At 42.2% G+C, this 57,439-nt stretch overlaps 2 protein-coding genes across 5 annotated transcripts; both read left to right on the top strand.

Moving 5' to 3' along the window:
* Positions 1-10,278: 10,278 nt before the first annotated feature.
* Positions 10,279-11,549, top strand: LOC109397582 (calcium uptake protein 3, mitochondrial-like). Its single transcript, XM_062846747.1, has one exon. The coding sequence runs from the start codon at positions 10,314-10,316 to the stop codon at positions 11,511-11,513; it is 1,200 nt and encodes a 399-aa protein (XP_062702731.1). The 5' UTR covers positions 10,279-10,313; the 3' UTR covers positions 11,514-11,549.
* Positions 11,550-21,403: 9,854 nt separating this feature from the next.
* LOC109397601 (uncharacterized) lies at positions 21,404-56,234 on the top strand. Of its 4 annotated transcripts, none has more exons than XM_062845303.1 (6): positions 21,404-22,739; positions 43,582-45,266; positions 45,331-45,539; positions 51,463-51,812; positions 51,873-52,015; positions 52,105-56,234. In XM_062845303.1, exons 1-6 carry the CDS (start codon positions 22,105-22,107, stop codon positions 54,942-54,944), a joined length of 5,862 nt encoding a protein of 1,953 aa, XP_062701287.1. In that variant the 5' UTR covers positions 21,404-22,104; the 3' UTR covers positions 54,945-56,234. The 4 variants fall into 4 exon arrangements, with proteins under 4 accessions (XP_062701287.1, XP_062701285.1, XP_062701286.1 ...); XM_062845301.1 differs by having other exon boundaries at positions 51,873-52,036; XM_062845302.1 differs by having other exon boundaries at positions 21,405-22,739; positions 52,093-56,234.
* Positions 56,235-57,439: the final 1,205 nt, after the last annotated feature.

Raw genomic sequence — 57,439 nt, 5'->3', positions numbered from 1 at the left:
GGCAAAGCGGTGCAGGCGGTGCAAATAAACGAATTCGACATTAGAATGGTGCGTTGCGGTGTAAGATCTACCAAATCAAATTTAGATCTTGATATTTACCGTATTTTTAAATATTACAAGATCAAAGTTTGATGCTCTTTTCCTTGTGTTTTGTAGTATTCGTGTTTCAATGTACTGCTAATTAACATTTTATTTCAGCAGGATTCAGGTAAATGTATCGTACGATATAAATAATATTTGAAAAATATGTAACTGTGACGAGCGTATCACTAATACGTAGCTTATTTGACGTGCGATGTTAATATTATTTTATATTTCAGATTATCAACCGAAGAATCTAGTAATTCAACCAAATGCCAACAAGATGACGAGGAAACCGAGGAAACGAGGAAACAAGATGACGAATTGGGCAGACAACTGATTCGAAGCAGTCTAACAATGGTGTGCCTGAACGTTAACCAAGCGTATCCTTTGGAGTTTACCCTTCCACTAACAACACCCAAATTCCCGTGACACCTAGGCCTGAGAGATCGTAGAGTTGTCTACATTTTTCATAGGTGTCCAAAACTAACCATCCTTTCCCATTCCTCAGCAGTCGCAAGGACGTGGCCAGGACAGTGCTCGACCATTGGAGGATTGCGTCAGTCTCGTCTAAGAGTCCGAGATTAGTCCCAAATCGTTGTGCTTTGGTTCGGACGGGAAGGAGGCAACCCTCATAACAGCGGTCTAGGACTGTACCACCCACGAATTTGTGCGACTCGTTTAGTGCTAATGCTAATGCTAACGAAGTAACGACTGTGCCTGTGTAGTCGCATTGTTTTGAGGTCCCCGTTTTCGAACGTCCAGTAGTGCATATATCGGAGAATCTAACGTGATTGAATATAAGTACAGGGAAATTTCACTGAAGTGCAAATTCAGACAAACTGCATCGGGTAATCTGCGCAAATTACTAAAAATTGTGTGCATCATTCGACATCCATAATGGCTAAAACCTGCGAGAAGTGCTCACATTCTATCGACAATAGTGATTTGGTTACAGTTTGCGAAGGTAAATGTGCCAAAACGTTTCATGCCGCCTGTGCTGGTGTCACCGAAATCGACTTGTGCGCCCTGTCGTGTAACATTATTTGGATCTGCGATGCCTGCATGGATCTGTTCTATAAGATGCGAGATAGAATGTATGCCGATGCAACAACGAACACGACTATTACACAACCATCCCGATCAGTTGACGACCAAATCAACGAACTCAAATGCGCTGTGACCGAAATCGACAACACTCTCGCACACGTGATCCAAAAGCAAGATGTAGCTGCCCCGATTCTATACTCCACTCCCGTATCATCGCATGTGCTGCTCGATGGATCTAATGAGATGAATGAAGACCTATCCAGCGGAACAACAGACAAACAATCGTCGTCGCTTCTCCAGCCGCCTGAATATTTCTCGTTGTACCTAACAAACATTGATAAATGCGCCACCGAAAGTGATATTAGTATGATGGTATCACGTTCTTTGAATGTCCCATTAGTGTGCTGTACTGATATAGTGAAGCTTGTTCCAAAAAGCAAGAATACTAGCTTGTTAGATTTTGTGTCATTTAAAGTTTTATTAAATACGAATTTAAAACCACTGGCGATGTGCCCATCAACATGGCCCATGGGAATAAGATATAGAGAGTTTGTGAATCGAGGGAATGAAACATGGAAGCCTCAGACACATGCGTAACTGCTCAAATAGTGCTCGTTTAAACTAAGTCGTAAATCGTTTTCATTATAATTGTGATTTGAAAAATGCTTCTGGATGTAGTGTCTATTTGTTATTATGTAAATGTCTGTTACCTTTTTGTAAGCTGCTGTTGAAATGATATTTTTGTAAGTTTTTTTTATATACACTCATAGCACAATTATGGGTCACTTAAGAAGCAACCATTTCATAATACGAACCGTTTTTCATACAAAAATAACACTTTCATGATTTTTATTTTATATTCTCTTCATTGAAACTCCTTTTTATTGTTTTATACAAAAATCTGCTTCATTCCTTACCGAGCGCTTGAACGAGTCGGTCGACAAGCTCCCGGTCTCCACACGCGGCATTCGTTTGCAGTTGTTAATAATTTAGTGATCTTTTCCCCCACCGCACGCGTGGGTTTTTGATCGGTTTCGGTATTAATTAAGCCCAATTAATAGTGCAAAGAAGTGCCATAGGTGTGCGCGCTTAGTGAAGGAAGCGAACTAGATTGACTAAGTCAATTAGTATCGTGCCACAGACTCTATTTAATTCGACACCAAAACAAGTCAACGGTGATCGAACCATTCCCGCATCAACAGCAGCAAAACGGTAGCAGACAGCTCAGCTTGTTTGCTACCTACGGTGTGGACGGCTTGCTGCGGTAGCTTCAACGTGTATTGAACGGCTAAGTAGCACTTTTTATTACCTATTCATCCCCACAATTGTGTTGAATTTGTTTTGCTTCTCCGAACCAAAGTCGGTTCAAGGTTGTTTAGGCATAATTTCTGTCTCTCTCCCGATGTGAGCTTTTTTTTTTTTTTTTGACTCAAATAGGGCGCATCAGAATTAGTATTGTAATCGGATAAAAATATTTTCGCTTTTTCCCCTTGATTTTTTTTCTCTCTTTTATTTCCACTTGTTTTTTTTTTCTTTGCTTGTTTATTCGGCGACAGTGTGCGTCAGGACAACATCCATTTTCGAATAAAATTACAAAGATTTTCGACTGATACATTGACGTTTCATTCTTCCGCGGTTGAAATTTTCCCGCATGGACGGTTCAAATGGAGGCGAAACGCCTCCGAAAGATATCATTGCTCGAACGCGGTTTTATCAGCCGTCTTCGCCTGGGCCTTGGGTTGTCTATTTCCGGCGCAAATGCAAACCATTGAATATGCTCTCGATTTCTCGAGAGCTGACGCGTAAGTATCCTGGGACCGTTATTCACCAAGTGAAAGCATCCAAGCTGCGTGTTACCGCACCTAGCTACAAAGCAGCAAATGAAATTGCTCAACACGAAGCGTTTAATGTTGAATACGCGGTCTATGTGCCAGCACGAGAAGTGGAGGTGGAGGGGAAGATCCTCGACGAAATGCTGACATGTGAGGACATCAAGACCGGCTTTGGTCGATTCAAAAATAGGTCAATTCCTGATGTGGCTATCCTAGACTGTAAACGCTTATCTAAGGTTTCCATGGAAGGAAATAAAAAGGTGTACTCGCCTTCAGCGTTTTTTCGAGTGACTTTTCCAGGTTCCGTCCTCCCGGAATTTGTTGTAATTGATGGTGGTTTTTACCCAGTGCATCTTTTTAGGCCGAAGGTTTTTAATTGTACCAAATGCAAGCAGTTTGGTCACAGTGATAGCTTTTGCGACAACAAGCCCCGTTGTGGCAAATGCAACCAAGCTCATTTGGAGGACTCTTGCACACAGGAAGCGGAAAAATGTAGCTACTGTGGCGGAGATCCACACGACTTGCAAGTTTGCCCGGCTTACAAAAGACGCATTCGAAATGAGAGTCGCTCTATCATAAAGCGCTCCAAACAGACATATGCGGAGATGGTTAAATCTTTCAAAACACCAGATTCCGTGTCTGAATCAGCTGTCCCAGTTGAAAATCCCTATCAGGAGTTGTCTTCCGATGATCAGGACGATGGCGAAACTGATGAGGGTGGATCTCTTTCGGAGGTACACGCACCTGGAAAAAGGAAGTCATCATCTTCCCCGGGATTGCGCCGAAAGGTCTTTTTAAAGTCTTCCCTCAAAAGTTTGCCTAATGTTAAAGGAGACGGGGTAAACTTAAAAACTCCGAAGAATCAGGTTCCTTCAGCTTCAGATCCATGTTGTAGCAAGAACCTGTCACCCCCGTCTCCGCCTGTTAAATACACTTCAAAGAGAAATAATCGACAAGGTAGCAAGAAAAAAGCTACCATAGTTCCTCGCAGTTCAAACAAGCCTCCTAGACCCAAGCGAGGACTGTTTACTTTTAGGGTTCTCGTGGATCGCTTATATGATGCCCTCAGCCTTCCAGAAACATTTAGAGGCATTATTGATATGTTTATACCTACAGTAGAAGAATATCTTCGGAATCTGACTCAATCATGGCCCCTCCTTGCTGCGATCATATCTTTCGATGGATAATTCATCAAGTGAGGTACAAGATATGATCACTGTGCTACAGTGGAACTGTCATAGTCTAAAACCTAAATTAGACCTGTTTAAGTTTTTGATTCACAACTCTGATTGTGATATATTTGCCCTTTGTGAAACATGGCTTTCTTCTGAAGATGAACTCAACTTCCACGATTTTAACATTATACGCCAGGATAGAGATGACCATTATGGGGGAGTTCTTTTGGGGATCAAAAAGACTTACTCATTTTATAGAATTCCAATCGCGACTCATCCTGGCGTAGAAATCGTCGCTTGCCAAATAAACGTAAAGGGTAAAGAACTTTGCGTAGCTTCCGTTTACATTCCTCCAAGAATTTCAATTAACCGCCGTCATCTTTGGAATGCGGTTTCTGCACTATCACATCCAGTTTTAATTCTGGGTGATATGAACGCGCATGGTACAGGGTGGGGCGAACCATATGACGATAACAGAGCGGCCGTTTTCTATGATTTGTGCGACGATTTCAATTTGAACATTTTAAATACAGGTGAAGTGACACGTATTGCATCTGACGGCAAAGAAAGTCGTCTCGACCTATCACTGGGGTCAAGTTCACTATCATTCGATTGCTTGTGGAAGGTAATCGAGGATCCTCATGGTAGTGATCACTTACCCATTATAACCACCATAAAGCATAATAGTGAAAGGTCAGACCATCCAATTCAGGTTCCTTTTGACCTCACAAGGAATATCGATTGGCAAAAGTATGCAGAAGCGGTATCTTTTGGCATCGAATCATTCAATCCCCTCCCACCTTTGGATGAGTATCGATTCCTGTCTGAACTGATATATAAGAGTGCATTAGAATCACAAAAACGACGTGTTCCAAGTGCAACCTTCAAAAGAAGACCAGCCACACTAGGCTGGGATGATGATTGCACCCAGTTGTATCTTAAAAAATCTGATGCTTTTAAAACTTTTCGTAGGCACGGTACCTCAGATCTTTATCAAGAGTACGCAAAGCTCGAAAGACAGCTGAGAAACCTGCTGAAAGCGAAGAAGCGTAGTTATTGGCGACACTTCATTGAGGGTCTCTCAAGAGAAACTTCAATGACAACGCTTTGGAGAGTGGCTCGCAACATGCGAAACCACTCTTCTTCTAATGAGAGTGACGAATACTCCAACCGTTGGATATTCAGCTTCGCGAAAAAGGTCTGCCCAGACTCAGTCCCAGCACAACCGATTTCTTGGGAAACATCCTCAAGAGACGGTTCTCTGGACAGACCCTTTACTATGCTGGAACTTTCTATGGCTCTTCTTTCATCAAACAATTCCGCTCCGGGACGCGATATGATCAAGTTCAATCTTCTTAAGAATCTCCCAGATATCGCGAAAAGACGATTACTAGACCTGTTCAACTCATTCATGGAGAACAACATTGTTCCGCCAGAATGGAGACAGGTCAAAGTAATAGCTATTCAAAAGCCTGGTAAACCAGCGTCTGATCATAATTCATACCGCCCAATTGCTATGTTATCATGTTTAAGGAAATTGTTGGAAAAAATGATCCTATCACGACTCGATCATTGGGTCGAATCGAATAACTTGCTTTCAAATACACAGTTCGGGTTTCGCAAGGGCAAAGGAACAAACGATTGTCTAGCGTTGCTTTCAACAGATATTCAACTGGCCTTTGCGGAAAAGGAGCAACTGGCTTCAGTTTTCTTGGATATTAAGGGCGCCTTTGATTCAGTTTCCATAGGAATATTGTCAGAAAAACTGCACAATAGTGGACTTCCAGGAATTTTAAATAATTTCTTGTATAATTTGTTGTCAGAAAAACATATGAGTTTCAATCTCGGACAACTGACAACTTCCAGAATTAGTTACATGGGCCTACCCCAAGGCTCATGTTTAAGTCCCTTGCTTTATAATTTTTACGTGAAAGACATTGATAGTTGCTTGGAAGGACAATGCACGCTAAGACAACTTGCAGATGATGCTGTGGTTTCTCTAAAAGGCCCACATGCAGAAATGTTGCAAAGACCATTGCAAAATTCTCTAAATAATCTGTCAATCTGGGCAAGAGATTTAGGGATCGAGTTTGCTCCGCAAAAAACTCAATTGGTTGTATTTTCTAGAAAGCGGAACCCAGCCCAACTGAAACTCAATCTTTTGGGAATAGAAATCGACCAGTCTTTGACTTCGAAATACCTTGGGGTCTGGTTTGATTCAAAAGGCACTTGGGGTACCCAAATCAAGTATTTGGTGCAAAAATGTCAACAAAGGATCAATTTTCTACGCACAATTACCGGAACATGGTGGGGTGCTCACCCGGAAGACCTCATAAAACTTTACAAAACGACTATTCTCTCTGTTATTGAGTATGGCTCTTTCTGCTTCCACTCAGCAGCAAACTGCCACCTAATAAAGTTGGAACGAATTCAATACCGTTGTTTGCGTATTGCTCTCGGCTGTATGCACTCAACGCATAATGCGAGCCTTGAGGTCCTGGCAGGGGTGAAACCTCTCCAGAACCGATTCTGGGAGCTCTCGCTAAGGTTACTTATCAAGTGTGGAGTGAGCAACACACTTGTCATTGAAAACTTCGAAGAAATGCTCAGTCTGAACACTCAATCAAAATTCATGAGAATCTATCTGTTCTACATGTCATCTGACATAAGCCTACCAAGTTATAATCCTCCCGGTGTACACTTCACTAATGACAGTACCTCTGTTAAATACGATCTGTCCATGAAACAAGCTATTCATGGAATACCAGATCAACTTCGATGTATATCTATTCCTCGCATTTTTAACGAAAAGTACCAAAATGTCAATTCCTGTAAGAGATTCTTCACTGATGGGTCTCGCATAAATGGATCCACTGGTTTCGGTGTTTTCAATGAAAATTTCACCGCCTTCCGCAAACTTCAGGAACCTTGTTCGGTTTATGTTGCTGAGCTGGCAGCAATCAACTTCGCTTTGGGGATGATTTCCAACATGCCCGTAGACCATTTCTTCATCTTCTCGGATAGCCTTAGTTCGATTGAGGCACTCCGGTCGATGAAACCTGTAAAACATTCATCTTACTTTCTTACAAAAATAAGGGAGCAGATGGGTGCACTGGTCGAAAGATCATACAAGATTACCTTTGTATGGGTCCCCTCACATTGCTCAATTTATGGCAATGAGAAGGCGGACTCTCTCGCAAAGGTGGGCGCACAGGAAGGTGAGATCTATGATAGAAGAATTTCACATGATGAATTTTTCCATTTTGTTCGCCAGAGTTCTCTTCAAAGTTGGCAAAATGATTGGCGAGATGGCCAGCTGGGACGGTGGTTACATTCCATTATTCCTAATGTTTCTTTGCGAGTGTGGTGGTATGGTCTGGATGTAAGTCGCAATTTCATTCGCGTGATGTCAAGACTTATGTCCAACCATTACTCGCTAGACGCGCATTTACACAGGATTAACCTCGCGTTGAGCAATGTTTGTACTAAGTGCGGTTCCGGTTATGATGACATCGACCACGTAGTTTGGCAATGCCCGGATAATGACGCCTCCAGAGCGCTACTATTGGATACCCTTGAGGCCCGAGGTAGACAACCCTTTGTTCTTGTGAGAGATGTGTTGGGGACCCGCGATGTCACATACATGGGATGTATTTTCGACTTTCTTCGCTCTGCTGGTATAAAAGTTTAATTTGCTTGTGTTTTCTTCTCCAGTTTTTTTTTTCTCTGTTTTGTCCTCTTTGTGTTACCAAGCTGCTCCTGGCCATCCGGAAGACCAAGTCCCACAACAAGTTGGTACCAACACCACAAGGCACCGAATACGCTAGCAAGATGCGATTCACCCCCGGATGAGCAGCAGTAAAACCTTTGGCCCAATCCTTACCCTGTCCTTCCCTCAAAATGTGACCTTCTAACCTCGAGCTGCCACGAGTACCCTGGCTTCCACCCATTACTAACAGATATCATTAAAAAGTTATTACTCTGTATAATGTATACTATTAAGTACAAAGAAAGATCCTCGGCTCCGTAAAGCGTTATACGCGATTGAGCCTCAAATAAACGAACTAGATAAAAAAAAAAAAAAAAAAATCTGCTTGTAAAATTCACTTTAGGCGGTGAAAATTAGTAAAATGTTGGTGAATAATGAAAACCACAATAATGGGTCAAAATTGGCTGTGTAACAATTATGGGTCAATTTGTTACCTATTATGGGTCACTCAAGAGGAATCGGCTCAACAATTATGTTTTGTCTATTTTTTCAATGAATGATCACTTATTCTCGATAGATCAACTATAGTAGAATCTAAAACTGGTTTCAAACTTCTTAACGAAGCGTGTTTCCACGATTTGGTATCATTTTTTCAAAATTGGGACAAAATCTTCAACACAACCACCGATAAACGCCTAAAAGTATGCAATTCCCATGTACGCAGAACTGTCAATATTATGCTGCACAAAAAGTGACCCATAATTGTGTGATTTTCGGTGTTCCTTGGCACAATAATGAGTCACTTAAATTTTGCCTGAAATAAGCTTTAATTAGCTGCAGTCACATGAATTTCTACATTTATAACGTAAATTATACCTTTGATCTGGTGACAATACCATTTCGCACTTGAAAATCACTAAAGCTCGCCTTTACAGAGCTTACGAAAGCAGCGCACGCAGTTTCCGATATTCACAATCAAAGCGTTACTTTGACAGATGGTTTTGCGTCGAACAAAAAATATTGAAAATATGTATGTTTTGACGTATAAGCCTGTGTGCGATACGTATAGTGACACAAAACATATCAACTTATGTACGAAAAATGATAACGGCTAACATAAGCATGCAATTAATTAGTATTTATCTATTAAAGTGGAAAGTGACTAATAATTGTGTGTGACCCATAATTGTGCAATGAGTGTATATGGTTAAGAGATTTCTTATTAAATGTATACTAGTCTTAAGATATTCAATAAGACCTATAAGGGTCAGTTGGATTAAATAAAATAAATAAATAAATAATGCTACAGCTGTCGTGTTACCTGGGAACTGTCAAACAAGTTAGGTTTTGTGGTGTAATAAAGAACATTCGACCTCCAAGTCTCTTACGATTGCGAAGTTGTTATCTACTTTTCCGTTATCTACTTTTTACTCAGTACATGGTGTTGTGATGGGTGGAGTTTCAACTTCTTTCAAGCAAATCGAAAGCCAAATGTTGGTGGGAGTAAGCTTTAAGCTAAAACAAGTTTAATAATTAATTTTCTGAAGAAAAGAGGAAGAAGAACTTACATTTTTAGCTGAACCTTAGATGTCGAGATCGTATCACGACTTATCGGCCAATCGCAGTTGATTTCTGTTTTTAAATAAACATTATTTAGGCTGTTTAACTATTCATCAATTTTGAGTACTTACGGGTTGTTTTAGGTGTACTTGTATGTTTAGATGTTTAAGTTCTAACAGGGGCTGGGTTCTAGTTTCCCTGACGATTGAATAGTTAACTAGTTTGAATTCACTTATGGATTACTAGAACAACTTTAGCTTATAGGTATTTTGAACTTAATAATGTATGTTTTAATGCTTAGAATGGAATTAGTTTTAGAAATACGATCAACAATCTTCAATCTTGCAAATCATCGTTCCCTTTCGGTGACGTCTATTCGCATCTCATTGCAAGTCATCAGTGACAGCAGAACACCGATCGCGACCACTGTTGACCGGTCAAAATGACTAGGCCACAGTTGAGCTGCAACGGGGGGGCTCGTCGTGACACATGGTGTACATTCTTTAATAGTTATTTATGTAACGAATTGTAAAATGACGATTTTTACAGCTCGAGTTGTACGTTTATCCAACGAGGCTTGCCGATAACCGTCACAGGTTTTCAAGCGCTAGGCGTGGAAACTGAGGTTGTCAATCAAACAATCGCATTATCATTCATAATGCAACCGAAATGAGTTGCATTACGAACCATAATGCAATTGTTTGGTATCGTACGGAAAAGTAGGCCTCTACCTCACCGAAACGGCAGGTATAAAATAAAACAACATATTTAGCGCATGGACCAAAAATGACTGAAATATGTGAAAAAAGTTGAGTAGCCCTGGCCTAGGTCATCATAGCTCTCAGGTCATAGCCACCTATTACCCCCGAATGAAAAGTAAGCAATTTTGCTGTCAAACAGCAAGAAATGGCTTCAATTTCGCTCAAAGTGCTCTGCACCCTGGGGGGAGGTGTCCTGGCCTGTATCAGTTACTTCAAAGTGCGTGAACCATCCGAGCCTTACCGACTGATTTCGAAGGAACGACCCGAGGAACTGCAAGCCAAACTCACCAAACGGGAGCGCCGTTTCGTGGACTTCGCCTCGGCCGAGTATGCTGGTCAAATCTACATGACGCCGGGTGATTTCTTGGCATCCGTCCTGGAGCGTCATCCGATGCCCTGTCTCCGGCGGAAAATCCTTACCAAAGATGAGCTCGCCCACTTTCACAAGCAAGTCCCACCGGTTGACCAGAACACATCGATGTTGTTCCGAAAGTTGTCCGATTCTGGAATCTTGTCATTCGCTGACTATCTGTTTCTACTGTCGGTGTTAACCCGACCGGAAAGTGGATTCCGCATCGTATTCGATATGTTTGACACGGATGGAAACCAGCGCATCGACCACAGTGAGTTTATAACGATTCGGCAGATTTTGGGCAGAACTTTGAAGGAACGTAATGCAGACGAAGACACGAGGAAGACTTTGACGCGGTTAACGTCCAAGGCTGGTCGACCGAAGTTGACAAATGGTGACTACGAGGCAGAAAGGAATATTGCAACTACCCTACAAGTTCATTTTTTCGGTATGCGAGGGACTGACACCCTGAAGTATTCAGAATTCCACAACTTTATGAAGCACCTCCAGCAAGAAGTGCTTCAAATCGAGTTTGGCAGGTATTCCAGAGGCAGAAACTACATTTCCGATGAGGAATTTGCACATCTGCTGCTGAACTACACGCATCTGAAACCGCACCAATACGGTCAATATTTGCAACGTATTCACAATATGGGCGACCATCGTACAGTAACGTACGATGAATTTGAAGCATTCTGCCAAGTGCTGCACAATCTGGACGATTTTGTTGTGGCGATGCGGTTTTTCTATTCCGTCAAAAGGGCCATCTCGAAGGATGAGTTCGCCCAAGCTGTGAGAATTTGTGCTGGATCGAAGGTTGATGCCCACTTGATCGATCTCGTGTTTGCACTGTTCGACGAGGACAACGATGGTTACGTGTCGTTGAACGAGTTCCTGCTGATGATGAAGAACAAGCTACGTTTCCGTTGCGATTATCAACCAGTTGGCGTGAAAGCGTTCAAACGATGTATGCGGCAGGAGATGAGATATTAATTGCTGGAAGTCTTTTAATTGCTTTCTATTGTTTTTTGACCATCAAAACGGTAAAATAAAAATGTACCAATGTTTCTACGTTTTGATTCTATTTTATGCTAATTTCACAATTATTACCTAATCAGGTCCCAAAGTAGAATCAAAGTATTATTCCTGTTTTTTTCTGCTTGACTCTTGCAATCAACGTGATTTTATGTTCATAATATTATTTTGTAAAATGCAAAAAAATCATTAGAGTTCTCACTAACCTTTCTTCTCAATATTACCCATCCTTTTATACGAGTGCATTCTTCCAGTTCGACGACAGTGTCTACTCCCTCGTTGCCATAAAATCCTGAAATCCCCTCCAGCGTTTCTATTTACGTACAGGAGCATCGTCCTACTCCCACGCACGCTCACCCGCAATAACGCAAGTCCAAATGTCGTTTCCTGATGTGACGTTATGTTTGATATCTGACTGCTGTCGCTGTTGGTAGGATCCCTCAGTCGTTGTGGTGCACCCACCACTACACATGCAAACATCGCGTGAATGACGACCGCGCACAATAACACACAGCTAGCTAGAGATGCCAGGATATTGCGGGAGGGACTATGTAGGGGGTGGTAGGAAGACAGAACTACTGAATCAGCCTGCCTTCTGCTGGCTGGCCCGACGACGAATGCATGCGTGAAAATGGTTGACGACATTTCGGGGAAATATTTATGATGAAAATACGTGGGGCTAAGATATGTGAGGAGAGCGTGGTGCAAAATGCTTCGTTTAATATTCATCGCATGGGACCTGTGGAACTTATTTGAACGTCAAAAAACAAAAGCTTATGGATTCACCGAGTAGTAACTTGTGTATAGCCACTGACTGCTGTAAAACTTATTTATATTGGGCTGTAATAAAAATTCGAAGTGGAGTAACGAATAAAGCTGTTGGTCTGTGCCTAGGATGTCTGTGCGTACGAGTGAACATAAATGTTGGTGTCGTTACCAGGATACCGTCCTGGTGAAAACGTCTTGTAATAGCTACCGGAGGAGTGGAAGGAAGGAGAAATCTGCCCCATTCACAAGAAAGGAGACCATTTGGAATGTGAGAACTTCAGAGCTGCCTACAAAGTGCTATCCCAGGCGTGGCTAGCTTTTTGTTTTTTCTCATTCAATCTCTTTAATAAATAAAAGAAAGAGCGTGATGATAAGGGGCCTGTGCCCCCTCTTCCCACCTTCTCTTTTACTTTTGTTTATCAAGGAAAGTGTGTGAGAAAAAGAAAAAGTTAGCTACGCCAATGTCGTCTGTAACCTAAAACGAATGAGTTCGTTGAGTTGAGTTATTCTTCATCGACGGTCGGTCGACAACGGACCACGCACGGCAAATTTTCCAGAAATGCCGTGAAAACCAGGTCCCAACGCATATACTGCAAAACGATGAGTCGATTAGGAGAGCGTTCAACATATCTCTGGTCCTCACAAGATCCTACCTCATGCTTCCACGGGTCAAGCGATGACAACGATCGCCAGCCTAGCCGTCAGCTAAGAGTTGTGTGCTCAGCTGGTAGTGCATGTTGTCCTTCTGACTTCAGCTAGATTGAGGAGGTACGACCCGAGCGTCTGTTCACCAAGGAGGTGCGGTTCAAACAACGTCTTTTCTGGCATCCAGTGGCTGAGTATGAAATGCTGTATCGCGTCAGCTATACCTAAGAAGGCAGCCCCTTCAACGCAATGTAGGCAGCGCGGCCCCGGTAAGGTAGCCTGCTGAAAACCTTCAAACACCCAGAAAAGCAATAGTAGAGTAAACGAATTGATTCAACGGCAACAGACCCGGCAATGAATAAAGGACAACGATTGGAAAGTCGGATCTTGGAACGTGAGAACTTTGAATGAATCCGCACGTGTTGGGCTTCTGGCTCGTGAACTGCAGAATTTCGGCGTTAATGTGGTACCACATCTACCACAGCGGCGGAGATAAGGCAGAACGCGGAGTTGGCTTTATAGTGATCGGGAAGCAGATGAAGTGAGTTATTCGGTGGAATCCGATAAGCGACCGAATCTGTGTGTTGAGGATGAAGGGCAAATTCTTCAACTACAGCCTGATCAGCATCTATGCTCCAACGAACGACAAACCCGATGACATGAAGGATGAGTTCTATGTGAGCCTTGATAAGGCCTACGGAGAGTGCCCACAACTAGATGTCAAAATAGTCATCGGAGATGCAAATGCGCAGATCGCCAGAGAAAGTTTTTTTCGGCCTGTCATTGGAACGGAACTGTTACCAACGATAATGGTCTGCGCCTTGTGACATTCGCTGCTGCTAGAGGGACGGCAATCAGTAGTACCTACAGTGTGGTGCATAATTGATCGGACAAACGCCGATTTTCATACAAAGTGGCTAAGTTTAAGATGCTTTAAGTATGGTTTGCTTTGGTGGATTGAGCTTAATTTTTGACACGGAACTACAAATATGCTGAATTTTGTGTATACAAAGTATAAAATGTTTTCGTTCACAGGTATGGGCGTGGCAAGGCGTTGAAAATATTGCAAAAGTGATCGGACAGCGGTACCCCTTTGATTTACACGCGACCGTTAACGACGGATCAAATGTTTATCCTGTGGATGATCCTAGATAAATTTCGGGAATATAACTTGCAGACTCACCATCTGTTCATTGATTTTAAAGCAGCGTACGATTCAGTGAAAAGAAATGAGCTTTGGAAAATAATGCCAGAACATGGTTTTCCAGCGAAACTAATTAGGCTGATACGCGCAACGCTGAATGGATCAAAATCAAGTATTCAGAACGCGGACGAAGTGTCTACGTCGTTTGTGACCTTGGATGGATTGAAGCAGGGGAATGCTCTTTCAAATTTTTTTTGTTCAACATTGCACTCGAAGGAGCGATTAGGAGGTCAGTCGTGCAGAGGAATGGCTCTATCATCACACGGTCGCACATGCTCCTTGGTTTTGCGGACGATATTGATCTCATCGGCATCGATCGTAGGGCAGTAGAGGAAGCTTATGCTCCTCTGAAGAGAGAGACAGCGAGGATAGGCTTGACGATTAACTCTACCAAGACGAAGTACATGATAGCGGGTAGAGACAGAAGTAGGCCTAGTGGTGTTAGTGCTGAGGTAGTGATTGATGGGGATGTGTTTGAAGTTGTTGAAGAATTAGTTTATCTTGGAACATTTGTAACATGTGACAATGGCGTATCCCGTGAAGTGAAAAGGCGTATTGCAGCTGCGAATAGGGCCTATTACGCATTGTGAAGCCAGCTTAGGTCCCGTTACTTGCAAACGCAAACAAAATTCACTCTGTATAAGCCGCTGATTGTTCCGGTTGCCCTCTACCCAACTTACAATCTGGTTAAACTTTTGAAAAGTGTTTTAATTTATCATTATTGATACCGATGAGGAAAGTCGAACATTGACTATTTTCTCAATTTAAAAATCATTTAAACAGTAATGTGTAGAGCATAATTTTAGTTCAGCTATCATTACCATTATTAAGCAACAATTCAGCAAGCTTGCTTGTTTGTGACTTGCAATTGTTAGTTGGGTACGGTCACGAAGCGTGGAAGTTAAAGGAGGTAGACCGAAAAGCTTTTGGAGTTTTTGAGGGCAAAGTGCTGCGAACAATTCTCGGTGGGAAACAAGAAAATGGAGTGTGGCACAGACGCATCGTGATTTATGTTGTACCAAGTGTACGAAGATCCGAATATTGTGAAACGTATAGAATACGGCAGACTTCAGTGGGCTGGACACGTAGTGCGAATGTCGCAAGAAAGAATAGCGAAAACAATATTCTGCAAAGAACCTGGTAGAGGTAGGCGACTTCGTGGGCGGCCACGAACTCGCTGGCTGCACGCGGTTGAAGAAGATCTACGATCCCTACACGATCGGGGAAACTGGAGGAACATCGCCCAAGACTGACGAAGATGGTGCTCTACTATACGCTCGGCGTTGGAGTAAAGTTACTTGGTAGCCAACAAGGTATCAAGGTAAGGTAGGTATCTTGAAAGTAGTAGTTTGCTGGATTCCTGTTGCCGTGGTACTTCAACCGAAGGGTAAACTATTGTGAAGGATTAGATTTCTCATTGCATATGACAGAATGAACGCGATTGTGCTTATTCTGAAGCTGGAACTAGATGCAGTTGAAGAGAGGAGTGCAACATCTTCAAACATTTCCGGTCAATTTGGCGAGATATTTCCTTTGTGTATTGTTTTTGTTTTTTTTTTTTAACATTGAGTCCATGTGTTGACATAATGAGCCGCTTGTTACTTACGATTGAACCAAGGCATGGGGCATGACAGTGTGATGGCATTTAGGTGATTCACTGTTTGGATTCAATCTGAAGAATATAACCATTTAACCATTCAATCGTCGTGCTTAAATATTTTGCAAATTAGTTGAATCAAGTACGAGTTTAATCGTTTTTATCACTAATAAACAAAGGAACTTTGGATAAAAAAATCACATGTATTCATAATTGATTAAATTTTCAAACATCATTACTAGCAATTGCATTGCAGCGGTAAAAGGTAAATAATTGTTTTGACGAATTTAAAACTTGTTTTTTGCCCTTCACACACCAACTAAATAATTATAACATTGTAAAGTTTATTTTTTCATATTGTTGGGTTATACACACGGGAAGGAGCTTTATGAACTGATGACCGGACTCAAGCTCGTGAAGTAGCTAGACTTTTGTCAAGAGATAACAACTTTTTGTTGACTTCCGAAGGAATTCAGTGATTTTAACTCACTCTGCTACAACAAACCATCAGGTAGATCATTTCCTGCCGGAATGGTTTTGCAGCTATTGGTAATCCTTGCGCTGATGGTGGATTGGTGGGTACACTTTTATCATCATCATCACGACAGTGTGAAGACTCCCTGCCCGCGAATAACTGGCCGAGAAGCATGCCGACTCTGAGGTGTTGTTTCAGGGAATCTCAGGAAGGCCCCTCTACTAAGCTAGTCGGCAGTTACAAAACAGCGTAGATGGTGGCGAAGCACGGGGACTGCTAAGCTGTGGATTAACAGTAACTAAGGGGCGATACACAAATTATGTTACACAAAAATCGCCTTTTCCAACCCCTCTCCTCCTATGTCACACTTTTTGTATGTGACCTAAATATTTTTTGTATGAGTCGTCACGTTCTGTATAACCTCCCCTAATAGCGTTACGTAATTTGTGTACGATCCCTAACGGATAAAACTGCACAACGCTTACGAGCACTACCTGCATGGAGTGTAGAATTAGCATTTAAGTTAAAATACACGTAAAAAATAATAAAAAACTACCTGCACAATTTTGTTAAAAACGCGATTTAATTTTTATACAAAATCGCAAGTTAAAACGATTTGACCCACATAACCATTCCAATAACTTGAAGGTAGCTATCGACTGAGGAATCTGGAAACCTGGGACGATTTTCGGCTTGGCAGTCGCAATTGCAATCAAACGATCAGATATTCTCCTTCATCCGACGTTTCGATGTTTATTACATCTTCTACAGGGAATAAGAAATTAGAAGTGTTAATCGCTTTCGTTCTGAAAAGCTTTGTGAAAGCATAATCCGTCTAAAACAATATTTAACCCTTATGTGGCCGGCAGGGTACCCGGGTACCCAGCACCCATTTAAAATACACAGTGTAGAAAAAAGCAAAAAGTTTGCCGGCCACATAACGGTTAAAAAAACGTTGGGATCCACTTCTAGAACACTAATAATATTCGCAGAATTCGGTTCGCGCTTCTAACAACACTACCAACGGCCAATTCGTTTCCTAACGTTTTTGCCTTTCTCGTACACCAAGGTGTACCGAAAGGCTATATGTTCACTCCAAAAACGAAAATTTGATAGAGCCCCCGGAGGGGTCAAGTGTTATATACCAATCGACTCAGCTCGACGAGTTGAGATGATGTCTGTGTGTATGTATGTGTGTGTGTATGTTTTTTTTTTCCTTCTTAACCATAGGGGGATAAATCTGCTCATCAGACACCCTAACAGGAAGGTTAGGGTAGTGTGGGGATGAGGCCGTCTTCTACAATGCCGGTAGAAGCCAGGACTACTCTCTCCTCGACCCACTAAAACACATTCCTATGGTCGCCAAACCCTACGTCTCTCCGGAACCACCAAGAAGGTATTGCTTCAGAGAGGGGCTAGTGCATATCGCACCCTCAAGGTTAGCTGCCGTAGCCTAGCAGCAACGAACATCGATGACTCGCTCTGGGGAGTCCATCACGATAGCATGCTGGCGCTTAGCCAGTTTCCCGAGTGGTCCTCGCCACTCCCTTTGTCCTCGGAAGGCGGGCAGGGTCAACCCCGCCCGCGCCCTACTGCTGAGCGGACATCAAGAACTGATGCCCACGTGCAACCCGATCTGACCTGCCCGCAAAGGAAGGGTATCACTACCCTTCAGGCCCTATCAGATGCACCCGTAGGTTGCAGACAGCAGGATCTCACCTGCCCCGACCCTTGCCGGGGACCCCTTTCCAACCGCGGGCTCAGATCCAACCCAGTAGCCTGACGCCACGACAGCACCGCTACCGGGACTTCCTCTCCGCGGCCACTTAATCGCTGTAAGGGTCGATCTCGACCGCAGGGCACCGGTATGACCTACGAAGCCGACTTCGAACCCCTGGACCACCAGGGTGTGTGTGTATGTATGTGTGTGCGTGTGTATGTGTGTATGTGTACAAAAAGGTCACCTCATTTTTAGATAGTAAATATGAACCGATTTCAACGACCGACGGTTCATTCGACGGGGTACATTGTCCCATTGTTTCCTATTGAAAATGGTTCAGATCGGTCCAGCCGTTCCGGAGTTATGGCCATTTAGGTGTCCCGGACCGGTACCTCAGGAAGGGGCCAGATATGAAAATGCAACAAACCCATGCATGCGACCCATCAAACCACGGCATTTTCGATTATCTGATGAACGGGATGAAGGAAAATAGTCTCTGACTATATCTGAACCGGTAGTGTTCCGGAACCGGCGCCGGGTGTCCCGCCGGAAGTGGCCAAATAAGAAAGTGAACATAACCCATGCATGCGACACATCAAATAGCGGATTTTTCGATATCCAGTTGAATGGTAAGCAGGAAAATAGTTTCAGACTATGTTTGAACCGGTAGTATTCCGGAACCGGTTCCGGATGCCCTGCCGGAAGTGGCCAATTAAAAATGTGTACCAAACCCAGGCATGCGACACATCAAAGAGCGGCTTTTTCGATAACCAGATAAACGGTAAGCAGGAAAATAGTTTCAAACCTCGTTTGAACCGGTAGTGTTCCAGAACCGGTTCCGGATGTCCTGCCGGAATTGGGCAATTAAGAAAGTGAACCAAACCCAGGCATGTGACACATCAAACAGTGGCTTTTTTGATAACCAAATGAACGGAAAGCAGGAAAATAGTTTCAGACCATGTTTGAACCGGTAGTATTCCGGAACCGGTTCCGGATGTCCTGACGGAAGTGGCCAATTAAATAAATGATCCAAACCCAGGCATGCGACACATCAAAGAGCGGCTTTTTCGATAACCAGATGAACGGTAAGCAGGAAAATAGTTTCAGACTATATCTGGAGCGGTTGTGTTCCCGAACCGGTTCCAGCTGTCCCGCTGGAAGTGGTCAATTAAAAAAGTGAACCAAGCCCATGCATGTGACACATGGAAAAGCGGGGTTTTTTCGATAACCAGATGAACGGTAAGCAAGAAAACAGTTTCATACCGTATCTAAACCGGTTGTGTTCTGGAACCGGTTCCAGGTGTCCCGTCGGAAGTGACCAATTAAAAAACAAAACCAAACCCATTCATGCGAAACATCAAATCATCAAAAATGTTCGTTAACCAGTTACACGGACAGCAAGAAAATAGTCTCTGATCACACTTAAGATTACCGGCAGTGTTGCAGAATCAGGGTTGGATCCATTGCTGAAATTACGCAGGTGAACAAAATCGATGCAAGCGATTAATATGTGTAAAAGAACAAAATCTTGATAAAAATTTAAGCGATCTTGTCAAATTACATCATTTTAGATTCCTGAGGCGTCATTTTACAGTAGGATGGATCAACGTTGTATGGAAAAATTTAAATTTTACAGCACCAATCCCCTTCTGCGTCTAAAATTACTGCGAACAATTTTGATGCAACTGGTTGAGTCCTCGCGCTCTGTAACCCGGTAGAAATTTGAATGGGCTTTTACTCTTAAAGGCGCACGACAATAAAAAACTGATTTAAAAAATAAACTAATAATTAATAATAAAAGTGAAGGTCAATTATTTTGGAGCGTTTTTAGGTATGTTATTTTAAAACAACATTGCGCTTTTAAGGGTTAATAGGGGAAATTTCGCTTGCTTGCACTTTTTTTTGTCAAATTTTACATGAATCGTATAACTAATGATAATAAAATATAGGCTAAAGTGCACAGAAAAAAAAAATGCCGAAATGTCTTGATAATGATCGGCATCCAGTGCTAGTGAAGGTGGTCAAGCAGTCTACTGAGAGATTTGATATTTTCAGCTCGGCCTATACGTTTAACATAGGGTCGGAATATGAGCCATCAATAAGTTTCTAAATTCAATTATGGCTTTGATAAAATTCTTGCTTTTCTGAATAAGGCTGACACAAATTTTGATTTTCTCTTTAGTCTAGAGGGAAATTTTGGTCGGAATTCAACATCTTGAAGAAGTGCATAAATAAATAAACCAATAGATTTATCAATTTTAAAGTGAAATTAGAGTCTTCCAGAAGTTTTTTTTTATCAAAACCGATGAGTTAAGGCGAAACTGGAAGCCTTTCCTCATTTTTTTGGTTTTTGATGTACTATTAAATAACGAAGCAATATTTTCAAAATTGGTTTTCGTGCACATGTAGAGTGTGGATCAGGGTATCTTCTGATTTTTTTACGCGGTATAAAATGTTTTTCGTTTTTGCAGAAACCATGTTTGAACAAAATTTCACAAGAAATGGTTTCTGCCAAAACGAAAAACATGTTTTGTCGCGTAACCAAATCAGAATATACCCTGATCCATACTCAACATGTGCACGAAAACCGATTTTGAAAATATTGCTTCGTTATTTTATAAAAAATCAAAAACCAAAAATATTAGGAAATGCTTCCAGTTTCGCCTTAAGCGGTTTTGCTTAATTTTTTTAAGAATTTTTTCATCAAATACAATGACTATTTATCAACTCTACCCCTCATTGACGAGTCAACGAGCACTGTGACAAAAGAAGAAAATTAGATTTATTCCGTTCTAGAGTATTCTCAGGATTCAGGAACACTTCGGCTTATGGCCGGAAAAAATGTTGAGTACATATTCGACGAGAAAGGCACTATCACCACTAGGTGGATTAACCTGGGTTTCTTAAATATTATTTTAGACGGATTATGCTTTCACAAAGCTTTTAAGAACGAAAGCGATTAACACTTATAATTCCCTGAAGAAGATGTAATAAACATCGAAACGTCGAATAAAGGAGAATATCTGATCGTTTGATTGCAATTGCGACTGCCAAGTCGAACCCAGGTTTCCTTCCAATAACTTAAACCCAATGGACAACAAAAAAATCCATTAAAATAGAAGTTGTTCAAAATTTCATGAAAATCACATGTTTAACGCTCATATATGTACCAAACTCCACTTGATTCGAACCCAAACTTTCAATTGTCCATAACAATCAGCGACGCACGACTGCTGACCTAACGATGCATTTCGCACGCTTCTCCCCCTAGCAGCAAGGATAATGTTCGTCCTGTGTAGGGAGTAGGTTTGTGTACAAACACCCATACACTCTGGCACCCACTTACTACACTGACTGACTGCTTTTCCGGAGAGCGCGAGCGTGGAAAATGCTTCGCTCTCACGTGCGGTGGCGGGCGGGCTCCCGGTAGGCTAGATGTGTGTCCGCCGCCGCGCCGTCGACGAACATGCGTCCGCTCCGCACACAGACGGAAGTTCATCTCCTGGAATTGAGAGCGAGAGTGTGCGTTCGGGGTGGGAAAAGTGAAAAAATAGAATTAAAGATGAAAAGTTTCATCTTGACGAGTTTTCCGTCGTTTTAAAGTTGCAATTTTTACTGGGAAAAGTTTGACTTTAATGGTTGAAAAGTTTTCCAAAACAGAACATAGTCGGGCTCGGAACGGGATTAGATGAATTCGAGCGTGGCCGATCGTCGGCAGTGGTTGAAATTCGCACCGAAGGCTGGCGAAAAGTGAATTCCTGGTGTGATTGGGCTGGGATTTTTCCTCCCAAAAATTGCAAGAGTGGGCTCCATCATCGTCAGCGCCGTCGTTTGGTCGACATCGCGGGGCTGGCATTCAGCCTCCAGGATTTTTTTCTGTGCTGTCGTCGCTGCTCGGTCCTCGCTTGCACTGTGTGGTGATAAAAGTTAGACATTTTATTTGATTGGGATGTGAAAGTGAATGTGAGAGTGAAATAATGGCAACTGCGAAAAAAGGATATCTGATGCAGTCTGGTAGGATGATGGAAGTTCGAGCGCCTTCCTAGTGGTTGGAAAGTGAAAATTTTCCGACATGAAGTGATCGGTGGAAATGATGATCGTTTTTCGTGGGGAATCGATGGAATAAAACAGAGGGTAGGAATGCGTGATACGATGCCAAAAGTGTTGGACAGTGATACGGAATCGGAGATACCAGTCAGTATTCAGAGTAACAACAACAGCGAGCCGAATACGGATAATGAGGAGAAACCGGAAACGGACGCCCTTCCGGTTGAAAGGACGTCACTCCCAGCGGTGGAAAATGGAAACATCAGCGATACGGACAGCATCTGCAGTAATCAGAGCAGCGCTCGGACGTTACCCAACGGAAATGCTTCGCAAACCTCCGGACCAAGTCTTCCACCAGTCAGAGCATCAACCCCACCATCAGCGACCGCCAACGGTAACAGTTCTTCCAGCTGTGCATCCAACACTCCGATCAACAGCGGCAACGCTAGCTCCGGGAGCAGTACAACTGTCAGCAACACCACTTCAATCCTCAATCGGACCGCGGCGGGAACACCCCTGCCCACCGCAGTAGCGACCGCAGGTGACCGGACACGAAAGTACCGCCACCAAAACTTTAGCAAGAACATCTACATCGGAACGAAGAATGCGGAGAAATGGGACACCTTGCGGAATCTGCTGCAGTTCAAAAACGATGTGGAATTCGTAACATTTCTCCTTCGGTTGGCGGAGGTGGATGATCGGAAGCGAAAAAATCGAATAGCGAACGGGTGAGTGGAGCGACATTATCTTGACGCTTTTTTTGGTGGGTGTGTTTCACTCAATAGGAGACAATTGCAATCCTCCTTCGGAGAATTATGAGACATATCATATCAACAATACGCATTTGTATTAGGAACGAATAGACTTGGGCTCGTCTCTTTGGGTTGGGCAGAGTATCCTAGGCGGTGGTAAGTGATTGCGTGCGGGGGTGAGTTGAGAGATGAGTTTTGATGGAGATATGCTTCAAGACACAGTGGAAGGCAATTATTCGGGACGGGCTGCTCAAAATAGACAGCGAGGGATGTGCAAGTGTGGGTGTGTTTGTGTTCGCCAGTCAAAGTTCGCGGTCGTTTCGCGAAATAGGAAATCAACAGAAACAAAATCGTTCGGAATTGCGAGAACGAGTGCAGTCGAGCGAAGATGATAATTTGAGTTTTATCTTTCATGAGACGGATCCTTTTTTGTACTGAGAGATTCAAACAATGACATAGCATTAAAATATAAACTGGTAATGTTAATTAAATACCATACCAAACAGTTAAGATCTTAATGCCATATCAGATGTTTTTCGTTTGATTGGTTTATAAAATGAACTGGAACAAAACGTCTACACGATATTTTCTCAGTTTGAATTGATGAGCAAGTTTAGAAAATTTCAAAATATTTACAAAATGACGAAAGCACACAAATACCGTGATTTAGGGTGAAAAAGCCATAGTGTATCATTGTACTTGCCACGCATGGTACAAATTCATGCAATGGCAGGCAAAGAAAGCCCTCCAATTGATAACTGTGAAAGTGCTCTAAGAACACTAAGTTGAAGCCAAGTTCCAATAATGCGAACGTCGGGCCATATAGAAGAAAAAGAAGAAGAAGCTATTAAAGCATAATATTTGAAGTTAAAAATAGCCGGGGTTCTGCTAGAGACTGATCCAGAAATTATAAGCACAATAGTCCCATTTAGGAATGAATGCAAGAACAATCCTAATTTGAACACATATCCTGCTCTAATATATCAACATCAAATAACGGCCATCAAAAGTTACATTTGACTCTTGGTTTGCAAGTGGCAGGACATTGAACCTTTGAAACGTTTGGCACAAATTTCACTAAAATTACACTAGATAAACATTAAAAAAAAAAAATACATTCACGAATGTTAGTCAACGTATCTCGCGTTTAGTATCATACAGGCGTATCTACAATGATCGATTTCACTTCATCGATCTTCTCTTCGGATTATTCCGGGAAATACGTCCAATAGTCGGATGATCTATCGGTGTATTTCGGTGAAGGACGACTAGGACTAGCATCTAAAACAACAAAAACAACCAAAAACAATTTGCCGGCCAAAGAGAAAATCGATGAACAGAAATCGTTGTAGATACGCTCGTATGATACTGAGCGCGAGGTATTTATCAGACAACCAATAGTTTTAGTCTGCGGTTTTAGTTTCAAATATGGAATTTTGGACCTGAAAATTTCGAAACAAGTCGCAAAAATTGTACTAGAACATGTTTAAAACTACAATTTAATCTAAGTATAGGGTAGTGGACGTATTTTGGCCTGGGGCATGTATTTTGGCCCACCCTGTGATTTTTATTACATTTATCATAAAATATCTACAAAATCCTATCAAATGATTATTGGAACTTCCAATTATCATTTGCCTAAATTTTGTGGAGATTATATGATAAATGTAATAAAAAGCCCAGGGTGGGCCAAAATACATGCCCCGGGCCAAAATACGTCCACTACCCTAAGTATAAACAATGCTTATGGTTTATTGTGCGTATTGTGAAATATTTTTATTGTTGTAGGAACATGTTTGAAAATTCCAAAATCTCAAAACAAAAAGTTGTTTGTGCAAAGCTTGAGCTTGATTGACCGCCCGTAGATACAACTCCAGTATCGCCAGACCAGTTACACTCATACAAGGAACCAATGAGATTATCTGCCGGGGACTGGCAAGCATCATCAGTGTGTGTGTGAGCGTAGGTGATTAACTATTATTAGGCGACAATCGCGCCTGCCACGTCAGGTTGCAGTTCAATGTGAGGAAGGGGAAGGAAGTGATGATTGCAAATCGCTTGTATCCACATTAGACCGAATATACCTTTGCGTCTGCACAAACTCATGCGGATGTCGAAGTGTTGGTGGGATATGGTTGGCAGGGGGTTCACACACTGGTGCGTGGACGCTAGGCGTAAGGTGATAGATTTGGGCAACAAGTACTATGAAGCTAATGCGGCACAATTCGCTTGATTGCGTAACTTGTAGGCGTTATCTGATAGATTGACACTGTGCTGTGAAAGTTGGAAGCAAGGGAAACGGCTTTTCAACTGTTTCTGTTTTTAGCGATGGCTATGAACATATGAATATACTTTATAGAGAAAATGGATAGAAAGATACAAAGTAGAAGGAAAGGAACGGGCCAGGAACTGAAACCAGAACCTTCTGCATATGAATTAGAAGCGGTAGCCACTAAACCACCAAACTCGTCCCTATAAAAAAGTGGTTTGAGTTTTTCGTGATGACCATTATAGCATAGCATACACGCAAAACAAGGAAAGCTACCAAAAATTGAGATATGCCTTTTCTACCAATTTATGTATTAAAAACGTACAGAAAATGTGATAAATCATAATCCATTCGTTGTATTAAGATGCGCTACACGGTTCCATAGCTTCCATACCACTACACACAAACACCTCCATTCAAACCCGAGAAGTTGAACCGGGTTGCGTCTAAAAATAACTTTCGCTTCGCTGTTGAGCTTCGCGTTCTATTGTCTACATGGAATTTTCCACTTGCAAACAGCAACCTGCTGGATGCGGGCTTTTCAGTGCACAATGGGTCTAGAGTCGTATTTACGAAGACAAAAATGTTTTTGCCAAGTTCTGTCATTTCTTTTTTTTTTTCATTATTGTGAAATGATTACGGTCAATCAAGTGTGGCTTATCCAAAAATCTGCTGATTAATTATTTGCTATACAATATCAGAATGTTTTACAAAGTTATAGCAAATTTACAAAAATAAAACATTCGATAGATTTGATTGATTTGTCTTTATTCAAGAGACTTTCAGCCCTTGGATAAAACATTCGAATCATCAGAACTTTTCGAAAAGTTTTCAATAAATTGCAACTTTTTTGCCTTTGGTCATATTTTAGTCGAGTCCAACGATACATGAAGACCAATACATTAGTCACAAACTTTCAAAATTTGATTTAATTTGGTTCGCTTAGTCCTAAGGTACAGTAATTTGGTAAACGAAAGTCACAAACTAGATATAGATAGAAGGGCTCTAATTTCGTGTAAAGTTGAATAATCAATCAAGCCCACATTTGCACCAATTAAATCAAACTCGTTGAGGAACAAGTAATCAAAATTTGAATAGTTTTGGTGGACTTTATAAAAGGATACAACTTGCTAAACATGTTTTAGGCAATTTTTAAAACTTAAACAAATATTATATTCCATATATCTCAGGACTCAGATCACTTAGAATGTTGATGTCTTCGGCGATGTTGTTAGGTTGGTTACGGCCGCTCAGTTGATTAGCTGATTGGTTCAAGGTTCTGTCAGTAGGCGGCGCTAGTTACAAACTATTTGAAGCATGCAACTTTTATTTATTATTTCAAATATATTCAGCAAGCTGTAACTTTTTCAAAAATGCACCAAATATTCTCAAATTTTTCCTGTCAGTTGCACAACTAGTAAGATATAAACGGTACAAATTTGGGCTCGATTGGATAACTTTACATAAAATTGGAGCAACTCTAATAAAGTAGTTCATATTTGAGTGTGCTTCGTTTAATTGCTATATCTCTGGATCAAGTGAACCGAATGAAATGCGACATTACACAATTATGACTAATACATAGCTCTTTGAAAAACCTTTGACTTGACTTAGACACGTTCAAAGAAAACAAACTTACAGCTAGTTGATTACTTCACGAAAAAATATCAATCATTTGAATGATTTTGCAAATGTGTAACTAGCGCCGCCTAGTGGACCATTAACTATAAGCCCTTGACTCACTTAACAACGTTGTCGAAGACACCAACTTTCTAAGTGGTGAGAGTCCTGAGATATATGAAATTTAGAATTTGCCGTTTATTGGTGGAATTTCTAGTTAAACGATTCATCACCATCCATCATGGCATTGCAAATAAAATTATTAGAAAGCAGATTTTTGAATCAGTTTAACCAGACGAACCACCCTAACATAACAATAATAGGGATGACCCTATTGAAAATAAACACAATATGTGTCTAAAAACTTAAAGCTGAAGCTTAAACAGTTTTGTCTTCGCAAATACGGCTCTGGACCCATTGTGCAGTGTGGCGGCTGTATCATTTCCATCACCAAGCCACGTTTGTGTTGATCATGATGGCTTTCAGCCTCTTGTCTATTCATGTGCAGTTATAGCCGTGCTGGTTAGAGCGCAGGATACTGTGTATCACCATGTTAGTGTCTCGGTTCGATTCCCGCCGCTGCCCGTATTTCTTTTTAAACATGTATTGGTTTTTGATGCCGCCGCTGCTGCCATGATCAGTCTAAAAATAGAACAAATAATGAGAAACCAGTGCGACAGAGCACACGCACACATGCGAAATTTTTTTTTCCAGATTCTAGGAAGCCAATACAATTTTTGGTATACTGCCACCTACCAATTTTTGTATTTGCAAGGCCCTAATACAATATTTGTATATGTTTCATACCCAATTGTATTAGAATCTGCCAATCTCAGGTTGCGTGTAGCATAGCATGAATACTTGCACAAATCTTGGATGAAGTTGCAAAGTTGAATATATCTATTGACATTGCTGATTTCGCTACTATCTACAATGCCATAGACCCACTCAGCTCCACACACCTGGCCATGTCCTTGTAAGCATTTTTATTTAAGTCCAATCATCAACTTAGAAAAAGCCCAAAACTGAAGCAGCTTCCAATAGATGAGCGGATATTGAAAATAGCGAATTTTCAATAATATATATGTAGGTAGTTATACAACAATATAGGATAAGGTAAAAAAAAAATGCAAAAGTGCAATCAGAGAGATCCCATCAAGTTCCAGCTCGTCGGATGTCAGTCTTCAGTAAGAAATTATTCAGCGGTTCTTTCCTGCTTCTATTGCCGATTGGTAGCGTATTCCACTGACTCTAGCGAGACTGACAGAAGATGGCGGAAGTTGCACAATTATCACAGATACCAAATTTGGTCTTTTATCATTGAATAGCCGCTTTTTTCACTATGCACATTGCATTATTTTAAACTTCCCCGCAAGTTTAACGGCAATCCATAATGGACCCCCTATCGTACTGGAAACAGGAACAACCAACAGTCACAAATCAATATCCTCGTGCTCATCATTCTACCATGATAGGGTAGAAAGTGAAAAGCAGCGCAACAGCAAAAAGTTAGATATACACCCAAACCTCATTTTACGTCCACTATTGGCTTAGCGAAATAAAATTTTACTGCCAAAATAATAATTAAAATGGACATTTTTATATTTTTGTACACTTCTCCTAATCAAGGAGATGTTTCAAAAAATATAAAAATGTTGAGTTTGCTCATTGTCTTGGCGGTAGATTTTTTTGTCGCTTAGCCATGCATGGACGTAAAAAAAGGACGAGGTGTAGTACAATTAGAATAGAATACATTTAGGCGCTGTACAAAAATGTAAGTACGGTTTCTAATTGCTAGAGAATGGACCTGAAGGAATTTCTGGTGGAATTCTTGCAATGAATTGTTGAAGCAATTTCCCTTGAAGAATTCCTGGAGGAATTCAAGGAATTAAAAAAAATCCTGAAAGAATCTCCGCAAAAATCTCTCCCGAAGAAAGTACAGAAGAAATTTTAGAAGTTCGTAGAAGAATCTCGGAAGGAATTCTTGGAAGAGATAGTGAAAGAAACGCAGGATGGATTCTGAAAGCAATTTCAGAATGAATTTCTGTAAGAATATCGGGGTGACTCCCTGAAATATCTCCAGAAAATTTTCTTTTGGGTATTCTCGAAGAATACTTTCGGGGGGAACTTCAAGAGAAATCATTTGAGGAATTTTCGAAAGTTACCCTGTAAAGAATGTCCGGCGGAAACCCTGAGGTAGTTAACTAAAAAGTCCCTAAATGAAATATTGAAAGAATTTCTAGAGAGATTCCTCAACAAATCCCTGGGAAAATATTCGAATCATCGAAGGATTACCCGAAATGCCCACATCCCTGAAAGACTTCACCGAGAAATTTCTTGAGTATTTCGCAGAAGAATCCCAGTAGAAATTTTCAAAGGAATCTGATGAGGAATTCCCAGAGGAGTACCTGGAGGAATGTTCTGAGGAATCCCAAGAGGGAGTCTCAAGGAAATCGCTATCTGGCTTGAATTTGTGGGAAACCCGAGCAAAGTCGGATAACCACTTTCTCTCCCAAATTTCTGTTGCTATCGGCTTCTGGTGACATCGACGATGGAGCTCCACGTTGGAGGCTACCATGCACGAATTATATACCGCAGGCATCTATTGATAAAGACCTGCAACCGTTGAGTGTTCTCCGGTGATACACACCAAGTTTCACTGGCGTACACCATAGCAGATTTGGCTACCAAGATATTCGAAGATTTCAACATTCTCCACTGCTTGCACAGCGGCGTAAAGCCGAAAGCCTTGACCGTGTTTAAATCTAACGATTTCATCTAGTTAACGTAAATGGTAAGACCTACCATCGAGAAGCGATCATCAAGATCATCGAGCTTGCTCTGCATATCAGGGCGCCGTTGAGTGAAGAGAGCAACGTCATCAGCCAGTTCGAAGTCATTTAGGTGGCTGCCACAACAACCCACGATTCGGTTCACGATCAATCGCACCCACCATGATCTCGTAGATTACGATGAAAAACAGTAGCACTGATAGAACACAGCCTTGCTTCACTCCAGAAACGACCCAGATGAGATCGAACAAGACACCGTTGTATAGTAAATACTGTGCACGAAAATGCCTTGTACTGTGCTTCAATGAAGCGAATAATTTTCTCAGGGACACCCTTGCGTCTTAGGGCTCCCCACATGTTTGCTTGATTGAGACGGTCGAATTTACCTTACCTTACCGATCAGGCTAAGGCCGGGGTAGCCTCTGCTGCACATAGTAGCTGTCTCCATTCCACTCAGTCCATGTTTGTTTGTCTCCAGTTCCGCACTCTGCGTAGGGTCCGCAGATCGGGGGGTCCTCCACTTGGTCGACCCACCTAGCTCGCTGCGCACCTCGTCTTCTTGTACCGGTCGGATGACTCTCGAAAACCATTTTAGTCGGGTTGTTATCCGACATCCTGATGACGTGACCCACCCACCGTGGCCTCCCGATTTTCGCAGTGTGGACGATGGTTGGTTCTCTCAGCAGCTCATGCAGCTCGTGGTTCATTCGCCTTCTTCAAGTCCCGTCTTCCATCTGCACTCCGCCGTAGATGGAACGCAACAACACCTTCCGTTCGAAAACTCCAAGAGCGGATCCCTGATACTCGAACTACGTACATCACTCGATCCATCGCCACCTTGATTAATCGTATCAGTTTATCCGGGAATCCGTATTCGTGCAATGAGATGGTCGAAACCTTTTTCGTGAACAATGAACACCAGGTAGAGAGAATCTTGGAATTCATTGATTTGCTCCAGAATGATACGGAGCGTGGCAATATGGTCAACACAGGATCGTCCGGCATGGAAACCCTGCTTGATGCCATCGGAGAATTACATCAATCTTCTGCTGTATCCGGTTCACTATACACAGGAATTTGAGAACGATACACAGTAACTTGATGCCCCGCCAATTATCATATACAGTCAGGTCACCCTTTTTGGGTACCTTTACTAAGACGCCTTGCATCCAGTTGGCCGGAAATGTCGCGGTTTCCCATATGTTGCAGAATAATTGATGCAGTCATTGTGCGGATACTGCGGGTCAGCTTTGAGCTTCTCAGCTGATATGCGATAGACCCCAGGGGCCCTGTTCGATTTTATGCCACGGATGGCTGTTTCTATCTCCTGCACTGATGGAGCTTCGGTGTTGACACGGGTAATGCGTCGAACCCTTCGCGAATCAAGGTGAGGTGTTGATGGTGTGACCAACACTTGAAAAAGGTTTCCAAAGTTCTTGAACCAGCGTTTCAATTGGTCAGTCGAGTAGGCCAGTAACCCAAGTAGCACCTGCAACTAAAATGGAAATGATCATCGTTGCAAACATGTTGCAACTGAGTTTTCATGAAACAAACAGAATTAAAACCTATTAAAAACCTGTTGTTAATGCCAAACTGAGGTGTAACAGTTTTATAACAACTAGCAAAATGAAAACTAACGTCATCATTAGTCGAAACTTGCGAAACCAATTTGTAACTGAAGTATAATCTGATTGTTTTAACGAACCTTAGTTACAATCGTTTGCAAACCAAATCAACCAAAACATTGATTCTGATTGTTATAAACATGTTGCACCTGGAACTTATTTAGAACATAGCGAACAATTTTGACAGGAGAGATATAATTTCCAAAATGTGCGGCAAAATGTTTTTGTGATCACGAAAAATATAAAATGCACTATAAAAAAATCAAAATGTTTCAAAACTAACTAAATCATGTACAAATAAAATGTAACCTTTTCTTTATAAATTTATCGGCATAGTCCATATTTTATAAAATAAAGTGGTAAAATAGAAAAAAAATCTGATTGGAAGTATAATATTGACCCAATAAAAAAATTACCGTCAAATGAGTATATCAAAATGATTAGTTATCCAAAATTAGGTTGTTTTTCCTCTTTTCCCCACAGATGTTTTCGTAAATAAACAGAGATGCGTCTATCCAACAAGGGTCCTTGAGGCCAATAAGCCAATTTTGGGTAAATGTAGATTTACCCAAATATGGGTTGAATGAAGGGGGTCTTGAATTGAATTTACCTACTCTTGAGTATACTTTTAGTTGGAGGTAAAGGCAATTTACCTTGCGTGAGTTTAATCGATTCACTAAAATGTTGACTTATTGGGCCGAACTATAGGATTGCGTCAAAAGAATCCAATTTTTGGTAGTTTGGCGGTTCCGTGTACCACGTGCAGCATTGTTGTACTTTGTCAACAGGGATTCCCATAGACATGATTCAGTAAATAGTATCTTTCTGAATTCTAAAATTAATTTTGAGCATTTTATGGGTGCATTAAATAAGCTGCTGAAATGCACTCCGCCAAAGCAATATGGCGAGTTAATGCTTACCACAAATGCCTAAATTTTCACTCGCAAAATGATAGGTATACTGAGGCGCGTTGAGAATACGGAGCTAAAATGCGTAACTTACCGATAAATCTGGAACGGCATACAAATTGACGTTCTCGGTTAGCCTTATTTGCGGTATATTTATGCACACAATTTATTAATCACATGAACGAAACTGTTGATTATGCAGTTGAACTGGCAGTGACGAATGTGGTGACTAGCTGACTAGCTGTCGAATCGGTCACCAATTTTTAAGTCGACTATAAGTTGTATCTTGGTTATAATTCGATTGCGTATTAAAACCGTTTATATCACGAATGAATGTTTTATATTGGCTCCACCTCTTGCGCTTTTTTGGTTTCAATTTAGTCGTTAATAAGACGATTGGTTCAAATGGCATAACCTTCAATATAGTTGCATACAAATTACAGGAACTTATTAATGTCCAAGTGTGTTGCTTGGGAACTGTCCAGATGTGTCTTTCTCGGGCATCGTAGCATTCATCTTGGTCCCACTAAGGCGACGTGAAACATCGTAGAGGAAACGGATGTCGCCGGTGTTTGCGGCTTTCTCGCCTTCGTCGGCTAGGGAGTCCGCCCACGCTCTTTTGCCCCGCCTACATGAGCGCTTCACTTCCTTCTAGAGAGCCGAATAGCGCTGACGGGCTACGGCTTTGGCTCCTCGTGTCGTGGCTCGCTCTATCGCGGCTCTGGCGTTCCTTCGCTCCTCTATCTTCCTTCATGTATCATCTGTGATCCACTGCTTTCTTCGGGTACGTAGCTCACCCAGTTTGTTCTCGCCGGTGGCGATGAAAGCGTTCTTGATGGCGCTCCATTTACCTTCTACGCTTCCACCTTCTGGATTATTCGCAGCACGGTTCTCTAGCTCCTCGACGAAGAACCTTTTCACCGCAGCGGCTTTAAGTCGGCGTGTGTTGAGCCGGCACCCGATTTTCTCCTCCTGTCGATGGATCCTTCTTTGCAATGCGTACCGTCAAATGGGGTAACTTGCAACACTTTTCGACATTGAAGCAATGTCATTGAAAATCTAAACATTTGAACCATCCTGTAAAGCATCGTGTACGCTAATTACCCAGAGTAGAATACTATGCAGCAATTGATTTATCAAAATATGTTGTCACCTAATCAGGAGGTGCGAAATACATGCTTGTTGCAAGTTTCCCCATCTGTGGGGTAACTTGCAACACAGGACATGAAGTTAAGTTAGCTATCATTAAACAGCACGAACATTCTAGTGTTTAGTCGTTTTGCAAATTTTTGATGTAATGCATGAAAAATGCATTGTTAAGATGTACACTAACCAATTGACATATAATTTTCATGAAAGGGTTGATAGTTATTACATCGTTAACAACAGGTCTCACGTCCCTCAAATATAAAATATATATGGATTCCGTGACATAGTACTCGAAACAAAATGTCAACAATGACAATTGTCATTTCTTGAAAAGGTTGAGTGAGTCATCTTTAAGTAGTTTTCAGTTTGAAGTGGTGTAGTGGTGTGTTGATTGAAACACATCTATAGAACTTTGTAAATATTAAAGTCGTTAATTTGGATACTCGGCTGAAATAATTTAGTCCATTTAGGTTCAGAATTGATATTGGTGATTGTTTTAAAGCGCCCATAAACTAAACAAGATTACTTTAACAAGATGTAACATGAATAAAACTCCATAATTTGGTATTTCCTAACAATGTTTGAAAATCACGTTCAAAAAATGTAAAAAATGAGTTGTCATGTGAAAATGAACTCGTTACGTAATCAAGAAATGATCTTTTTCGGTTATTTCTGTCAAAAATATCGTGAAATTAAGATAAATAATAGAAGGTTTTGTCAAATTTAACTGTTGCAAGTTACCCCATAGTGGTTGACGAATATAATAATGATTTTTTACATTACTTAGTCGATAAGTTTATTAAACTTTTATCGTTTAGCTAAGCTTACTATTAGGTACCCTAACTGCTACCAAGGTCATCAGACTTATCGCACTTACCATAGGTGAAACACGATTTTCATACTTGTTTTAATGGCATAAAATGAGCAAACCGTTTTAACAGTGTAGCTGAACAATAAACAAAGAAACAAAACTATTTTTCCACTAAATCGATCTTTGGTATACATAATCTCTATAACCGAAATAGAAGGGCATACTAGTTTTCATTATTATTAGAAAATACTTCACATTTAGTGCATGTCATCGTGTTGCAAGTTACACCGCTGTTGCAAGTAACCCCGTTTGACGGTACTAGTCGGATCTCGATAGTTGGGAGGGGCGAAGGTCTTCAAAATTGAACAAAATGCCACTTTGTCCGACTAAATGCGCTAGTTTCCATGTAATCATGCCTAATTTGGATAAACTGCATCGATGTTGACAGAATTTCATTGATTTTGAGAGGCCTTGACCCCCCTCCACCCTCCTCCCAACTACGTCAAAAGTTGGCGCGTATGTCCGCACATCTAGAAGGCTCCTTCTCCATTTTCGGCAGATGCAGATGTGCCTGATTTGATTTTCCGTAACGGCCAGCGCTCGAAAATTGAAGCGTTTTACCTCAGACGAATCAAAATTTGCTCTTCTTTGACCGGCGCTTTTCAATCCAAAGCGGTAGCAATATGCCTTCATTGGCTGAGGACTGTAACGGAAATTAACTATAAACGTTCACAATTGCCTGAAAAATAATCTGTTCGGAATAAACATAACTTTATTTTTGGAAATACTATATAAATCTCTTAAATAAAGAATGGCAGTTCTGATTTTCAAAAAATAATCATTTAACTTGGACTTTCATCTTAAAGATTGCACATATGTTTTTAAAATTTTGGACACCTCCTGAACATTTAAAATTGTGAAAACTGTAGGAAAATATTCAATTATTTCTCTTATTTTTGCGCAATTATATTCTTTTCCAGAATGCTCATGATATAGGAAAATTATTTTCATCAGGAAAAATTTCCTCCGCAGTTAAGGGCTATTCTTAAAAATGAAAAGAGGCCATTTTTCGAGGAGCTCTTTTTTTATGCGTCTTCAAATAACGATTACTCAAATAAAAAAATACATAAAGTTGAAAATTTGCATTTTTTTCGATTGGGTGTGTATTTAAATCTGTTGAAGAGATAGTTTTACCAGAGAACGGAATTTTATAATGTCTAAAGATATTTAAAACAAAGCGTCAAAGTTCGACCAAAAAGTAGGTGTTTTTTTTTTGGGATAGACCATATTCTTAATGTTGGAGGCTTTTCTATCCAAAATAAGAATTTTAAAAGTCGTTTTTGAGTGATATGTTATGTGTACCTAACTGCTAGTAATAATCATTATTTTCCATATTTTTCCCCGTATAATTTTTTTCCGCTAAAAATGTTTAAAACGTTAAACAAATTAAAAAAAATGCAGTTAGTACAGATTGTTATTTTATGTGGTATACTCATAGAACCATATTTTCAATAACACTAAAAGTTTTCCGAATTACTTCAAGCTGCTCTAAACTTTACTATATTGTGATGATTTCATAGAAGAACCGGAATGAAAAGACCAACCGTGCGTCGAGATAGAGCATTTTGAATGTTTATAGGTAATTTCCGATAGAGTCCTTAGCATGCTTCTGAAGCAAGTGAGAGCGGGAGCAATACAAAATATAAGTGAGAGTGAGGAACGACGATTCAGCGCCGTGCGGCTCTCTGAATCTCTCTCTTCGTCGGCGTACACGGCACTGAATATACTTGATTTTTATCTCGTTATTACAGTGCAAATGACATAAATTCGAATTAAATCGATAATAATAGTCACGTCCATCATTCTCTTAAGGACAAATCCATTGTTTTTACAAATTTTGAGCAAAAAATAAATCCACTGAATCATTTACGCATCTTCAGCCTCACCGCAGCAAGTGAGAAAATTATAGTTTCCAGTCAGTATGCTTCACCAGCTAACCGACCGCACAGTGGCCGGAAGCCGGACAAAACCTCAAAAATCGACTTCAATATTTTATTTTTCTGATATTTTTCTTCCATTATAGATACTTCAACTAAGAAAACCCCAAATTTTCAACAGATTTGGTCGAAAATTGAGTTTTGTGGATTTTTTCAAAGTTGAAGTTTTATGTGCTTCAATATTAGTATTTATTGCCTTTATTTTATGAGCTTCCTTCATGAGTTCGTTGTAAAAGTTAGGAAGACTTGAATAATGTGACAATATTTTTTGTGTTGTTGGGTATGAATAACCATTACATTTCAGGGACTGTTTGAAATTCAATCACAAAATTATAATGTTTTTACAATATGCAAACATATTGACTTTTATGAAATTTTGAAGAAAAACTTCGTATTTAAGAGATCCAGTACTTGTTTAGGAAACATCAGAAAACGACGCCGTATCCCGGATCTGACGTGCAATTTTGTCTAGTTTTTGGCAAAATAGGTCACTGTTTGCGCTTTTTTGCGCTAAGCGCGAAAAAAAATTTATTTTTTTCTATCAGGTCACAATGGAGCCGCATGGTTGTGGAGGAAGTGACATTGTTTGAAGTTTAAATTTTATCTTAATATAGTTCAAATTGACTTGGGTGGAAGCTCAGGTAAAATATTATCTCCTGGGCGCCCATTAAAAACACCACCCCCGGCGAAGACTGGCGCTCGAGCCTAGCTATTTAGCACTGTAGTTGGAGGAAATGCCAATGCAGAACCCGTAGCTTCCAGGAAGGTAAGCCCAGCTCCCTGGGTTAGTGGGTTGGTGTCAGGCCCTGCGAGCCAGCCGTAAAAAAGACTAGCACCGGAAAATCAACAAGAGAAGAATGCGAACCGATACCTCTCAACTTCATCGGGAGCACCCGCATACTCGCCGATCTACTGAAGGACCGCGGGTTCGGCATCGTAGCGCTGCAGGAGGTGTGTTGGACAGGATCTATGGTGCGAACGTTTAGAGGTAATCATACCATCTACCAGAGTTGCGGCAACACACGTGAGCTGGGAACAGCTTTTATAGTGATGGGCGATATGCAGAGGCGCGTGATCGGTTGGTGGCCGATCGACGAAAGAATGTGCAGGTTGAGGATCAAGGGCCGATTCTTCAACATTAGCATAATAAACGTGCACAGCCCTCACTCCGGAAGCACTGATGATGACAAAGACGCATTTTACGCGCAGCTCGAACGCGAGTACGACCGCTGCCCAAACCACGACGTCAAGATCATCATAGGGGATCTAAACGCTCAGGTAGGCCAGGAGGAGGAATTCAGACCGACGATTGGAAAGTTCAGCGCCCACCAGCTGACGAACGAAAATGGCCTACGCCTCATCGATTTCGCCGCCTCCAAGAACATGGCCATTCGTAGCACCTTCTTCCAGCACAGCCTCCCTTATCGTTACACCTGGAGATCACCACAACAAACGGAATCGCAAATCGACCACGTTCTGATAGACGGACGGCACTTCTCCGACATTATCGACGTCAGGACCTATCGTGGCGCTAATATCGACTCCGATCACTACCTGGTGATGGTTAAACTGCGCCCAAAACTCTCCGTTATTAACAACGTACATTACCGGCGGCCGCCCGGTACGATCTAGAGCGACTGAAGCAACCGAATGTCGCCACCGCATACGCGCAGAATCTCGAGGCAGCGTTGCCGGACGAGGGTGTGCTCGATGTGGCCCCTCTAGAGGACTGCTGGAGTACAATCAAAGCAGCCATCAACAACGCAGCTGAGAGCACTATCGGGTACGTAGAACGGAGTCGACGAAACGATTGGTTCGACGAGGAGTGCAGAGCGGTTCTGGAGGAGAAGGATGCAGCGCGGGCGGTAATGCTGCAGCATGGAACCCGACAGAATGTGGAGCGATACAGACAGAAGCGGAAGCAGCAGACCCGTCTCTTCCGGGAGAAAAAGCGCCGCCTGGAAGAAGCGGAGTGCGAGGAAATGGAACTGCTGTGCCGTTCACAGGAAACACGCAAGTTCTACCAGAAGCTCAACGCATCCCGCAAAGGCTACGTGCCGCAAGCCGAAATCTGCAGGGATAAGGACGGGAGCCTCCTGACGGACAAACGTGAGGTGATCGAAAGGTGGAAGCAGCACTTCGACGAGCACCTGAATGGCGAAGAGAATGTAGGCACGGAGGACCAAGGCAGCGGAGGAAATGACTATGTTGGTGCAGCAGAGGACGGGAACGAACCAACTCCCACGCTGAGGGAAGTTAAGGATGCCATCCACCAGCTCAAAAACAACAAAGCGGCTGGTAAGGACGGTATCGCAGCGGAACTCATCAAGATGGGCCCGGAAAAGTTGGCCACCTGTCTGCACCAGTTAGTAGTCAAGATCTGGGAAACCGAACAGCTACCGGAGGAGTGGAAGGAAGGGATAATCTGTCCCATCCACAAGAAAGGCGACAAGTTAATGTGTGAGAACTTTCGAGCGATCACCATTTTGAATGCCGCCTACAAAGTGCTATCCCAGATCATCTTCCGTCGTCTTTCACCTAAAGTAAATGAGTTCGTGGGAAGTTACCAAGCCGGTTTCATCGACGGCCGGTCGACAACGGACCAGATCTTCACCGTACGGCAAATCCTCCAGAAATGCCGTGAATACCAGGTCCCAACGCATCACCTGTTCATCGACTTCAAAGCGGCATACGACAGTATCGACCGCACAGAGCTATGGAAAATTATGGACGAGAACAGCTTTCCCGGGAAGCTGACTAGACTGATAAGAGCAACGATGGACGGTGTGCAGAACAGCGTAAGGATTTCGGGTGAACTATCCAGTTCATTTGAATCTCGACGGGGACTACGACAAGGTGATGGACTTTCCTGCCTACTATTCAACATCGCCCTGGAAGGTGTTATGCGACGAGCCGGGCTCAACAGCCGGGGTACGATCTTCACGAAATCCAGCCAATTTGTATGTTTTGCGGATGACATGGATATTATTGCTAGGACATTTGGAACGGTGGCAGAACAGTACACCCGCCTGAAACGTGAAGCAGCAAAGGTCGGACTGGTGGTGAATGCGGCTAAGACAAAGTACATGCTGGTAGGTGGGACTGAGCGAGACAGGACAAGCCTTGGCAGCAATGTTACGATAGACGGGGATACTTTCGAGGTGGTAGAAGAATTCGTCTACCTCGGTTCCTTGCTAACGGCTGACAATAACGTGAGCCGTGAAATACGAAGGCGCATCATCAGTGGAAGTCGTGCCTACTATGGGCTCCAGAAGAAACTGCGGTCAAAAAAGATTCACCCCCGCACCAAATGTACCATGTACAAGACGTTAATAAGACCGGTGGTTCTCTACGGGCACGAGACGTGGACGATGCTCGAGGAGGACATGCAAGCACTCGGAGTTTTCGAGCGACGGGTGCTAAGGACGATCTTCGGCGGCGTGCAGGAGAACGGTGTGTGGCGGAGAAGGATGAACCACGAGCTCGCTGCACTTTATGGCGAACCCAGCATCCAGAAGGTAGCCAAAGCCGGAAGGATACGGTGGGCAGGGCATGTTGCAAGAATGCCGGACAACAACCCTGCAAAGTTGGTGTTTGCTAACCATCCGGTTGGTACAAGAAGGCGTGGAGCGCAGAGAGCACGATGGGCGGACCAGGTGGAGCGTGATCTGGCGAGTGTTGGGCGTGACCGACGTTGGAGAGCTGCAGCTGCAAATCGAGTATTATGGCGGCAAATTGTTGATTCAGTATTATCATGAATTTGATGTTAACTAAATAAATGAAATGAATGACTTCAGAATACTAACAATTTAGTGTAATTTTCATTCTTGTAAGAGACTTTCACCAAGTCAGATGGTCATAAGGGGGGGGGGGGGTGGGGTTGAGGGGGGCTTGTCTGATAATGTAATAATGTAATGGCCACAGCTTTAACATTTTTTTATTATTTTTTTTAATTATTACTTTATTATTTGACAGAAAAACACAAGAAGGTGGGTGCTCCAGTTTAAAACAGTAACCTGGAGAGGAAAGGAGTGATGACTAAGTATGAATAAGCCTTTATTTTCATAGACACTACCCACATGTTGCTTCACCAGATACAACTAACTCTTTTAACCTTCAAAATAAAAGAAAGACAAAAACAACCGTGAAAACATGTAAAAATAACTAAAAACCATTGCTCATTGATTTTCTTACACTGGTTGTTTCTTCGATTCATCTTAATCGTAAGAATTGCTCAACAACCTTGGAAGCAATCTCTTCACGAACTTCTATCGAAATTTCAATAAATAGTGACACAAAGTCGTCGACATCTACGTGTTTTTTTTTTCTACACGCACATCGCTACAGTTCAAAGCAACAATCATCTAAAAAAATATAAAAGGAATTCACTAAACGGCGTTTAACGCTACGATAAATATTTTTCTGCGTAAACGTCGCGATCACCAAGGCGATCTTTGAATATTTTAATCGCAATTTTATGAAACGAACATTTTACGCTCTTTAGTGAAACCCCTTTTATTGGTTTTTTAAACGTGAAGTTTTATTGTATGTTATTCATGCAGTTTCGTTAAACACATTTCTACTGAACGACACACAGAGTGATAAAGATTTTGAAAACATTTGCTGGTACTCTACTGTTCATTAATATGATAACCGATCTCTGATGATCGTTTATCAAAAACTCCCTTCAATATTGCGAATATGAATTGCCAATTCTTCATAGATAGGGTTGTTTCGGTTGCTTCGACAAGTGATAGCAAGGATCGATGTACCTTAAAACCCAAACTCGGAAGAGCATACATGAAGTTGTTGAAACGAGATTGATAAAAAGCAGTTCAAATTTTACGCAGTTCACTATATCAGACTATCTGACCCCATAACGATTGAATTAACACACCCCCGTGCACCCACCGTAAAATGTCACGTGGTCTATGGGCAGTCCCTGAGAATAGACCACGTCTTGTCAGCCAACATTAGTGTGTATCTGAATTGATCCATTGAAATAAAACGTAGGTAAACGATTTTTTCCAATGATTTTTGTAGTTTTGAAGATTTTGGACCACCCTAACAGCAACAAATACACAATTATAGCATATTTCAATACCAATACATGATAAGTTCCATATCAGAAATAGATTTAGGGAACTAAAATCATCATAACCTGTGAATTTTAGCAATTTCGGTTAACATTTGAGGTTTTGTCCGACTTTTGTATGGAAGCCCGCCACTGTGGACCGATGAGGAATGGTGCTCGCGGTTGGTTCGGTTTCTCTTTGCTCCCTGTGCGTGTTCGTTCGTAGTTATGGTTGGCGCTGATGACTTTCATATTCACTCAAATTCAAGCACTGGTAACGACATCATTGTTGCAACGAAACAGCTCACCATTCTCGCTCATTTCTCCGAGACCATGGCGTCCCATGACATGCTCATAGTCCGAGTTGTCGGAACCAACCATCGCGTTGAAGGCGCCCATGTGGATCTTGATATCACCTTTTGGAATCTTATTCACGACAGCATTCAGTTTGCTGTAAAAGTTCTCTTTATGTTGCATTTCAGCAGCATCGTTTGGCGCGTAACACTATTGGATCATGGTAAGGTTTCCTACCCGTCTTCTGAATTTGGCTACAATTATCCTCTCATTAGTAGGTTCCCACTTCATGAGCGCAGCGTGGGCGAGAGAGGTGAGCAGAAAACGAACTCAACGGTGGCGAGGAGCGTGTTCACCTCGTAGGCCAGAGTATAGCAGAATTTTGCCCGAAGCCAATCTGTGTTCTCCAAAGTTCGGCCAACGGACTTCGCTCAGTCCTAAGATCTCAAGCTTCATACGGCGTGCCTCATTGGCTTGTTGTGCCAGTTTACCGATTAGCTCGGTATTGCCTTCTTCTTTTTACTATCTTTTTAACTGAATACTCAGTAAGTTAGTTGACGAGATCAGCAAATCAACAGTCAAAAATTATAGATGAATGGTAAATATTGTTGCTGGTGAACGGGTGTACCGAGTTAAATCTGGTGTTGAAAACTCAGTAAAAAAATGGAAAAAAATACTGAACTCAGTGGAAAAAGTACTGAAATGGAAGATCCGAATTTAAGTGTGTACATTTCAAGTTCCAATTCTTGGCCGTTGTTTAGCGCTGAAAGTCGTTGCCGTTGAATCAGTTCGTAATCTTTAATTTTTGATTTCTGTAACGGTTTTTGGATTTCCAGAACAGTAGGTAGGGCTGCTTAAGAAGCTGTAGGAAGACGTTGTTTTTAGCTAACAATGTAAGTTAAGGACAAACTTGTTAGAGTCCCAACATGGTCACAACAATGGCAGACTTTGAAACCTACTCACGATTTCGAGGGCACAAATCTCTTCGTAAATAAAACCAACGCACCTGAGTTTTTGATTTTAAGCTAATCACAAGTGAACAAGAGCAGAATAATAAAATGCATTGTTGTTCTTGAGATTTGTGCGTCTGAAGTCTTGATGCAATGTTGAAGCGGGATTTCAAGACGTTTGTCCTTAAGTAGATTTTTACTAGGTTACATTTATGATAATATGAATATTCCAGTGAATCAAAATTCAACCATCGCGCAACAATAAAGACAATGTCGCAACCTGTATTTGTTGCGACAAAACAACCCATGCGACATAAGTTTGTCCCAACTTGAAAATAATGGGATTAACATCGTACACCACGAGTTTAGAGATTTGTAAGCCTTGCATTGCGATTTTCGAACGGTAACTTCGAGTCGGTAAACACTGCAACTCTGGTGAAGCTCTATCATCAAACAGTTTCGACTTTGGGTTAGCAATAATTGATTATTCACGAGTTGAAAAGTACGCAACAAATTCAGCTTCCGTTTTGTCTGCAACAAAAAAATTCGAGATCATGTCATCAATGTTTTTATATAATGGAAGGTTAAGCAGGTCGTTTAGTTTGTGGGGAAAAGCAGAGGAAGCCAAATTTCAAAGGAATTTGCTGAGGGGGGTGTTTGTTTTCAGAATTTCTCACGGTGAAAAAATAATGGCCGCTCAGCCAGTTTTGACATCTAAGACTACCTTAGAATATGTAAATACCTTGCATGTCATTATCTGTTACCAGTAGGGATAAAGAGTAATCGTCGCACCTTCTTTGTTGCTTGTTTTGTGTCTCTTTTGTCTGACAATTCTCTTCACTGTTCTGGAATGCTTATTTATGTGCGCTATAAGCTTTCGAAAGGTCTATATTTTGAAATTGTTTTTTTTTTTCGAACTACCCTTTACTAGTATAGCTATTAACTAAAGGTAAAAAACAAAAAACAGAAAACTAATAAGTAAAATAACAATCCAAAGCAAGATTGGGATCAGGACCTACCTCAGGGGAAACACATGTTTTTTCTAGTTGTGTATTGGGGTCAGAATGCATGAAGAAGATTCAGTATTACCTTTTGACTCTTCTTTTTAATATGCTGAGCGATTGATCAGCTGAATTGATTTTGGGATAAAATGAATAATGTTGAATGAATAAATACACATATTTGTGTATTGTGGAAATGGGAAAAAATATAACATAATTCCAAAAGAATTAAAATACGTAAAATTAACAAACGTTATTTTTGTTCCAATGCCATCAATCTGTCCGTGTACGGTAAATAATTAGTTTTTCTTTTTTCACAACATTTCAGGCTGAATGGCGACTCTGACTCTCTGCTGCAAGATGTTCTACCGGGCGTCTTGGCCAGCAGTAAAAGTGACCAACCGACTGGGAAACCTAGCACTAAGAAAACCAAAAGAGTACAATTCCAGGAAAGTGTAAATATAATCAACGATAACAATAGCAGTAGCAGCATGCGAACCTCTGGTGGCGGAGCTGGGATATTCGATTTCCACGAAGATGAAGACGATAACGAAAATGGGATAGGAGTTGAGTTTAGACGGCGACGGCCAAGGACCCAGCAGCCGCTGCGATCGCCTCTGCCGCCGAGTGAGGACGGCCACAGGGATGAGGATGCTGCGGCAGATGGCGGTGATGAAGACGAAGAACAGTTCATTGTTCAAAATATTATCAAAAAGATTCCGGGAAGGGTTGGCCAAGGTGGCAATGAAGTGCAACAGGATTCTATTAGCAGTACGATGGGATCGGTGTCGGAAGATTCCTTACATACCGAAACGGAAGTGTTGGACTATCGCATTGCTGAGAAAATCAAAACGGAAATGGAGGAGAAGCAAAAAATGGAGAGGAAGTCATTTGGGGAGGATATGCCATCGACTTCAAATTTTTCTGAGCATTCGGATCGTCCTTCGGATGATGAAGCATTCGATAGTAAATTGGATATAAAGAAGATCGATATTCGGAAGGCGCCGTTCGATCCAAAGCTCGGAACCAGTAGAAAAATGAAACGAGAAACCGGATCGGTTGATCTGCGTATAGAATACGAAGAGCAAGAATATCGGTCGTTAACCCCGGACGAACGAAAGCCTCTGCTACCACCGCCTAAGAAGCCTAGAAAAGCACCAACAACGAAAAACAAAGCCTGTACAGGATGTGGTTTGAAACACGGGACTGATCCATGTCCGCTGAACACTCCGTTGGCAGTGATAAACAATAAAATCGAGCTTAATGAATGGATTGAACAGAACGAGGACCTAATAAAAAAGCACAAAATTATACTGAAACCCGAAAACCCGGAAGAGATGGACGATGAGAACGAAGACAACTACGATGATGACGAGGATGACGACGAAGGCGATGAGAATGAGGAAAATCAGTTCGAGGAGAAACTCGATATCATTCCGTCATTTTCGGAGACCTCGCTTCCTCCGGAGTTTGAACTTCGATTAGCTCCGTTGGCGACGACGATCAGCACGGTTACGACACCCGGTGTAACAAAAACCGAACCACCGATGCAGATGGATGCCAGCGAGTCTTCGTGCTCGTTAGCTGCGTCCCAAGCGGGTGATCAACAGCCTCCACAACTTCCTCCACCGACGGCAACCGTTACCAATACGATCAACCACGGGCTGAGCGTTTACACGAAGATCTTCATTCCAAAATATACCCAGCTTGGACCGGTAATAGGACTCGTAGCCAAAGAGACGGAAATCCAAGACGACTGCAACATGCGGTACATGTACGAAACGTTCGATGGGACAAAGTCCACCTACATCAACATGGAGAACAAGAATCAGGCGAACTGGTTGCGGTATCTGAGACCAGCTCGGCATCGGGATCAGAAGAACTGCGTGCTGAAGGTCCGCAACGAGCAGATTGTGTTCGTGACGTGCGTGGATCTGGACGTGGGTAGTGAGCTGCTGTACTGGAGCGACGAGAGCAATTCGGCTTGGGGCAAAAAGAAAATGGAGAAAACAAGTAGGATTGTTTGAAATTGTGGGCACAGTTGCGGGAAAAGCTAACTGAACTGGTTTACTTTCAGATTGTGGTGGGTGCAACTTGAAGTTTGACCATCCCCTGTACTACCGTACGCATTGTTCGGTGTTCCATGATCCGGCATTCAGTTTGACCATTCGGAAGTACCATTGTAAGGTATGCGGTATTGCAGTGCTGGGAAAGGAGAACATAATGAAACATGCGGAGAAGATGCACGACGGGAAAGGAGCCTACCAGTGTCAGTTTTGTTCGAAGGTAAGTACCGTGTGCTTCATGAACTTTAGTTGGCTGGAATATTTCTCTTTGAGTGCAAGCGTACTCACGTACCGGTCTTGAAAGGGAGAAATAAAACATAAGAAAAACAGCCAGGGGACTTTTAGGTAAAGTAAGATCTATTTGTATCAACGTTGGTTTACCACAGCATGTTGTTGTACTTTTTTTTAATAAACACAAACGATGTTGCCGGAAGAGTATTAAAATGTCATATAAATTATTTACAACTATGGTAACATGTGAGGCATTGTACATCCTTTTCAGTAGTCGGACACGGCGGAAACCTTACTGAACTTGATCATCCCCCAAGCTATCCCATCTGTTCTACAAATTGCAAGTATTTACCAACGGTTTCGTTAACCCTTTATAAGGCCGTGAAAACTAGAAGAGTTGTCATCGCATACTATTATGCAAATGATTATATACATGATTACATGTACAAAACAATTTTTGTTTGAAAGAAACTCTCAAAAATCTAGGTGGCAATATAGTTGCCACTGCCCGTTTAGGCCAAAAACGCTGGTGGCAATATAGTTGCCACTGCCCGTTAACCCCAAAAACGAGCTTTTGAGGTGGCAATATAGTTGCCACTGCCCGTTTAGGCCACCAGCACTGGTGGCAATATTCTTGCCACTGCCCGTTTAGGGTACTTTTCTTCTTTTGACTTCGACAAAAAGCCGGAAAAGAGATTTTAGAGTGGATTGGGGCTTAACCCATAATATAAACTGTGTAATTCAGCTCACGTCAACCCAGAATTTGATTATTTCTTAAAATATTTACCAAATCTATAATTTTACAATAAGTTTGAGCTAATTTTCTTCACGCGGTCAAAATTAGCCATTTTTGAGCCTACAAATGGCTCCTAAATTGTTGTTAAAGCTTTGTTTAGTACCAAAAAAATACCAGGCGTTGTTAGTAGTCCCAATTTTGCGTAAACCAAAAAAAAAAGTTCTAAATAAATTGTTATAATACAGAAAAAAATACAAACTGTAGGTGGCAATATAGTTGCCACTGCCTTATAAAGGGTTAAAACCTCAACTGGCATTTGGTCTCCGACAAAATTGTGATTCATGTTTGTAACTTATATATTCGGGTCCTGTCACGGTCGCCATGTGATATAAATAAATTACAATGTTGCACAGATAACATTGCGGTATAAAAGTATTCGTACTACAAAATGGTGGTTGATCTTGATATGCTGTGAACGTTTATTTTTTTTAACAAGTGAAGGCCAGCCATCCGTGGTTGACTTTATCAATGAATGTCGCTCCCACTTGCTCTTCGCCGAAATATTCGAGAACTCGTAACAGCTTGGCAGATTTCCGACTTACTTGGTCTTCACAAAACTCTGCTGATGATCCAGTTTCAAACTTCCCTCAAAGTGGGTGTTGCCTGCGTTCTCTGCACCATTAAGGAGTTCGTCGTAGTGCTGCTTCCACCTTTTGATCACTTCATTACCGCCAGTCAAGAGATGCTCTTGTCCTTACCCCTACACATTTCGGCTGGAGAAAAGAAAACACCCAAACAAGATTGCTTTTGAGCGAATGCTTTCTCGATATCGTAAACAACCTTGTGTAAAAGAGTCACAGTGGACTTACCAGATTGGTAGGCATGTTGGTTCACATGAAGAGGCACGTTGGCCAGATGAACATCACGGATGTGATGGTCCACAATGCGTTCTAAGCATTTCAGAAGAAAAGAGGTCAAACTGATAGGTCTAAAACTCTTTGCTAATTCATACGACGCACGACTCACTTTCAGAATAAACTTCACAGTAATAAACCGCCAGGATTTGGGAATATACTCTGTAGCAAAACTGCAAACAAGTATTTTTTTTTTCAAAACATGTTTTAAATGATCAAATCCCTTCTGAAGCAAAATAGGATAAATCCCATCTGCCCCAGGAGATTTGAAAGGAGCAAAGCTATTAAGTGCCCACTCAATCGATTCTATAGTTACAATACTCCGAGCCGAAGCCAGGGAATCGTAACTACAAGAAAAGACATCAGGTTCATCCGAAGATGTAATATCCACACATCCAGGGAAGTGTGTGCTGAATAAGCATTCCAGAACTTCCTTATCAGAGGAAGTCAGATCGCCATTTGTCAAACGAAGTCCGTTCACTCGGAAATCCTTAGATTTCGCAAGGATTTTATTTAACCCTTCAGGACGCACGCTGTTGTAAAAAGTACAACACTACCAAAAAACCTCTCTCTTCGTATACAGCGCGAGCGCGGTGCAGTTTCGGTTGCTTGATGGCGCGCGTCCTGAAAGGTTAACCGACTGACTTCACTCAAACTGAAAACATTAGTTAGTACAAAGGTTCTTCCAACCGGATTGTTCAGCAGACCAGAGAGCTTTCCTGTAGGCCTTGCGAGCCGACCTGAAAGCCTCCGAATCAGCCGAATGTCGTCTGTTCCAACTCTTTCTACATTGTTTCCTGAGTTTCGCCTGATCAGAGTTCCACCAAGGGAATCCTCTTGTGATCTTCACAGACCGTAGAGGGCATGCTTCTTCAAAAGCTTCCATGATAAAGGTCGTTGTAGTACCAACGGCATCATCTAAATCACTTGGAGTGTCAATGGGTGGTGAGTTTCCATGAAATCAATAAAAAGATCCCAGTATGTTGACCGGGGATTCCTGAAACGCAATGTTTGCGAAGTAACATTCCCAGAAGAAGGTGAAATACACACCGAAACGCTGGACAGTAGATGCGAAAGGCGTTTTAGCTGCTTAATATAGACTGAAAGAGCCGTAAAACAAGCGAAATACTCGTCAATACAGTCGTTAGCAGTCAGTCAAAATAACATTTAAATGTTCAAAAAAGATGTAGCGATGGTCAGATAAAGATTCTTCATCTGACACATGCCAGTTGGTCAGCTCGTGATTGATTCCTAATCCTAACCGTAGCCACTACCCAAACTAGGCAAGATTGAACTCTTCGCAACAACAGCACAACAAAGAACAGCAGCAACAAAACCAAATCGGTATCGATTGGGAAACGCCAAAGGCGAGGATACACAGAATACACTGTGTAAATCGCATAATGCGAAACCATATAGGTGAAAATTTAAACTAATTAACAACATCTTCATAATCCCGCCCTTATTTAGCCTCTAGTGAGTCTAAAGAAGGGCAGCTGATTGTCTCGGAGAAACACAAGGTCCACTGCACCATTGCTCCGGTTAGCGCAGTAAAGGCAACATACTGTGGAGGGCGCCCTGGTACTCCACAGGCTTCCTTTGCGGTTAGGTTTTTATTAGACCCCCCTAGCCATTCATTCCTAGGCACGGTAAGCATGAAGCCGCATCACACCATGAATTAGGGGTCACCTGTTGGTAGATTCTTACCACCGGAACAGCCGGTCCGTAGTGTTATTCTTAGCCAATTGAGACAATCGCTACCGACACTACACAGCTATCTAGGCTGATCGAGAAAAGAAGTTAATATTGATGATCAACTTCATACGGGCCCGAACAGCCGAACAGCTTCGTGGCACGAAGCCTTTGAGGGATGCGCTGAGCTTCTGGTAGAACTTCCGTGTTTGTTGTGAACGGCACAGAAGTTCCATTTGTTCAAATTCCGCTTCTTCTGCTTTTTCTTCCGGAAAAGACCCGTGCTGTTTCCGCGTTCTATTATATCGCTCCACGTTCTGCCGGGTCCCGTGCTGCAGCATGACCGCCCTTGCTAAGTTCTTCTCTTCTAAAATCTCTCTACACTCATCGTCGAACCAATCGTTCCTTAGGCTCCACTCTACATACCCAACGTTGGTCTCCGCTGCGTCCAGTAGTCCTCGAGAGGGGCTTCATTGAGCTCGTCCTTGTCCGGCAACGCTGCCTCGAGATTCTGCGCGTGTGGCGAAATCCGGTTGCTTCAGTCGCTCCGGATTAGGTGCTGTCCATTAACTACGAAGAGTCATTTTTGGCAATCTCTGACCCCCCCCTCTTTCATAGACGTTTATTGCTAAGCCGGAGGGGGGAGGGGGGCCTAGGGGTCCTCCACCCAAAGAGTCTACGTAGTTTATGGACAGACCCTTATACCGAGGCGGCCGTTGGTACCGTACGTTGTTGATTACGGAGAGTTTTTGGCACATTTTTTCCATCACCAGGTATGGTAAGAGTCGATGTTAGCGCAATGATAGGTCCTGCCGTCGATAATGTCGGAGAAGTGCGCTCCGTCAATCAGGACTTGGTCTTTTTGGGATTCCATCTGCTGTGATGATCTCCAGATGTAACGATGAGGGAGACTATGCTAGAACTCCTGGACCATTCCCTGGAGGAACTTCTGTAAGAATCCACGAAGAAAGTTCTTGGAGAATCCATGAATTCTCTTGGAGGTATCTTTTAATCCTGCTGTAAGAATCCCTGTAGGAAATCCTGGAGAGAACCCTTAAGAAACTCCTAGAGAGGTCTCGGAAGGAACTTTTGAGGGAATTTCAGGTGGAATCTCTGATAAAACATGTGCACGAATCCCTGAAACTCGTGGAGAAAATTGAAGGAGTAATCTCTAAAGGATCCCGTTGTAAGAATTCCTGACAGAATTTCGAGATCCTTTCCCGCTGGATCTCCTGGAGGCATCTCCTCTTGAAAGAGCCTCCGATGGAACCTCTCGAGCAAGTTGTGAGGGAACTCTTGTATCCCTGAATCCTCCCGGAACTACTGGGGAGATCCCTGAAGGTACTTCTGGAGCAATCCCTGAAAGAATTTCTATGCTGCAGAAAACCTCGAATGATCGATCCTTGGTGAAACTTCTGAATACCTGAAGGAACTTCAAGAGGAATCCCTCAAAGAACTCTTGGAAAAAAATATGATAAATCTCCATGAGACATTTCTGAGGAATAAAAAGATAATCGCGTTAAGTACTGTTCCTTTGAATTCCACTAAGAATTTGCATCCTTTGACAGATACGTATTTTGACCTCAACTGTAAGGTCGTCTTCAGTGTCTTGTACTTGAGTCGAGTCAAGTACAAGACACTGAAGACGACCTTACAGTTGAGGTCTAAATACGTATCTGTCAAAGGATGCAAATTCTTAGTGGAATTCAAAGGAACAGTACTTAACGCGATTTTCTTTTTATTTATAGATATTCCCCTAACAAGCCCAGGTTAATCATCATCATTTCTGAGGAGTTAAAAAAAGGAACCCCGAAGAAACTTCAGGAGGAATCCTAGAAGGAATACCTAGAGAAATTTTTGAGAGAATTCTTGGAGGAACCTTTGAAGGAATTTCAGGAAAAACCCTTGAAGAAATAACAAAAGGGCTCTCAGAAGGAACTCCTGCAGGAACCCTTGATGGAACTGCTGGAACTGCGTCCTTGAATTCTCCTGGACAAATCTCTGGAGGAGCTCCCAGAGCAATACCTGACGGGACTTCTAGAGAGATGTATGGGGATCGACCGTGATTGATATTATGGTAGTGGGGGTTTTTGGCATTCAGTTTAAGTTCTTCCTTAAACGGATATTGGTTCAACACCTGACGCACAGACAAACAGACGTATAGCTTAAAACAAAATGCATTTAAAATCAGCCCAATGTTTCGGTCACATATATTGTGCTATTTTCAAAGGATAGATAGCCCTCCGTTCACTCGTGAGGCTATGTTTGTGTTCACTATGTGCGACTATGACTCCAACGAGTTTTCGTTATGCGCTAATTTATATCGCAATTTGATACTTTTTATGATACATTCGCAAAAGGGCGATCTGCTTACATCGATGGTATTTACTAGTTTACTAAAATATTTCTTAAAGTTGTTATCTTTTTGAAAACATCAACATAAACACTAACAGTGTTGCCAGAAAGGTCATAATAGTTAGTGAGTAGAAATGTTACGACTCCCAAAACCAGGGTGAATGACCATTAGAATCGCTAGTTTCATGACATTCTCTATAATCCTTCCTTAACAGTTCTTCCTGCGTCTGAACTACCTGGAAATGCATCGGACCTACGGCTGCAGTATGAATCCTCAGCGAGCGCGCCCTCTGTGCGACTTTTGTGGCCGAAAGTTCTGTCAACCTCAGAAACTGAAAGTGCACATTAAACGCATGCACAGCGACATGGCCGAGGTACTGCGGGACTTCCAGTGCAAGCTGTGCTCGAAGCTGCTTGGTTCCCGGGCGGCCCTGCAACGCCACTCCAAGGAGGTACACAGTCGCAACTCTGCCGTGGTAAGCTGCCCGCGGTGCCAGAAACTGTTCCAGAACCGGAGCAACCTGAAGATCCATATGTTGACCCACTCCGGAGTGAGACCATTCAAGTAATTATGTTTGGCATTGGTTTTGGATTCGATTTAGCATAACTTATGCTTGTTTCCTAGGTGTGCCGAGGGCGAATGTGCAGCGGCGTTTACAACGAAGCAGTGTCTTCAGTTCCACTACAAGAAGGTGCACGGATACACGCAGGAGCAGATGCCGAAGATCGAGCGCAGTGTGGCGTACACATTTGATGCCTATTCGGGTGGTATGAATGATGGATTGGTTGGTAAGTAGCCTATCCTCCGCCGACGTAATAGAATTCAGTGATATCTGTTGACTTAGATCTTCTTACAGATGGTCTTCAGCGCAGGCAGCGCAGGAAGTTGGAGTCGGGCGAAGAAGGAAGCAGCGAGAAGCGGAAACGGGTACCGAAGGATCTGCCAGGCAACATTCTCAAAACGAAGAACATCTTGGAATCGTTCAGCGAGATTTGCAAAAACGACAGCAATTTGTCACTGTTGTCAACGAAAATATCGTCGATTCTAAGTGGAAATCTGAAGGATTTCGCGAAGGTGCCGGGAGGATTACCTGGACTGGACGGCGATGGAGTTCGAAAGGAAGAACTGGATGACGACTTGGATTCGAACGACTGTGCCGAACGTGATGAGCGTTTGGAAGCGATTCAGCGGCACCTGAATCAACCTCTGTCGGATGAGAAGCATGAAGAGTTCAGTCAACTGCATTCGCGTTTGTCGAACATATCAGCCCAGAACGAACAGAACGCTATGCATTACAAGCTGCCCAGCAGCGAAGACGAGAAGCCGTTGACTGACGGTGATGGGTTTGGGGATTTGAACTCGCTAACGAGTAATCAAAAGTATAAAGAATTTATGAACGGTGGAAATCCGGGACTGGTTATTAGTAAGGGTAGCAAAAAGTGGATAAGTGATAATGGTCATTTGCAAGACGATAACAATTCCGAGAATATGTTGGCGGCTGCAGCCAATAGAGACTTCCTGACGAAGTTGATCATGAACGGTGGGAATGTGGGACATAACTCTTCGCAGGCTCATGTAGCAGACGATGACGAAGATGACGATGATAACTCTACTATTTTGGATGTTGTTGATTCAAACAACCAAAATCAACAGAACTCTAATGTACAAAATCAGCAACAGTCTCAACAGCAACAGCAGCAACAACAACAGCAACAGTATACGTCAAGTTTTGCTGGACTGAACAACTCTTTGCCGGATCTACCAGCATTCCAAAATCACACCTTCCCAACGCATTTCAATCATCAATCGTTATTGGGAAGTTTCTATAACAACAACAACGGGGTAACGGGTCGAAACGCCATCAATACGATACCAACATCAGCCAGCATGCTGGTAGAAGCCGCCTTGAACTCGGTGAGTAACATCATCAATGAAGCGGAGATGAACAACAGTAGCAACGAGAACCAAAATATGCATATGGGAAACATGGACGATGGCAACACTGCCTCAGCCGAGAATAATATGCAAACGGATTCCTTCAACACGGAAGGAATGAACTCTTCAGTTGACGAAATGAAGATGCTGAAACCGCACGGCTTCCCTCTTCCGATGAACTCCATATCACAGTTCTCAACGCAGTCTCCTGATGATGCTAGTATTATTCAAGAGCGCAACGAACTGGAGGTTCGGCCTAAGTCACGAGACAAGCTGACAAACTACGGTGATGGTGAAATGCTTGGTTATGATGATCAGTCTCATCAACAGCAGCAACAATCGCAGTCAACGCTTCACAAACATACTCCAAGCGTAGATTCGGTACGTAGTGCATTGTCTCCTGATCAGAATGACTTCAACTATTCGAACTCAAATGGAGCTCAAAGGCAACAACAGCAGCAGCAAGCACAGCAAGCAGCTACCAACTCTCCAGCACGATCAGTTTCACGACAAATCTACGGAGAGCATGACTTGATCTCACCAGCATCAACTCCATCGTTACCAAGGTACGATTTCGGCGCAGATAACAATAGCTACGCCCGCCGACAGGAGAAGACCATCAGTTCTTTAGCATTGGAGAACTTTGAAGCAAACCTGAAAAGCCAGCATCATATGCAGCACTTGTCCAGTGATGAAGACAGTAGTATTGTAATTGCTGAAAATCTGTCCGTTACTGCGAGTAATACTGAACCGAAACTGAAGATCACAAATCCAACTTCCGGCGGAGACTTTATCACGCCAAACACTGGAAGCGGAAGTAATAAGTATGAAGCGGTTCGGAACAGCTTGGGTTCGGATCTATCGTCGGATCTCAGACTGAAGTACAACTCTGAGGCCAATGTGGATCTTCCAGATTTCCGCTCTAGCAACAGCATGAATGAGTCCTCGGACTTCCAAGGCTTGGATATGACTTCCAGAGCAGGTCTTTCGTCGAGTTATTCGCACAGTAATTTCCAGGTACCTTCGAGTGGTGGAAACTTGAACTTCAACCGGTATCATCATCACATCTACGACATTCTCAACGAACGGGAACAGCACCAGCAGCAGCAACAACAACAGCAACACCAACAGCAACAGCAGGAATTCCAACTGCAACAACAGCAGCAGCAACAGATGCAGCATATGCTACAAGACCACATTGGCCAGGATGCTGAAGCGGATCAACCTGCCTCCGTTGACCTCAGTCGCACATCGAATTACCTAGTTCCATCACCTCCTTCTCCTGCTCTCCCCTACTCTCATCCCCATCCTGACATGATACGCATGGTTTCATTAGATCTCAGTGCAAATAGTGGAGGCAACATGATCGTAGGCAACACCCCTCATCATGTCCGCCATCCATCGTTCTTGTCTTCACAGATTCAGCATTCCAACCGAGATTCTCTACCAGATCATCATCGATTGCTGGCCAGTGAACAGCTAGCCGCTACGAACCACCGGCTGTTGGTTGATCCGGCTGCGCATCTAATTTTCGAACAGAACAATCGTCTTCTCGCGGAAACTCCAGGGCCAGCACCTCCTCCTCCGAGACACGTCGTCTCTCCTCAGCGCGGATTTGGAGCCTATCATCATCACCACCATCACCAGGTTGGATCATCGAACTACCACCACCATTCGGTCAAGCAGAACCTAACCTCTCCTCCCCTGAACCAGCATGCATCCGCAGCTGCTAACTACCATCCCTTCCCTACTTATTACTAAGTCCACTTTCACGACAAATCTAAACCACAAGATAACACCGTGAATCAGGCTGATCAAGCTAACGAATATTATCTGAGAAAAGTACCCACCAAAAACCTGAACTAAAACTCTGTAGAAAGATAACCGAGAACGAGTTTCGGTATACGAAAAAATATTGTTGAATGTCTCTATCGATTATGAATATTTGTATGAATATCAAACTTCTGCGGCGCATGAAGCTTATCACTATACATTTCGGCAAGTGAGCTGCATGAGCTATGTTTTACTTGTTTTGACTGTGCAATCAATTGTATTTTTGTAATTGTAACAATCAATAGAAATTCTACTTCAATTCGTTACCGTACTTATCTTTATCGCATAAAAATCAATCAAAAATAAAATTATCGATTTCGCGCAAAAATGTTTTAACATAACGAACGCATAATGCGAAACATTATAAATGTTTTTCGTCTCTTTTTTGTTCTTCCTTAATAGCACGAATTGAGCAGCAAGATGCTTTACAGCAGCTGGGAAACACTTATCGTAGTTTGTAATATTTATTATGAATAAATTAAGCAGAAGGAATGATATTTAAAACCTAACTTACCAAGATATACCAAAATCCATAACACACATTCAAGTGAATCGAGAGCATTGTGCCAAAAATAACAAAAAAGTTCAGCTGAAAGAGTGTTCTTTTATTTTGTTTTTCAACCTAGTCAACCGGAATCATCAGTCTTGTCAGTCAGTCAGTCAGTCGTTTTATTAGTAGCTGTAAAATCGATATTTATGAAATAGATTGTAACAAAAGGAAGCCATAGTCTGTATCTGTGTAATGGAAACCACAAATTACAATGAATAGTGTTCTATGTGACAATGGCACAAATTACAAAAAAGGAAAGCAAGCTATACCCAATATACACGGTAAGAGAAAAATAAACAGAAAACCGAAATAATTCACAAACTCCATATAAACCGTTTCAACGAGGCAATTGCTAGCTCATATTTTGACCAATAGTGACACACAAAACTATTAACCAAGCAGAGTAGAAGGTGTCGAACGATTTAAGTTGAATCTAGGACATACTGACAAGTCACATTACATGCGACGAAGAAGACGTCTCGATAGAACAGGATAGGACATATTCAACCAGGACACTTTATGCAACTTACCACAACTAGAGGCGATGATAACCCAGTAATCTCTGAAGAAATAAAAAAAAACTAGACTCAAGATGGAAAATATGACAAAACCAAATCTGGCATATGTATAATACGAAAAATTAATAAAGAAAATGAGCAAAACTTGAAGGAGTGTTTGTGCTTCGATGACACATTTAAAGGCTTTCCGAAAACTCTAGCATTATAAGTATTATAAATATTATGTGTATGCCGGGGCCCGTGTTGTCGTGGGTACACGTTTACTTCATAAGTGGATTGTCATGGGTTCGATCCCAGCCCCGGCTCTTACAAAGTTTCGTCAGTTGCTCTTCCTCCCGAGAGCGGAAGAGCATATGCTCTACGGACCCGGAAACTTGAATATCGGCTAACGGCAACTCATAATGGACTCCCAATCGGAATGGAAAAGGAACAAGAGCCTCACATCAACATCCTCGTGCTCATCATTGTTCCTGTGTCTGTGACAGATTTTGGGCCGTCTCGGTCGCAGTTTGCGCATTCTGAGCATGGCTCCCTCTCATGTCCAAATCTGTGCAGATACCAGGGGCATACCGTAGTGAATTTATCTTTGACAATGTCATTATCGCCAATGTCATTATTATGCAAAAGGGCAAGGCGTATTCCACGTGGCTTCCGAATTCCAGCCTTTGGTCGATAAAGATCCCCAAATGCTTCAGTGAGCGCTCAGAGTTGATCGTGCACCCGCCTGGGGTGACCACTGTCTGTGGTTGACCACCACCACCTCCGTTTTGTGGTGCTCGAGTGCTAACTGTCTCGACCTCATCCAGCCCTCCACTGTGCCAATTGCGTTGCTGTCAGTTCGGCTCTATTGACTCACCGTAAATACCACGAGGGTAATATCAGCGGCGTCATGGTCGCAATTTTTTCCGCAGTCAAGTTCGCAGATTGTGAACAATCCTCGGTACTCACTTTACGTAATTTATGTTTAGTCCCTTATGTCAGAGCTGTCAGATCAGTGTAACACGCTAAATAAAATTTACACAAAAGGCAATTTACACGGAAAAAAATACACGGTTATGAATATTTATTGGGTACCGGACTGGTCACCGAAAATTTGATCGTTTTCTTTGGCACATCGAGGTCTTGAAATTAGTCTATGGTAATATCATCGGCAAAACCGACCAGCTTTACTCCCGGTGAAAGATTGACCCTCAATACAGAGACGAACCAGCCAAGGGCTGAAAGTCTCTCTAATAAAGACAAATCAATCAATCAACCTCAATACGCCGTCATACGCCGCGTTCCAAAGCACCGGGCCCAAAATGGAGCCCTGAGGTACCCCCGCGGCGATGTTGCAGCTCCTCTCGCCTTCCTCG

The sequence above is a fragment of the Aedes albopictus genome, chromosome 1 (genome assembly GCF_035046485.1).
Source record: "Aedes albopictus strain Foshan chromosome 1, AalbF5, whole genome shotgun sequence".
NCBI lineage: Eukaryota > Metazoa > Arthropoda > Insecta > Diptera > Culicidae > Aedes > Aedes albopictus.
The sequence above is the reverse complement of the archived record's forward strand: the minus strand, read 5'-3'. Positions and strand labels throughout refer to the sequence as shown.

Excerpts from the sequence above, each read along its gene's own strand:
- LOC109397582 (XM_062846747.1), top strand. The coding sequence starts at position 10,314 with ATGGCTTCAATTTCGCTCAAAGTGCTCTGCACCCTGGGGGGAGGTGTC.
- LOC109397601 (XM_062845300.1), top strand. The coding sequence starts at position 22,105 with ATGCGTGATACGATGCCAAAAGTGTTGGACAGTGATACGGAATCGGAG. Across the intron at positions 45,267-45,330 it reads AAAGAAAATGGAGAAAACAA|ATTGTGGTGGGTGCAACTTG; the intron begins GTAGGATTGTTT and ends GTTTACTTTCAG. Across the intron at positions 52,037-52,092 it reads TATGAATGATGGATTGGTTG|ATCTTCTTACAGATGGTCTT; the intron begins GTAAGTAGCCTA and ends CTGTTGACTTAG.